The sequence below is a fragment of the Oryx dammah genome, unplaced genomic scaffold (assembly GCF_014754425.2).
Source record: "Oryx dammah isolate SB20612 unplaced genomic scaffold, SCBI_Odam_1.1 HiC_scaffold_19, whole genome shotgun sequence".
In the NCBI taxonomy this organism is placed as follows: Eukaryota; Metazoa; Chordata; class Mammalia; order Artiodactyla; family Bovidae; genus Oryx; species Oryx dammah.
In genome coordinates this window covers 33,917,054-33,978,001 of record NW_024070203.1, presented here as the reverse complement: position 1 = coordinate 33,978,001, position 60,948 = coordinate 33,917,054, and the positions used below count along the sequence as shown (strand labels likewise).

At 43.5% G+C, this 60,948-nt stretch overlaps 1 protein-coding gene across 2 annotated transcripts; it reads left to right on the top strand.

The window, feature by feature from the left end:
* Positions 1 to 442: 442 nt before the first annotated feature.
* On the top strand, positions 443 to 47,163 carry ATP6V1H (ATPase H+ transporting V1 subunit H). 2 transcript variants are annotated; one of them, XM_040261217.1, is made up of 14 exons: positions 443 to 619; positions 2,284 to 2,427; positions 3,689 to 3,791; positions 4,741 to 4,830; positions 6,621 to 6,734; positions 7,733 to 7,837; positions 11,732 to 11,785; positions 20,129 to 20,226; positions 24,153 to 24,345; positions 27,741 to 27,919; positions 30,177 to 30,302; positions 30,913 to 31,014; positions 32,600 to 32,713; positions 46,696 to 47,163. In XM_040261217.1, exons 2-14 carry the CDS (start codon positions 2,315 to 2,317, stop codon positions 46,754 to 46,756), a joined length of 1,452 nt encoding a protein of 483 aa, XP_040117151.1. In that variant the 5' UTR covers positions 443 to 619; positions 2,284 to 2,314; the 3' UTR covers positions 46,757 to 47,163. The 2 variants fall into 2 exon arrangements, with proteins under 2 accessions (XP_040117151.1, XP_040117152.1); XM_040261218.1 differs by lacking the exon at positions 11,732 to 11,785 and having other exon boundaries at positions 451 to 619.
* The last annotated feature ends 13,785 nt before the right edge of the window (positions 47,164 to 60,948 follow it).

Sequence of the window (60,948 nt, the reverse complement as noted above, 5' to 3'; positions counted from 1 at the left end):
CTAGGGCAAGAGGGTTTGGGGAGAGATGGAGAATGATGGCTAAAGAGTAAGAGGTTTCTCTTTGGGGCGATGAGAATGTTATAACACTGACTGCAGTGATGGTTGCCCAACTCTGAGAATACAGTAAAAATCTGACATTTGGGATCTATGTCTCAGCATATGCTTCATAACGCCTGATTCACTGAATTGTCAAATCCAAGTGAAAGTTAACCGACTTCAAAGCTCGGTTTGAAATTAACATTTTCGGAACGACGGTTACGATAAATGATCAATGAGCTTTGGCCCCGTTCTCCGCCTCTGGTGTCCCCCGGCCCTGTCCCGGGGAGCTCCGGGTGTCGGGATGGGGAGAATCCCTGCCTGCCTCGTAGGAGAAGACCGCTCCGCGCGAGCCGTTTTGGGCCCTCCCGGCTTCCGCCTTCCGCGCGGTCATGTGTCCCAGCTCACGTGACCGGCGCTCCTGTCATTGCGCCGCTGCCGCTCCGGCTTCCTCCAGCCTGTGCCGCCCTCAACGTCTCCTCCGTGCGGGACCGCCGCCGCCGCCCAGGCCTCCGTACCGGGAGGACCCCCGACTCGGCTGTGACTCGGCTCCCGGACCGTCGCGTCCTCCTGCCTCCTTTGGGTGCGTCGGGGGGTCCCGCGGTTCGCAGGGTGAGGCTGCTCTCGGGTCGTTCCGGCTGCGGCCCCGGCCCTGCGAGCCTGCGGTTTCCCCGCGTCCCTGCCGCGCGCTGGCTTCCTCCTCTGCCCAGGCGCCCCCGGCCTTCCTCCAGTCCCGGGTTCCCAGGTGTCTTTCCTTCCCGGCCTCAGCAACGTTTGCGGAACCGCAGAGCCTCCCCCGCAGGGAAGGGCAGGATAGAGCGTGCACGGGCGAGAGGTGCTTTCCCCGGGTCGCGGCCGCGGCTGTGGCCGGCGCGGGGTTCGGGTTGTCCAGGACCTAGATGACCGCCCGCCCGCAGGCACAGTCGCCCGCCGCGGGAGGGCCAGCCGAGGCTGGGCCCGCTCGATTCCGCGGTCCCAGTTTGGCCTGGGCGGAGCCTGTTTATACTTGGGCCTGGCCGGTCCGAAGTGCCTCTGTTTAGACAGCAAATCCTCAGATTCCTTCCAGATTGACTTAAGGTCGTTGGGACCCTGGAGAAGAATTTGGGTTGTGGTTTTAGCTTGTTTTTGGTCATAACTAACTGTGAGCTTTTATTTTGTAAACTGGATCTTATATTTTGTGTCGTGATACAATCAGGCTTAAGCTTTTATCTTTAAGTTTAGGAGTCAGAATTACTTAAAAGCCCATTATTGTGCGTTCATATCATCAGATCAGTCTCCCATTGTTGACTGAGCCTAAAATGTAATCTCTGTTTCAAAAAATTATCTCAATATTGATTTTGAAACTGCTATTGATTTTGATTGAAAAAAGAAAGCTCTGCCTTCTAAGATCTTACATTCCCACTTTGAATGTCTTAATTTGAATAACGTCATAAAAAGACATGTAGGTTTTTCATATGTCACTTTAAAATGGTACTTAGTAAATGTAAAGAAAATAGTTGGTTGTATCTATATTATGCAAGTTCTTATTTTTAAGTTGATCTCAACCGTGTATCAGAGAAAGCAATGGCACCCCCCTCCAGTATTCTTGCCTGGAAAATCCCATGGATGGAGAAGCCTGGTGGGCTGCAGTCCATGGGGTCGAACAGAGTCAGACAGGACTTAAGTGACTTAGCAGCAGCAGCTATATAGATTTAAAATACTGTATCTTAAAAAAAAAAACTTTATCTTGTATGCCTATTCTAGTAAGTATGATTTCTGAATTCAATATCTTATGAAAGTGAAAGTCGCTCAATCCTATCTGACTTTTTGTGACCCCATGGACTATACAGTCCATGGACTCCTCCAGGCTAGAATACTGGGGTGGGTAGCCTTTCCCTTCTCCAGGGCATCTTCCCAATCCAGGGATAAAACCCACGTCTTGCATATTGCAGGCGGATTCTTTACCATCTAAGCCACAAGGGAAGCCCAATATCTTATGATTACTTTTAAAATGTTACTGTGGTATTAGTGCCAACAAATGGAAAACATTTCCTGGAAAAGTGAAAACCTATAGAGAACACTTTTATGGAGTAGTGCATAACTGGAAAAGATTTGAAATATAATGATGTTAATGTTCAGGCTTTTTAATGTTTGTGATGAATGCTCCCAGAGATTATGGTGATAATGATGCTATTGATGATAATAGTAGCAGTTGTTAAAAAACAATCACACGTTGTATTCTGGTTTTGCCTTGCATGCAAATTGAAGATCGGTAGAACAGTCAAGATCATAAGTTTCGATGACCAAGATGGATATCCGGGGCGCTGTGGATGCTGCTGTTCCCACCAACATCATTGCCGCCAAGGCTGCGGAAGTCCGTGCGAACAAAGTGAACTGGCAGTCCTACCTCCAGTAAGTACTGGTTTGCTGTGAATCAGGGCTGTCATGTGCCTGTGCTTCGGCCTTCTTCATGGTCATGCTTCTGTGAGAGGAACACTGGAAAAAGCCTAACAAATATGGAAGAAAACACTTCCTCCTTAGAACTGTTAGCTGTCACCCAGCTTAGTGTGATGGAAACTGCTTGGGGCTCCAGTGGGTAGGCTGTGCTGCTCACAGTGCTTAAAAAATTTTTTTTATTAAAAATATAAGTACTTATTTTTGGCTGTGCTTGGTCTTTATCGCTTTGCTTGGGCTTTCTCCTGTTGCGTCCAGCAGGGCCTGCTCTAGTTGCAGCGCACAGGCTTCTCATTGCAGTGGCTTCTCTTGTTATGGAACATGGGCTGTAGAGTGTGAAGGCTCAGAAGATGTGGTGCATGGACTTAGCTCTCTCGCGTCATGTGGGATCTTCCTGGGCCAGGGATCGAACTGGTGTCCCCTGCATTGGCAGGTGGATTCTTTACCACTGGATCATCAGGGAAGCCTCTCAGAAAGGTTTTAATTTGTCAACTGACTTAAAAAGGACTTTTGTTAAAAGCCTTGCCTAGATGTTAGGTAGAACTGCCTTTTAGATTCATAGTCTGACTAGGTGAAAGGAGTAAATGTGCAGTCAGATGTGCGCTCGACAGAACTGCAGGGTCAGAGGGGCGTGGAGGAGGGTGGAATTGGAAGCAGGAAGCCCATTGGTCTGTGGCCATGGGGCTGAGCCACCCCCGAGGGGCATAGAGGAGGGTGTGATTGGAAGCCAGAAGCCTGCTGCGCTGTGGCCATGGGACTGAGCCCCCCGAGAGGTAGGTAAGTAGGGAGCAGAGTGAGGTCAGGAGGAAGAATTCTCAGGACTGCCTGACTGGGCTGGCTGTCACAGAAGGGGCCAGAGCTGCTGACCTGTTAGGTTGGCTTGGGTGGGGACAGGCTGAGACCTGGCTAGTGCCCAGAGGTGGTACTTTATTGAGTTTTGGGGGACCAGGCCTGTGCTGACCTTGTGTGAATTGTTTCATCTTCAGTCCAGCCCCTTAAAGACAATGTGGTTCTTGTTCACATCTTGTGGGTCAGTGAGCTCAGATCCTGGGAGGCCCCTGACCAGGAGGTGGTGCAGCTAAACTCTGAAGACAGGTCTGTGGGTGCTGGGCCTGGGGTCAGCGCTCGCAGAGAGAGGAGAGAGGCAAGCATTCTGTATCACTAGCTCATAGGGACCCTTCAGTCCTTACTGAACAGAAACCTCATTCTCTCTTTCTAGGGGGCAGATGATTTCTTCTGAAGACTGTGAGTTCATTCAAAGATTTGAGATGAAAAGAAGTCCTGAGGAGAAGCAGGAGATGCTTCAGACTGAAGGCAGTCAGGTGATTGGTACAGAGAGCAGACCATGAGCCCCGCCCTGGGTTGTTAGACATTCTAGAGATTTTCTCAGTGATTGTTTGACATTCCTCTTGAGCAGATGTCATAGTTTTACTAAAAATTCTCTTTTGTTGGAAGGCATTTGAGTGATTTCTAGTTTTCTTTGTTAATTTTGGAAAAAATGTCATACTGAGTGTGTATATGTTCCTCCATCCTTTCCAGCATTTTCTAAAACTTTTTTTTTTTTTTGAAATAGAGTACATTCCTGGCGTGGAAATTACTGTTTCAAAGTATACAGTATTTTCAAAGTTGCTTAACTTTCTTTTTTGTTGTTAAGGAAATTCTTTGTCTACTTTGTATTCTCACTAGAACAACATCTAACTCTGCCACCCATCAGAATTTCTGAATTGGGGCCCTGAAGGGCTGAAGGATCTGGTGCACAGGCTAGCCCAAATGTACAATCCTGGAAAGTGTGGGAGGAGGCATGTTATGAGTGCCAGTCTTGTTGAATTCTCGATCGATCGTGACTCAGTTATTAAATTGTAGGATGGAAACTTCTGATTGCAGCACCCGAACTGAATTCCTGTACTTTTGCTGTTTATTCTGCTTCCTCATAAATGCATAAGCCTTCCCAAAAGACCAAAAAAACCCAAACATCAAAATAAAAATTTAAAATTAGATTGTCTATGTAACTTCTTCTTTATGGTATCAAGCGTTGATGATGGCTAGGTCTGTCTATTTTAAAATAGTAAACATTTGACATGATTAGAAATTATAAAAAATCTGATGTGAGTATGGCCCTCCTGTACTTGGTCACATATGTGTGAAAGGATGTATTTTCTATAATTGTGTCCTCATTTAGGCAAGAGAATATTTTACTGAAATTCCATTAGAGCATTTTGTCTGCAGTTGAAAACAGTGATTAATGTTCATGTCCCTTTTTTTTTTTTTTAGTGTGCTAAGACATTTATAAATCTGATGACTCATATTTCCAAAGAGCAGACAGTTCAGTACATACTCACCCTGGTGGATGATACGCTGCAGGTGGGTGTCTTCCTCAGCAGACATGTTCAGTCCTCACCTTGTTGTGTTTTCCCAGGAGTAGCATTTCTGTAAGGTTTCACTTAAGCACTTGTTCGATTTCAGGGTGTGATGGTGTGTTTTTCTTCACTGTGGGAGTTGTCATTTGCTCATGCGGGGCTGTCCCCACACTGGCTGTTGTGGTTTTCAGGATGTTGGGGGACTGGTGTGTCTCTTTTCCACATTTCCTCTGAGTTCTGTGCTGAACACGGCAGTGCTTGATGTACCCCCACAGGCTTTCTGGATGCTCTGCGTACTCACAGATGACGTGGCTTCTTCTCCTTCAGTCTTTCTACAGATTTCAGTATCCCTGTGTCTTGGACCAGTGCCGGGTACTGGGAGCTCAGTGCTGACTGTAGGCAAGGTGTTTGCCCTCAGAAGCATGGTGTTTGGAGAACATTTTGCTCATCATTTGGGACCTTTCCAGTGGCTTACAGTTTCTATTTACTGCTCTGTTGTCCCTCAACACAGAGACTCCCTTATTCACAGCATTGTATTTTTACACCCGAGTATAATCTAGGTTTAGATTGTTGGTATCCAGAGTAATCCTTTTTGAAACAGGCCAACTGGCTACAAAATCCGTGGCCTGTCGATGCTAATGATGACCTACTTGAACTTACAGTTTTTTGATGAAGTCATTACCATGACTATTTCAGTTCTAGACTCTAATGATGTGTTACTGAAGGAGATAGTTTTCTATTCTTCAAAAACATAACTGGTATTATAAACCAAAATGAAAATCCTTGGGGATTTCCCTGGTGGTCCAGTGTCTCCCAGTGCAGGGGGCATGGATTCTATCCCTGGTCAGGGAACTAAAATCCCAATCGCTGCAACTAGGACCTAGTGCGGCCAAGTGAATACATATTGAAAAAACACATTGTCTATATTTATTTTGGCCCTACTGTGCAACATGTGGGTTCCTAGTTCCCCAACAAGGGTTCTGACCTGACTACCTTGCATTGGAAGCACAGGATCTTAACTACTGAGTCACCAGGGAAGTCTCAAAACCATTGCATTTAAAAAGATTTAAATATTGATCTGAGAATTAGAATGACTGTTGATGTGTTTATTTGCGTCGTTGCCAAATACTGCTTCTTAACCATTGTATTCACTTGGTGAATCAGGTAGTGGATTTCAGCCAGCGATACACAGAGAACATTTCAGTGAGAGGTAGAGCTTGTATTATTTGAACTGAGAAACTATGAATTAATTGTTCCTCGGATCTGTCTGCTGGCATATGCTGGTTTTTGCTGTCTACATCTGCCCTGATTTTTCTAACACAACACTTTAGGAGTAACCATGAACATTCGAGATTTCTTTAATTCCCTGTTTCCCCTGCCTGCCTGGAAGTAGCTTGAGGTGCTTGCTGCGGATCCTTCCATCTAGAGCTAAACTGGCATCTTTCTGCCTCCTCCCGACTTTGTGTGGATGGAGGGCGAAGGTGTCCAGACAGCAGTGGGAGGGGCAGGTCAGGAGCGGGGCAGGCTGAGGAGAAGTGCAGGCATCTGTTAGCATGGCTTACTACATTTAAATTAATCATAATACATTAAGAGGTGATTTTTATTTAAAGACATCTACCCCTGCCCCCGTCACCACCCCCTGCTCCACTGTAATAGTAATGGGGGGACAGATCTCATACAGACTGGAAAAAAACACACTGATTGAGGGAACGGAGAACAAAAGGCTGAGAAGCAGTGCATAATTGTCATGTTCTTTAACAAAATGCATTCTGATCAGTGATTGTTTTTTCTAAGGAAAATCACCAGCGTGTTAGCATTTTCTTTGACTATGCTAAACGTAGCAAGAACACTGCCTGGTCCTACTTCCTACCGATGCTGAATCGCCAGGATCTCTTTACTGTTCATATGGTGAGTTTTGAATTGGTCACGTTTCTGATTTCAGGAAGACCACCAGTTATGATTAGGTGACCTCCCAGTTGCCAGAGGAGTGGCTGCTCTGACGCTGATTTTTCAGAGCTCCATTTCCTTATTGGTGGTTAGTGACAGGGGTGTTGGGGGTGGGGGTGTTGGGGGTGGGGTGGGGGGGGGGGGCAATGGGGCTGGGAGCTCAGAGGAGGTGGGATTGCCCTGATACAGTTCAGATTTTGCAGAGCATTCCATGAGTTTATTGACATAAAAGCCTGGAATTTTGAAACACTGACTTGCTTATAAAAAGTACTCAAAGAATGAAGTAGTATTTTATACTGCCTTTTCCTCCCTGTCTATATCTGTCAATTTCTAGGTTTATTGATGTGTAACTGGCAAAACTGTAAGATACTTGAAGTATACATGATGATTTGATAAACATATAATGCCTATTTAATAAAAAAATTCATGATTCGTTTTATAGCTTGAAGAAAATTGAGAAGTTTTTGATTGAGGAGAAAAGAGTGTTTGTTTCAATTGCAAGAAATGACTATTTCATACCTAGGATATATTTTGTATCAAGATATAGATAAAGTGTGAGACTTGCAGGAGCTTGAATGAGTGAGGTGGTGCTGGCAATGTGTTGTGGAGATGGCTCAGGACTCTGGCAAGTGGTTTGGTGAGAGTCTCTAAGGACTTTTGTGTTCTTTTGATCTTTGCTGGTCTTGTAATGAATCCCAGTCTTACTTTTGAAACTCAGAATAATGTAGGGAATGTCTTGAAATTCTTAACATACAATTGATTTTGGTTCACTTTAATGGAAATATTTAAAACTACATTTGACCTTATTAAAATATTTTTTAAAATGAAATATAATTTGTTATATTGGGACAAGTTGAGAGCTAAAAGAAGTCATGCTACAAAATGGTTACAAATCCTGATTTTTAGGGTTGATGTTGTGATTTTTAGAATAATATTCAAATGCAGTTCTTGTTTTTCAGGCAGCAAGAATTATTGCCAAGTTAGCAGCTTGGGGAAAAGAACTGATGGAAGGCAGCGACTTGAATTACTATTTCAATTGGATAAAGACTCAACTGAGTTCACAGGTAAGAGACACTCCTCTTAGTATCCCTAAAAGAATATAGCGTCTGGTTCTCTAAAGCTACTTAAGATATTTATGTGAAGTTGCAGAAACTCTGTGTTAAACTAGAGCCATCTTGAACTCTTTGACTCAGCCATGCTGCTCATAGGTCTGATAGGGGCTTCACCTTTTCTATCTTTAACTGGCTTCCACTCAAACCTTCCTGTCTCTTCTGCCACTCGGGATATTCCCATCTTGCATTTCTGCGAGTGGGGGGATTGCCCTTCCCAGAAGGTGGCTGCCAAGGTCACATGGATTGGAGGATTGGAAGGACTCACACAGCTTCAAAAGACACACTCTGGGTGGCCTGGAGCCGCTGTCTCTAGCCTGAGATGCTGTCTCACGCAGCAGCTGCCTCTCTGGATCCACCATGTCCTCCTGGGATTGAGTTTACAGTCACAGGGAAACAGGTGGCCTGCTTGCAGGTTGTCTTGCTGCTGTCAGGCCTCTTGAACCTCGCTGCTCCATGAAGGAAGACAGCTCTCGGGTGTGACAGCTGGCAGATGACAAGTTGTCCTTTTTGTCTCCATGGTTCCCTGGAGCAGGACAGGTGACCGGACACTTCCAGGGGCTGAGCCGAGGGTTTCTTTCCTTCTTGGGGTCCAGTGAGCAAGTGTGAGGTGGTAGGGCGCTTGGAGGGAATAGCCTCAAGGGAGGAGTGGCTGAACTGGGTGGGGAGGAGATCTGTGGAAAGACAGGTAGGAGAGGGGGTGGAGTGTGTGGCGGGGTGGGTGACAGCAAGGGTGAGGCCAGGAGAAGCATTGCTGGTAGGTGTGGTGGTGACAGTGTTAGATCACAAATAAAGGTCTACTTGAAATAAAGCTTTGGAAAGGTGTCATTTAGACTTTAGGTGGCCTTATGATCTTAATAGAGTTTAATTTGAAGCATGAGAGAAACACCATGACATTTTTCTTGGATTTATTTTTTGTCCTATCCTCCCTTGCCTTCATTTGGGTAGGGGGTGGTGGAGCCTCATAGTCTTTTCTGTTTGGACAGGGAGATTCTGAAGTGTCTTGAACAAAATTAGTTATTTTCTCTGTCAACAGCATACATTTTTACAGGTTTTGGGCTTAATTTTTAGAAGTATTTTTACACGAGCCACAAGTTTGCAGATTTTATAGAATTGTTGAGGGATTTCAAAAAGAAATTTAGAAAGTGAAAAATAGCTATGTGAAGAGAAGGTTTAAAATTCTTGAGTGTGTACCATTTGGGATCAGAATGTTTAGTTATATAGGTAACCCCCCATCCCCATTTCCCCTCCTATTTTGAGGTTAGTTCTGCCTTTGAGCAGACATCATCTTGCTTTGGGGTCAGCTATGAGGCTGTGTGGTAGCCAGACTCTTAAAACCAGAGTAGGTAGCAGAGACTGCACGCTGCTGTATGCTTCCAGCACACCGGGTCGTTTCAGCTTAGACTTCTCATGGGAGTAACGTTTGTGTTGTGCCTCACAGGTGATCTGTCCCTGTTAGCACCATTAGCTGCGGTTGTAACCCTGGCCAGTGGTTGGGGGGATATTCCTCTAGTTCCTAGTCCAGTTCAGTCGCTCAGTTGTGTCCGACTCTTTGCGACCCCATGAATCACAGCACACCAGGCCTCTCTGTCCATCACCAACTCCTGGGGTTCACTCAAACTCACATCAATCGAGTCGGTGATGTCATCCAGCCATCTCATCGTCTGTCGTCCCCTTTCCCTCCTGCCCCCAATCCCTCCCAGCATCAGAGTCTTTTCCAATGAGTCAGCTCTTCCCATGAGGTGGCCAAAGTATTGGAGTTTCAGCTTTAGCATCATACCTTCCAAAGAACACCTAGGGCTGATCTCTTTTAGAATGGACTGGTTGGACCTTCTTGCAGTCCAAGGGACTCTCAAGAGTCTTCTCCAACACCACAGTTCAAAAGCATCAATTCTTTGGTGCTCAGCTTTCTTCACAGTCCAACTCTCACATCCATACATGACCACTGGAAAAACCATGGCCTTGACTAGACGGACCTTTGTTGGCAAAGTAATATGTCTCCTTTTCAATATGCTATCTAGGTTGGTCATAACTTTTCTTCCAAGGAGCAAGCATCTTTTAATTTCATGGCTGCAGTCACCATCTGTAGTGATTTTGGAGCCCCCCAAAATAAAGTCTGACACTGTTTCCACCGTTTCCCCATCTATTTCCCATGAAGTGATGGGACCAGATGCCATGATCTTCGTTTTCTGAATGTTGAGCTTTAAGCCAACTTTTTCATTCTCCTCTTTCACTTTCATCAAGAGGCTCTTTAGTTCCTCTTCACTTTCTGCCATAAGAGTGGTGTCATCTGCATATTTGAGGTTATTGATATTTCTCCTGGCAATCTTGATTCCAGCTTGTGCTTCATCCAGCCCAGCGTTTCTCATGATGTACTCTGCATATAAGTTAAATAAGCAGGGTGACAATATACAGCCTTGACGTACTCCTTTTCCTATTTGAAACCAGTCTGTTGTCCAGTTCTAACTGTTGTTTCCTGACCTGCATACAGATTTCTCAGGAGGCAGGTCAGGTGGTCTGGTATTCCCATCTCTTTCAGAATTTTCCACAGTTTGTTGTGATCCACACAGTCAGAGGCTTTGGCATAGTCAATAAAGCAGAAATAGATGTTTTTTCAGGAACTCTCTTGCTTTTTCGATGATCCAGCAGATGTTGGCAATTTGATCTCTAGTCCCTAGTAGAAGCAGGTATTTCAGTGTTTGGAACAATTTTCATCAGACTCGAGCTTGTTGATGTGAGGTCAATGTTCTTAGAGACCTTTCTGTGTCTTTCCAGCGTGCTAGCTCTCTCTCTTTTAATTGCCAAGTCTCTGGCCTTGTTCACGTCTAGCTTCTCTGCTCTGCATATTGTGCTCCAGCGAGAGTTTTTGGCCCCGTGTGCTCTGAGTCTGGTCACTGCTTCTGCTGGGCCGGCTGCTGCCTCTTGCTGTGGGCAGACACTCTTCCCCCACCCTTTGGTCGGGAGTCGATTACAGGCCTCTTGTCTGAGGAATGAAGTGTTGACTTGTTCGGGATTTTTTTTCTTGTTTGCTTAAATGCCATGTGATAACACTGTCTCTGAAGGTCTCTTTTCCTGTATCATAAACATTTTCTCTCTCATAAAAAAGGACCACACTTTCACGATTCTAATAAAAATAAACTTTTAAAAGTCTGAATTAGGTGCAAATTTGAATATTTTGTTTTTCGACTTCACAGTGACATTTAGGAGCCTTCTTTCTGATAGTTTGGGCATTAATTATACTTGTGTTATAGTGGCTTATGCCTAGCACTTAGTCAGTAATAGTTGTTGAATAAAACAAAAGAAAAATTTCCTTGCAGAAATTCATTATCAATTTCCTCTTGCATACTCAGCTTCTGGCTTTCTACTTTAAATTTCCTTTGCCCATTCCTGTTTAACATGTGAGGTTCTGATTATCATTATAGCGTGTTAGCCTTGCTGTGGATAGCCTCATCTTTGAGTCCCGCATAGTATCTTTCCATCATCAGAAACTTGTTTTGAAAGCTTCGAAGCAGAACACAGTGTAGATAGTTGGGCTTAAGATGTTGTCCTATTGGAAAAACAGTTCAGGCAGTAAATCCTGAGACCTGGAAATTTTGCACCAGCTTCACTTAAACAATTTAGCTGGAACTTAGTATGCAGTTTACTATTTTAAGATAATTTAGGATAACTTACTGATTAAGATATCTGGAAGAATGTAACAATGTTTAGAATATTTCATGTATCCCCATGCTTTTTATTAGTTGATGATACTCCATTAAATAGGACTAGGAAAATAATGATAAAATTAGCTGATAAAGTAGGATAAGATTAAAAACAAAACTAAGTAATGAGTTATTTATTTCATAATAGAAACTGCGTGGTAGCGGTGTCGCTGCTGAAACAGGAACAGTCTCTTCAAGCGATGTAAGTACACTCCCTCTTCATTCACTGGCCTCCTCATGCCCCAAGCATAAGTTACTTTGAGCCATAGACAGCATCCCCTGGATGTAAGTCCACGGATTTGGTGCTGCCTCCACTTCGGTTAGTGGAGTCCTGAACGCTGTGCATGAGCCTTCCTAGGCTGTGGGGTCACGTTCTGCTGTCTCTGGATGTGGGACGCCCTCTTCCTGTTGCGTTCCCCTTCAGGCGGCTGTATCTCAGGCCTGAGAGTCAGAGCAACTCGAGTGAGTTCACCAGAGCTGCTGTCTTCAGACCCTAATGTCCGACAGATCCACGAGCCCTGTGCCAGGCAGCTGGAGACAGTTCAGTTCCCTGCTGGTCCGAAGACCCACTATTTGCCCTTGTTGCTCAGTATTTTCTGGAGGCCTATGGTGGGGGCAAATCCCCCCTTTTCAGGCCAGACATGCCCCACATTTCTGTATAGCCCAAAGGTTAAATGTTAAAACTAATCATATCTCCCCAAATTCCTTTCCTGGTTAGAATAATCTCCCCTGGTTGGCAATGGTTTGATTTCACTGTATTTAGAAGAGTTCAAGAATTGGCAATAAATTAGTGCCAGTTGGGAGAGAGGGGGGGAAAGAGTTAAAAGTTGTGTCTACATTCCCACCTGCCTGTGATAGACCTCAGCCAAGTTCAGGGGGAGCCACGTGGGATCCGTGTTCATAATCTGCAGCAAACACCCCATATGTGTGCTCGCAGACTAGGGAGGGCAACAGAATCCATTTCAGAGCCAAGAGGGGTGCTTCTCTTGGGGCGTGGGTGGAGGGACTTGACCTCTTGACCCTAGCACACTTGGGTGTGTTAGGCCAGAAATCGGCACAAGCCTTCTGAGGTGGAATTAGAACAAGGTATAGCACCAGGGGAGCAGTTTGGGGGCTGGGTGGGGAAGGAGAAGGTAGGCTCCAAGTCTAGATGTTCAGCCACAAGCAGATGTTTAAGTTGGGAATCTTTGTCTTATATGACTTGAGTTTTTTCCTATCAGTTTGAAATTTTGAAAAATCATCTGGTTAGATTTATTTGTCAAATTTTTTAAAGGTGTTTTGAATCACACATGTCTATAAACTAAAGTGGTTGTTAAAGGGTCTGGAAGTTATTTAGGCTTCCGCAGTGAGTGAGCTCTGGTCACATGACATCCCTTTCTTGCTCTCTTCTGTCCGTCATGTGGAACACATGATCCTCTTGACCTGGTGGTGGTCAGTCAAAGTGGGTTGTCTGGTGGTCTTGACACGTACATCCCAGCAGAGTTAGTAGCATCGAGGGTGATTCTGGGTGGAGAGAAGGTGGCCTTTGATGTCCAGACTCTTGGCTTTAGTGTCCTGCGCATCGGAACATACTCCCTCTCTCTTCCGGAAGGGTCCTGCTTCTTCAGAAGGCTCTCCACTTGGAAAGCAGATGAGAGAGGGGTGTTAGCACTTCCTTTGATGGTTTCATTTTAGTAGGGGGATTGGAATTGGTAACTGGTATTTATGGAGCTCCTGTTATATGCCTGGCACTGTTTCAGTCACCTGGCATTTACATCTCCTTGAATATTCACAGCTCGTCTTTGATGTGGGTCTTACCATAAGCCACATTTCAGGGATGAGCAGTGAGGCTGCTGAAAAGGCACACTGGCTCGCCTAAGGTCATCCACTTGCCCACGGTCATCTGGTCATGGTTGCAAAACTGCCATGGAGACAGAGTCCTTCCAAAGAGGGGTTCTAAGACCTGTGGACTGAAGCTGGAGCTTTAGACATTCTCCAAGTTGCCTCGCCTACTCAGGCTTTTAAAAAATAGCCATGTTACATCTTAAAATCCGTTTAGGTTTTCAGGCAGTGTACAAATGGGGTTGGTAAACTGCATTCCCTGCTGCTGCCACTTGATGTCAGTGTAAGACAAGCAGGGCACAGCTCTGCACTGCAGTATGAGAAGCACGATGCCACAGTCTTGGCTTCTGAAATGGCACAGAAGTGACATCCCAAGTTATGAGTGGACCCATGTAGACATTTTTATTTAAATTATGTTCAATAGATGAACTTTTCTTAAAATGCATTATGTTGTTTTTACCTGAACGTGAAGATCATGAATGACTTCAGATTTCTCGTACTTAGGCTGACTGATGTTCTGCTGTCATTCAGCTCTTTGCTGACTCCTGCATTTGGATTATTAGTTTTCGGTTTTTCCGAGGAAATTATATAGCCTTGGCATTGATTGCTGTGCTGATGCCCTGACAGAAAGAGGAACCCTGTGATATCTCCCAGCCTTTGGAGGAGTTAGAAGAGTCTGGACATCCTTTTCCCTTTGTCCAGCTTCTTCCGTGCCTGTGTGCAAGGGAGCAAGGGGACTGCCTGCTCCCATGTCTGGCCATGTCCTTTTCTCTGGCCGTCTCTGCTGTAGACCCAGCTCAGCCCTGGTTATTGCTGGGTGGACGTAGTTTCATTGGCAATAAGTAAAATAGTCAAGTTGCCAGGTTTTCTTGTCACTTATTCTGTTTTGCCATTTAATATTCTGGAGCAGGTCTGTCCAGTGGAACTTGCCATGGTGATGGAAGTGTTGTTCTTCATATTTTCATTGTCTTCTCTGGGAGCCCCTCGCACACATGGCTCCTGAGCCCAGAAATGTGGCAAGTGTGAGTGGGCAGACCAGCTTTCCATTTCATGCAGGCTTTTTGTTTGCTTTGTTTGCAACTTTATCAAAGTATGTTTCTCATACTATATAGTCCTTCCACTTGCAATTCAGCAGATTTTCATATTTTTACAGGGTTGTACAACTATTGCCACAATCTAGTTTTGTAGCATTTTCAATACCCCAGGAAGAAACCATGTTCTCATCAACAGTCAGCCCCATCCTAACCCCCTGCCTGCCTCTGGCAAGCATTCACCTGCTTTCTGTCTCTGGACTTGCCTCTTGCAGCCATTTCATGTGAGTGAGTCACGCGATACATGGTTATCTGTGACAGACTTCTCTCACCTAAAAGTGTAATGTTTTTAGTAACAGCATTTTAGAATGAAAGGGGAAAAGAAACCTTAGCATTTTTGACTTTTGGCCAAATTCCTTAAATTGTATTTTCTGGCACTTCCGACATTCTTGTTAATGTGAAGTTAGTTTTATAGCTTTGATTCTATTTTAAATTTAAGGCTATGCTTTTTCTTTTTTATAAATTTATTTATTTCATTTTTGGCTGTGCTGGGTCTTTGCTGCTGTGCAAGGGCTCTCTCTTGCTGTGTGTGCAGGCTCCTTGTTGTGGTGCCTCTTGTTGCAGAGCACAGGCCCTAGGGTGCAGGCTTCAGTAGTTGTGATGTACAGGTTTAGTGGCTGCACAGGGTGTGGGATCTTCCCAGACCAGGGATTGAATCCGCGTCCCTTTCATTGGCAGGTGGATTCTTAACCATTGGGTCGCCAAGGAAGCCCAGCTGTGTTTTTAATTTAAGACTTTTCAGTCTTTCAGAGGAGGTGGAGAACTTTCATGCTTTGCTTCTTTAATGTCTGTCGATGAGTTTATCAGAAGTGCTGCCCAGTAGCAGATGTGAGTGAGCTGCGTCAGACACCTGGATAGGGCAGGCTTGTTATTAACTCCAGTCCCCTCTCGCTGGTGACTTGTCAAGTCTGTGAGGACCTCAAGAAGTTCACGACCAATTATGTGTCTTTGTGCAGGTTTCCAGAGCATTGCTGTTTACCAAAAGCACTTCCTGGATCATTTTCATTGTTCAGTTGCCTTTTATTTTCTTGTCATAAAATTAGTATGTTTTAAACATTGAGGATCATTAAAGTATATGCAAAGAATGAATGTTACAAAAAGGAGAACAGATAAGCTATCAGTTTTGCTATTCTGATCAGATGTTTGGAAGGATTGTGTATATTCTAGCAATGCAAAAGAAAATTAAATGGTAAAGTATTTCAGTACCAGACTTTCCTTTACATAACATTTGTTACCATGGCTATATATTATCATAATAAGGTAACCTAATATTGTATTTCAAATATGTTCTTGGAATTGCATACAAAGCTGTCATTTATAAAGTAAATCATATTTTCTGAAGTCCACAATAATTTTTCCCTACAATAAAGGATCCCAGTAGTCATGTAATTAAATTACATGACTAAGCAAATTAGATTGAAAGCAGTACTTGAAGGAGATTTATAAATTTGTAAATTAATAGTGAAATTACTTTTTTGGTAAGACTTAAATCTAAGATGAAATTATTTTAATTTAGGTATTAATTTAATATAGGTGTTTTATGAATGTTGACTGGAGAGTCTCTCTTAATAAGCCAACTTCAAGAGAATGCTTGCGCTGCGTGTGTTTTAGTTCCTGAATATGAGGTAATTTTAATGATGATGTACATTGTAATGTTTTGTGTTTAATGGAAACTGATGTCAGTTTAGATTTGAGTGGCAGAGTTTTGTTGTTTTTTAATTTGATGGGCTGGTATTGCTTTCTTGTATTGATGAGACAACAGTTTTGAAGAGTTTCAGTGATATGCCAGAGATAATTTAGCAAAACTTCTGATTGCTAAAGCCTCTCTCCCTCTTTGCCTCCTTTCCTTTCTTTGGTCACTTTTTTTTCATGTCATAACTTTTTGGGGAGGAAAAAATGACCCTTTCCTTTTTCTGGGTTATTCTGGCTGGTCAGAGAATTAAATTGTTGTGAGACAGAGGAACAGGAGAAAATCAAATTTAATTACGTATATACAGGGTTATGTCATTGTACATGGCTTTTGGTAGATGTAACCACTCATGCCTGGAGCACTTGATTTCTAGAATGGAGTTGCCAGGGCACAGGGTACATGTGAATTTAGATCCAGCAGTCCAGTCACTTTTCTAAACCAGTTTGCACATCCGTCAGCAAAGGGAGACAGTTTCAATTTCCTCCTGACACTAACATTGTCCTGCATTACTCTCTAAAGTGAATGTCGTGATAGAAGCAAAAACTACACGTGCACACTTGTGTGTGTGTGAGGTGTCCACACTGACTTTTTAGCTCTATGAGAAAAGATTTGTTTCCTAGTCATGAAACATTGAGTGCTTTGGGGGTGGGTTAATCACCAGTCCTGGAGGATTTCATTTACACCTGGCTTCTGGGGTTTATTTTGGTTGGTTGTGTGCTTGATGGGTTCAGCTCTGTGCTTCACTGATGCCACCAGACACACGTGTGTTTCCAATATCTCTAGACAGCTGTTCTCTGCACTGCAGACTTTTTCTTTTTTTTAAGTGCCCATGATTGCAAAATTTAGAGGAATATTATCTTTTAGTTTGTACTTAAATCCCTGAGTTATGGAGATGGATGTTGAAAAGTGGTCTGTAAACACTGTAGCAGCTCTAGTGTAACTTGGCACAATGTCTCTGCAGTTCCTATGCGTATCTTTTGTTGCCTTCCTGCTTTATCATTCCTTGCTCCTTGAATTATTTTTAATTCTCCAGAATATGGATCTGGGGGCCCCTCTTGAATTCTGCCAGTTGCTGTTTTCCTTAGGTGCCTAATCCACCATAATGTAGGAGAATTCCATTGTCAGCCATATTGGAGAGTGTATTTGATCATCTTCTCTTAAATGTATTGAGAAGTCAAGTTGCTTTTTCTCTACCAGGGAGGCCTGTGCACATTGTAGCTGGATCTTCGCCTGGCCTGTCACATGTTAGCTAATGAGATTATTCCACACCCTATGGGATGTGCCCTGTTATTCCCCCACTTTATTGGTGGGAAGCTCACTCAGGGACCCGAGACTTGGAGGTGGCCAAGTATGGCAGGCTGGTCCCAGAGCCTTTGTTCTTAACTGCGATACTCTGTTACTGCCTTTCTTTCCTGGTGGAGGAGTAGATGTTTGAGCCCGTGGGTCAGTTCATCTGGAGAGAGGAGGGGCTGGAGTTATGGGAGGTAACTGGAGGTGGAGGTCTGCGGGGAAAGTAACTGTTGGACCTGGCACTTGAAGGTCACTGCTAACCCTAGCAGTTGCCATGTAGGTGGGGTGGTAAGATGGAAGAGAGGTAAGAACCTGGTGATGGATCTTTCAAGAGAGGAAGGAGGAAGGGAGATGCAGAGGTTGGTACCGCGTTTAGGGATAACATGAAGGTGAGAAAGAGAGTATATTTAGGTGGTGAGTAGAGGAAGCCAACAGACACTGGAGCTACATGTTGCGCTGTGAGAGAGGAGTGGGCTGCAGGCCTCGTGGGGCTGCGGGGCCTAGACAGCGAGTACTGCCAGCCTCTGCTGGACGAGAGGCCGGTGGGAATGGCTGTAGGTATAGTGCCATGTGGGGTGTGGTGTTGGCAGCTGAGTGGCTCTCTGGCTGCTGAAACGAGGGAGGAAGGCAGGGCAGGAGGGTGGAGGTGATGGTAGAGGTGAGAGCATGGGCATGGCTCTGGGGAGGGTATGGGTGATGGTAGAGGTGAGAGCGTGGATGTGGCTCTGGGGAGGGCATGGGCGTGGCTCTGGGGAGGGTGGGGGTGATGGTAGAGGTGAGAGCTTGGGCGTGGCTCTGGGGAGGGCTGAGAGCATGGGCAGAGCTGCCTGAGCGTCACATGGTGGTACAGGTCTCCAGCAGGGCCTGGATTGTGTCTGTGTGGGAGCAGAGGCGATGACTCACAGCAGTGATGGAAGGCTGATTACTCTCTTTAGAAATAAGTCATTGAATAATTTTATACATGACACTAAATAGGATGATGTGAGAGAAAGCTAAGGAAGTGATATAGTTTCCTTTGTTTAACTGAAGGCGGTTATTCAGTTGTCTGTCAGCATTGCCTTCACTGAAAATAATTTCTGAGCTGGTGTTGGACTGCCTCGTGGTGCATCACAGGAGAGAGTGCGGTTTTAGAAGCAACATCTTTTATCTGCTCGTTTATATGTGAATGCTGAAGCTGTAACTAGCAACGGAGAAGCCATTTTCAAAATGTGTCGTGTATTGCAGTATAGAATGGTAAATGGACCCGGAAAAAGACAGCGAACCAAGAAATTTTTGTGTTGAGATTGATGATAAGTGGAAGATGAGAGTGTGCCCTAGGCTGCCTTTTTGTTCATTATTGGAGAAAGCTTGCCCAGACTCTTTCTCTAAACAAGAAAGATGGAATTCTGCTTTCGTGAAGGGCTACTTACCTGCTGACCTTATTGGAAAAATACATACATATTTTCTCCCATTATGGAAGATTGTTTTAGAACTGAAAATTCACCTTTTTTTTAGGTCATTAATTTTTGCTAACATTTTGAGTTTTTAGGCAACTTATGTTAGTACTATTGGATATATTGTGCTTTGAGTAACTATGTTCACTACTTTCTAGGTAAAACCTAAGATAACCTTTCCCTGATGACTTTTGATTATTCTACCAAATATACTTATATCACTGTGTTTCTGTGTTTGAGTGCCTGGAATTTCTTTGAAGTGTTAGTTTTTAATAAGCTTAGTTTAAATTGAAACATAGAGCTTCAATAGCATCGTGTTTGTTAGGTTTTGTGCATTTATATGACATCCACTGTCTTTTCTTTTTTCTTTTTGTTAGTGTGCTCTTTAAGGCCAGAGTCTGAAATTTCCCCTTGTTCCTTCATTTTTTACAGATGTAAGGCTCATGGTAAATATTTAGGGAGAAGCCCAGGCCAGATGTCACACCAGCTTTTCTAATGGAGGTGCCTGCAACTTCTTGGGGATTATTTACTCATATTTATTTCAGGCTTCAGATTTAACCTCAGTTTCTCTAAGAAACTGCCGCTGAATTGATAGTTTTAAAAAGTCATAATCTTTTTCATGTGTTTAATTAGGTTTGTATATGCTGTATAGTTTTTTTTTTTAAGTTATTTTTTATTGAGTTTCTTTGAAATGTCTTAACTCTGTGCTGTATGAACTACTTTACTTAATCCTAAGAGTACTCTTTCAGAGTGCTTAGCAGTGTCATCCTTACTAAGGATGGTTCAGCAACCAGCTTCATATGATTCAGATATGGGCCCATCTCAGAGACTACACTTCTGTGTTTTTCATTTTATTGTTGATCTTTGATATTTATATAATTATGAAGAGCAGTATTGTCTGTATCATGCCTCTCTTCAGGGGTAAGTGAAACACTGCAGGATAATAAGCTGTTTATCAAACCATATCAGAGACATAATTACTGTGTTCCTTGATTTCCCTGATTAGATGTAGGCTTGAACCATGTAGGCTTAATTTCACAAAAGAAGTCAGCTTCATTTCTAAGAGTCAGAGAGGAAAGTGAAAAGGAGAATTGACTTTTGAAAAAACAAGAGACTTTTGGATGTTCTGATATTACCATCAGAAACTCTAGTAAAGTAAACAAACTCCAGACTCTGGCATCCGTGCAACCTGGTGACCTGAGGTGCTTTCTCCCACGCAGAGTTCCCAGTATGTGCAGTGCGTGGCCGGGTGTCTGCAGCTGATGCTCCGAGTCAATGAGTACCGCTTCGCCTGGGTGGAGGCAGATGGGGTGAACTGGTGAGCCCTCACTTGTCACGTGGGGTAATGTTTAAGAGCATCTCTCCTTGACATTGTCAAAGAAATTAATATGTTTAATCACTGAAATGAAGGTGTTTTTTAAAAAAAATTTTTTTTCAAATGTTTTGTGTGATGTTTTTCCCCAGGAAACATGCTGGAGACTCAGGGCCCCTGGTTTTCATTGTTAGTGTGTCAGGTTGGTGCTCGCCACCTTGCCCGAAGCAACATTCCGGACTCCAGAGGGAAAGCAGGCCTTCAGCGTAGACATAGCATCTTGTTTGTGTACACAGTTTAGTCCCTGGTGGCTCAGCGGTAAATAGTCCTCCTGCCAATGAAGGAGACACAGGTTCGATTCCTGGGTCAGGAAGATCCCCTGGAGGAGGAAATGGCAACCCACTCCAGTCTTCTTGCCTGGGAAGTCCGACAGACAGAGGAGCCTAGCAGACTACAGTCCATGGGGTCACAAAAGAGACACAAGTTAGCAACTAAACAACAACAACAACATCTTCTAGGCAAAGTTCTGTTTCTGTGTAGGGGGCTGATCACCAGTCATGTTCCCAGAGGCCAGCCAGGGGCCTGGTGTGCAGGCAACCCACTTCTTAGGACAGCTGTCTCACATGTTAGCTCTCTTCCGCACAGAAATCTGAAGGTTACTACGCAGGCGGTGTTTCTGCTCTGTTAATCTTCTTTAAAGTGATGTGATATTTGGGGCAATGCAGTAAGAAAGGATAATTATTCATTTTACTATTATATCATCTTCTAGGTGATTTCATCATCCATTTTTTAAAAATAACTTTTGTCTTTATTTTTTTTAATCATACTTGCGAATAATGAGTGAATAATGATAAAATAAGATCTACTGCTGCTGCTGCTAAGTCGCTTCAGTCGTGTCCGACTCTGTGTGACCCCATAGACGGCAGCCCACCAGGCTCCCCCGTCCCTGGGATTCTCCAGGCAAGAACACTGGAGTGGGTTGCCATTTCCTTCTCCAATGCATGAAAGTGAAAAGTGAAAGTGAAGTCACTCAGTCGTGTCTGACTTCGTGACACCATGGACTGCAGCCTACCAGGCTCCTCCATCCATGGGATTTTGATGGTGAAATAGTGTGATTCCTCAAATTATAGTTAACAAACTCACAGTATCAGTTCAGTTCAGTTCAGTCACTCAGTCGTGTCTGACTGTTTGCAACCCCATGAATTGCAGCACGCCAGGCCTCCCTGTCCATCACCAACTCCTGGAGTTCACTCACACTCATGTCCATCGAGTCGGTGATGCCATCCAGCCATCTCATCCTCTGTCGTCCCCTTTTCCTCCTGCCCCCAATCCCTCCCAGTATATCTTGGGTTTATAAATGGGTCCAATAGACCTGTATTGTAACTGTAAGATATATTGAAAGAAAGAAAGAAAGAAAGTGAAGTCGCTCAATTGTGTCCGACTCTTTGCGATCCCATAGACTGTAGTCTACCATGCTTCTCTGTCCATGAGATTTTCCAGGCAAGAGTACTGGAGTGGGTTGCCATTTCCTTCTTCAGGGGATCTTCCTGACCCAGGGATCAAACCCAGGTCTCCTGCATTTCAGGCAGACGCTTTACCCTCTGAGCCACTAGGGAAGCCCAAGATATATGGAATTTTATCCTATTAAACAAAAAGTGCATTTTCTTTTTGTTCTTTGAAAGACCTGTAAGAAAGAATAAAAGTCATGAAACAGCTGTTTCTAAAAATAGTTATAATTGCTCAAAAGATAAACTCAAACACCTAAAGTTTGGTCTAGTGGACCCTAATAGCATACAGAGAGGCTAACTAGATGCTGCTTTTCTAGTTATTGGTACTAGTATTTTGGAGGATGGTAACGTCAAAGCCTTTGACTGTGTGGATCACAACAAACTGTGGAAAATTCTTCAAGAGATGGGACTACCAGACCACCTTACCTGCCTCCTGAGAAATCTGTTTGCAGGTCAAGGAGCAACAGTTAGAACTGGACATGGAACAACAGATTGGTCCCAAATCGGGAAAAGAGTATGTCAAGGCTGTATATTGTCACCCTCCTTATTTAACTTACATGCAGGGTACATCATGAGAAACGCTGGGCTGGATGAAGCACAAGCTGGAATCAGGATTGCTGGGAGAAATATCAATAACCTCAGATATGCAGATGACACCACTCTTAAGACAGAAAGCGAAGAAGGACTAAAGAACCTCTCGATGAACATGAAAGAGGAGAGTGAAAAAATTGGCTTAAAACTCAACATTCAGAAAACGAAGATCATGGCATCTGGTCCCATCCCTTCATGGCAAATAGATGGGAAATAGTGGAAACAGTGACAGACTTAATTTTCTTGGGCTCCAAAATCACTGCAGATGGTGACTGCAGTGATTAAATTAAAAGATGCTTGCTCCTTGGAAGAAAAACTATGATCAACCTAGGCAGTATGTTAAAAAGCGGAGACATTATTTTGCCAACAAAGGTCCATCTAGTCAAGGCTGTGGTTTTTCCAGTAGTCATATATGGATGTGAGAGTCGGAATCTACAGAAAGCTGAGTGCCGAAGAATTGATGCTTTTGAACTGTGGTGTCGGAGAAGACTCTTGAGAGTCCTTTGGACTGCAAGGAGATCCAACCAGTCCATCCTAAAGGAGATCAGGCCTGAATATTCATTCGAAGGACTGATGTTGAAGCTCAAAACTCCAATACTTTGGCCACCTGATGTGAAGAACTGACTCATTTGAAAAGACCTTGATGCTGGGAAGGATTGATGGTAGGAGAAGAAGGGGACAACAGAAGATGAGATGGTTGGATAGCATCACCGACTTGATGGACGTGAGTTTGAGTAAACTCCAGGAGTTGATGATGGACAGGGAAGCCTGGCATGCTGCAGTCCTTGGGGTCTCAGAGTCAGACATGACTGAGTGACTGAAATGAACTGAACCAGTGTTAACTATTCAGTTTAGCAACAAGAAAGGGCATAAATAGAATCTAGAATATGTCATGTCCAAACTACACTCTTTGATATGGTAATACCCACCAACAAGGTTAGTTGTAATCAAATTAATACAGAGACTTTTTAAGTTGAGAACAGGCATTAATAAAGGTAGAATATGTTAACTTGCTGAGAGTGAGACAGTTTAGAAAAGTTATTGAATTTTTTCATTTTTTAAAGAAAGAAAACATGTACTTTTACTCTGCCATTTCTTTTGTTTAGGATTGAAGGTTTTCTTTTTTTTCCTTTTTGGTGCTCCTCAAATCACAAGCAGGGATCTTGGGAAGAGAAAAAATTGTGAGCATAGTCTGCTTGAGGAGAGAGGAAGGGGACTGTGGTTTAAGAGCCCAGGACCTGTTTTCTCTGTGTAGTTTCCTTTTCAGTTACATGAATGGCACACACTATTTTTGAAAGTTTATGTGCCTGTATAAGACCAAGAATACACTCTTATATTACTGGAAAGTCTGGAGGTCAGTGCTGACTTTTAAACTACTGGAGCTAAAGCGGGCGGGCTTCTGCTGAAGTAATTGCTTCCCCCGAAGTAATTGCTTCCCCCCACCCACCATGCCCCATTCACTGCCCTTTGTGAACATTTGTACTATGACATTTGAAGTATTTTTAAAGTGTATAGTAATATAAAGTAGCATATAAGTGAAAGGTAAGATTAAAAAGGAAATTGTGTGCTGAGGTGCATGGGTCACGTTCTGAATGCTGGTCAGGCCCTCCTGCTGTTCACTGTGTAAATGCGCGCCCTGGAGCAAGGGGGCAGCCGGCAGTGTGGACTGGCCTTCTGAGAGCAGGGGTCTGGCTCGCTCCTTCCTGCAGGCAGAAAGGAGAGGACGTGATTCTGAGAGACTGGCGCACTGGGGCAGAAAGAGCAGTCAGTTATTTCTGCTTCCGGTTGCACTGTCCTATTACTAAAAGTCGTCTCCACCTGTGTTCCTTTCAGCATCATGGGCGTTCTGAGTAACAAGTGTGGCTTTCAGCTCCAGTATCAGATGATCTTTTCCGTGTGGCTCCTGGCTTTCAGCCCGCAGATGTGTGAACACCTGAGGCGCTACAACATCATCCCTGTCCTGTCCGACATCCTGCAGGAGTCGGTCAAAGAGAAGGTGACGAGGATCATCCTCGCAGCGTTCCGCGTAAGCGTTTTGTGGGGAGTGTGTCCTGTGGGGGGTGTGTCCTGTGGGGTGTGTGTGTGTTTTGTGGGGTTGCGCATATGTGGTGTTCCGGTGTATGTGTGTTCTGTGAGGTGTGTGTATGTGGGGTGTGTGTGTTTTCTATGGGGTGTGTGTGTGTGGGATGTGTATGGTGTTCTGTGGAGTGTGATGTGTGTGTGGTGTGCATGTGGTGTGTTCAGTGGTGTTCTATGGTGTGTGTGTGATGTGTTCTGTGTAATTGTGTGTGTGTGTGGTGTGTTCTGTGGGTGTGTGTGTGATGTGTGTGTGTGAGAGGCATTTTTTGTGCAGCCTGAGGCCTTTCAGCAGGTGCAAATGTTGCTTGTTCTCCCAGTGGTCATGGTGCTGTGGATTCTTGGTGGGCTTAGACTGAAATATCACAGATTGTACTTACGGCGGGAGAGGGGACGAGGGAGGAAGCTGTCTATATGGATGATATGTGAGGATTGCAGATGCTTGTTGGGAGTGTGACAGTGCTATATTCAGGTGGCCTTGTTTTCCAGGAGGCTGTTTGAGGTTCTTTTTTCTGTCCTTGGCCCTTCTTTTAGAATGGAGTTGTATTTCTGATCCTGGGTCTGCTGGCCAGCAGTCATTTCTAAGACAGCTTGAGAGATCAATAGTTACTTTGAGCAGTGAAGTTGTCCTCTTAGGATGTTAGGATTTTGGCCATGACCTCAGTCAGCATCTTCCCTTAAACAGACTGGGAAGTTGAGGGTGCGGGAGGCAATGTTGGACTCTGTAGAAGTCACAGTGTTCAAAAAGTCAGAGGAAGCGTACAGCCAGACTGAGATTCTTTGTTTTCTTTGGCCCTGATTTGGGAGCGCTCCAGATTGTTGATCAGCTTTTTATGGACGTCTTAGAAGTAGGATAATGTAGCTCTTTGCTAGTTTTCCTTTTGACCTGATGTGTTAGCAAGAGTGTTGGCTCTGGAGTGGACAGACCTGGAGTGAGTCCCAGCATGGCTGGACGGGAGGGTGGTATGAGCTCTCAGAGCTGATTCCTCCGTCTATAGAAAGTGTTGAGTGAAACTTAACTCATTTCAGCATTGGGTAAGGATTCAATGAAGTAACAGACAAAGGGCCTGGCAATAGTAAATATACAGGAAATAATTCTTTCTTCCCTTTCTGTCCATAAAAGCACAAAATATTAGCCATCTGCCTCTTTAACCCCCACCTCTATGAATTGTATTCTAGGTTAATGTGGCACCTAGGCAGAGGTCAAGGACTATTCTGTTAGATTTAGAAGAGGCAGCACAAATGTTGTACTAATATTTAGCAAGATTTAACAATCTTATTTAAATTTTATTTGCAGATTCAATTTTTTTTACCCACACACAATGCATGGAACTTTATGTTAATTTTTGGGCTTCTGTTGTCCAATTTGAATTTCAGAGTATTTAAAATAGACCCAATCTATTGGCAGGTATATTAGTTTTTTAGACTCTCCTTACTAAAGTGGAACAATATAGTCATTGTATGGTTAGACTAAAGACTGAATATCAGAAAAACATCCTTAGACATCCAAAACTTTGATGTACATAACTGAGTTAAAATTGAGCCATTAATAAGGACATAGTAAAGCCATTTGATTTAGACCATCAAATAGGTGAAAAAAATGACAATGACATGTTCTTTTTTTTTTTTTTATCATTCTCAAATTCCTGTAACCTTTAATAAATATTTCACTGATGAGGTTGTTTGAGGATCATCTAATTATACATTTCTCCACACATCCTGAGGAAGAAAATTTTTATGCTGAAGACTTTAGGAAGCTTGCTGAGCTGCTGTGAGCTGAAGAAATATAGCAGCTGTTTTTTGGTTTTTTTTTTTCTTCATTTGGCTGGGTGAAATTTTATTTTTGAAAATGTCAGTCTCACTTATTCATAGCAGGTGCTGAACTCCAGGTCTCCATAAATGTTATTCCATTGGTTAACTTGATATGTCAGTCTTTTGTTCCTAAAATAAATTAGAATGTTCTGAGGCTTGTGGCTGAGAAAGACACTCGGGGCTGTATTTGTTGTCTAGAGTTCTTCATCTGTTGTGAATTTCTTTCTCTTTTTTGGCTCTGCTTAGTCCAGACCCTACCTAATATGTCAGATAATAAGATAAATTGTATTTTATGACTGCATGAAGCTTGGAAAGGCCTGGGAAGAAACACCACCCAGTTGAATTTGGACTTATATTAGCTTGTGTTAACTATGATGTTTAATTCACACCCACATATGTATGCACACGCACAGACACAGACAGGCACAGACTTGCATGTTCTCTACAGATAGTTCACAGTTATAACCCCTTCAGAGGCCCTCTGTTCTGTTTCATTGGTCTGTGTATCTGTTTTATGCCAGTGCCATCCTGTTTTGATCACTATAGCCTTGTAATTTAGTTTGAAATCAGGAAGTGTGACCTTCCAGCTTTGTTCTTCTTTCTCAAGATTGCTGTGGACATTTGGAGGCTTTTGTGTTTCCAACCAGATTTCAGGATTGTTTTTCTGTTTCTGTGAAAAACGTCATTAGAGTTCTGGTAGGGATGGATCTTACTGATTTTCATAGGCTAAGCCAAAGCCTCTCTGCATTTATTTAGCATAATTGTCAGAAATGTAACATCCTTGCAGAAATAAAGAAGATTAAAATTTGGTACAGTTGATTTAGAATTGTTATTGCAGGATTTGTGTGGGAGCATGGGGGAGGGGATTAGACAGGCCTTCCTTGCCAACTTTGTTGAAGTGGCTTTCTTGAGAGCTTGTCTGTCTTTATTCCAGACCTGAGCATGGGCATGATCCTTGCTTAGAAACATTGGTTAATTCAGTGAACAGTTTATCTTTAGAAATACTTAGATTCTTTTGCTGCTTTCATAAGTACTCCTAAAAACAGAAAATTGCTTCTGGTAATTGTTGAAGCAAGAAAGTTCTTTATTGCTGTCCTGTGTGCACTGATAGGTTGATGTGGGGGAGAGAAAGGTCACCAATTAAGAACTAGGGGATACTGAGAAAGCAGTCTTTCTTAGCATCCTACGGGCTTTGTGTGGCTGATGAACAGAGTGTTCATAGTGGTGCCCCCCAGGAGCAGGGCTGTGACCAAAGATGAGGATGGCCCTGTGGTAAATGTGTGCAGGGTTTTGAGGCTTGTCTGGGGGAATAATTTAAAATGTTTAGTGAGCCAGTAGAGAAACAAGGAATCAGAAGAATGCTCCTGAGGTGGGATAGGTGCTCAGGCGAGAAGTCAGAGTTTGTGACACAGGCATCCACTTAAGGTGATGGGTACCCTGAGAACAGGTGGAGGAGAGAGGGTGGGAAGGCAGGTACAGACAGCATCTCGTAACAGGTTACATCATTTCTCATCGTGTCTCCGTCTAACCCAGAACTTTTTAGAGAAGTCAACTGAACGAGAAACTCGCCAAGAGTATGCCCTGGCGATGATTCAGTGCAAAGTCCTGAAACAGCTGGAGAACTTGGAGCAGCAGAAGTACGACGATGAAGACATCAGTGAGGATATAAAGTTCCTCTTGGAGAAACTCGGTGAGAGTGTCCAGGATCTCAGGTGTGCTGTCCTCTTTGATTCTCACGGGCTGGGTATCCTGGGCCGTTGCCTGGCCTCCTGTTTTAAGGAAGTCTCAATTTGTTACTAACTGCAAACTCAGAAGGTTGTGCTAAAACATGGTGTCTTCTGTTGAAAACTGAGGGACGTGGAAACACTGGCTTATCACTGTGGGGACAGTTGGTCAGAGCTGTGTGTGCTCGCTCTTCTCGGGAGAGAACCCACCAGTCTCTGTTGTCTGAAATCCCAGCCACTGTTCTCCCTCAGGTTGTGGATGCCACCCTCGGAGAATCTGCCGGTTTAGAATCCTTTTTTAAGCAGCAGTCATTTCATTTATGGAGGAGGTTTGCTCATATAGGGAAAGAGTATTTTTTTCATGCTTTTTTTAAAGTTTCTGTTGCTTTATTGTTTATATTAAAAAATTATGCAAGTGATGTACATACAGTAGAAAGAAAAATCCCTCCCTTATTACAGTCCAGAAGGGACTCCAGGTCACTTCCCCATCTTCCCCACCTCATCCCCCCACACTCTGATTTCTAAACACCTTCTAGCCCCCACCCCCAACACACAAATGCAAATGGGTTCCACGTATTCTTCTGGTCTTGGTTCTTTTCTGTGTAATAATATTTTGACAGTTTTCCCCGTTAACCCATGCATTCTTTGTTTTTCAAGTACTGACACATTCTGGAAAGAGAGTTATTTACTAAGAAGAGTTGGGGTTTGGGGTTTGAATTATTAGGCTACTTTGTCCACGTGTGGCCTTGAACAACTTTCTTGACATTTTGAAGTCTCAGTTTTCCTTTTGATAAAATAGTAATAAACGTTCTAATCTTGTAGGATTTTCCATGAGGTGTCCAGCACATGTCTTCAGTGTAATGTGTGCTCTGGGAATATATTTACCAAATAACTCAGCGCAGCCCATAGTCTGAAGGCCCAAATACTTTTGTCGAGGTGGGAGCTGTCACCTGCATCAGTGGTTTATACAGAGTTTTATGAAAGAAAGCCAAATGAGCTTTCTCTTTGTAGTATAATAGGCCAGCCATGGGCTTGCAGTTTAATATAAATTCCATTTTATTATGTTTATTTTTAAAAATTATCATTAGTTCTTCTGTAATAATGATTTGAGATCCTTTTAAAAAATAAATAAGATTAATGATAGCTTTCTAAATTATTTAATCCATGTTAGCCAATTTTTACTACTTACTGATTCTTCTGACTGAAAGCCACAGTCACAGAAAACTAACCCATCTGATCACATGGACCACACAGCCTTGTCTAACTCAGTGAAACTATGGGCCATGCCGTTAGGGCCACCCAAGATGGATGGGTCATGGTGGAGAGTTCTGACAAAATGTGGTCCACTGGAGAAGGGAATGGCACACCACTTCAGTATTTGTGTCTTGAGAATCCCATGAATAGTATGAAAAGGCAAAAAGATAGGACACTGAAAGATGAACTCCCCAGGTCGATAGGTGCCCAGTATGCTACTGGAGATCAGTGGAGAAATAACTTCAGAAAGAATGAAGAGATGGAGCCAAAGCAAAAACAACAATCCCATGGACAGGAGCCTGGTGGGCTATAGTCCATAGGGTCTCAAAGAGTCAGGCATAACTGAAGCACCTTAGCACATAGGCATAGTGAATAATTTTTGAATTAAAATGCATTTCAATTTGTTCCCTGTACAGAGATTTTGTTTCTATTATTAATCTATAGTGGGCTAATTCAATTAGTGAATTATCTCTACATTGTTGATAATCACGGTTAAAAATATTGTCCTGAGGTATGTGTTCTTATTTTTGTAGTGCCATTTCATAGTTTGACATTTAAAGTATAATAGAAAATACTACTTTATTTTATGTTAAAGTAATACACTGTTTACATAAATGTATCCTACCATATTGAGTGGTCTGTTAAATACAGTATTTTAAGTGGTGTGGTAGAAACAATGCTAAATTATCAGATATTTCAGTGACATATATTCATGTGTATATTAGAGTAAGGATTTTGGAAACAAGTGCTCATTTTAACATCTCATGACGAGCATTCAAATTTGACAGAAACGTTGGACCTCAGTGCCCTGAATCAATTTCCTGTGGCTTACTGAAGATGGTTTAAGCTATTTAAACTTTGTTTAGGGATAATATATAGAGGATGCTCAGTCTCTATAGTTAAATCATTACTGAAGATGTGCTATGTTTTTTACATTTTGGAGTATCTCTCAGATTCTTATAAACTTTGAATTTTTTCAAAATTTTTATAGCTCATTTGATGAATACAGTTCAGAACTTAAGTCTGGAAGGTTGGAGTGGAGTCCTGTGCACAAATCTGAGAAATTTTGGAGGGAGAATGCTGCAAGGTTAAATGAAAAGAATTATGAGCTCTTGAAGTAAGTTTCACATTCAGTTAATGCCAGTTTACATGCTAAATAAACTCCGTCATTCCACATACTCATGGACATATTTTTGTCTTTCTTTAAGTTTTTAGATAGTCCATGGTTTTAACATATATTTTCTTGCTCACTAATGTGGTTGAATACCTTTTCATATGCTTATTGGCCATTTGGGTTATCTTTTTTCCCAGGAGAAATACCCGTTCAGGTTTTGTTGTTGTTCGTTTGTTTCCCCATTTTGTAGGAATTCTGCAAGTATTCTAAACATGTTCCGTGTCACCTGGAAGTGTTTCACTGGCCTGAAATCTCCCCGTGTGCCACCTGCCGCTTTCCCTCCCACTCTCCCCCTGGTATTGTGGGACTCGTGGGCAGTGGACATTACGAATCTGAAAGTGACCTGTTACGTGTGTTTAAAAGGCCTGAAGGCTGCTAACTTATGTACAATAAATGATGTGCAGTGTACTGTGTGTAGTAGTGGAACTTGTAGAAAATACGGTTATATTTGTAAATGTACATTTTTGAGAAAGTATCAGCATTATACCTGTGTTCTCTTGTGCTCTAGAAGAGAATCAGAAATCAGTCTCTCTTTGAATTAAATTTATTTCAGAATTTTGACCAAACTTCTGGAGGTGTCCGATGATCCCCAAGTCTTAGCTGTTGCGGCCCATGACGTTGGGGAGTATGTGCGTCATTACCCACGAGGCAAGCGGTAAGGGAGGAACCTGGTACCTCAGGGATGGTCAGCAAGGGTCCTGACTCACACGCTTCTGTAAAGTAGATCATTCAGCTGGGAGCTGATGGAGTAAGTGGAATCAAGGCGGCCATAATGCTGGGAATCATGGTAAATGATAAGCCTGATTCAGAATGGGTGGGGCAAGAATGGAAGCACATGTGTGGAGCACAGCCGTGCCTTAGCCAGTAGAGAGCGCTCTAGGAAATTCACCTTCAGGATTTTCTTTGGTTTGTATGATGTAATTTAAAAGCCATTTCATGAGTACTGGTGATTTTTTGATTATTACTGTTATTTGTTATAATATTGAATTGTTATTGAACTGAGTGGGATGAATGAATGTGATGGAAGAAGTTCTTTTTGGGGGAAAATAATCACATCAGCTTCCTATCCTTCAGTCCCCACATCAGCACCACAAATGGGGGTTCCTTGTCCTCAGTGGCAGGAAAGAATTTGCTAGATTCAACGACTGAGCTACTATAACGTGGTTGATAAAGGACTGAGCTGATGTGTTAGGTAAGGTGGTGTTCTAATCCATAGTACCTGGCATGGGACAAGCACTCATAAAAACTGGATATAATTATACTACACGTTTTTTTTTTTCTCAATACAGTACATTAAAAAAAAAAAAAAAGATGTTCTAAAAGTAACATACAAGAAGGTCTCCAGGTGAAGTCTCTCTGTCATCCCAACCTGTGTGCTCCTCTTTAGGTTGTCTTGCACCACCGGCAGCCTCGCTGCACTAAGGCATCCCAGCCACTGACTGTGTGGTGGTGTTGGCCACCAGGCACCCACACTGCTTGCCTGGACTTTAGACACCCACTGGCTCTTTGCAGGGCCCTGCCCTGGGAGACAAACAGGGACCTTTCTTCCATTTGTGATGCAATAACTATTTACACTTTCCTTTTGTGTCTGTAGTAACTGGATTTTTCAGAGTGTTGCAGGGGGGCAGCAACAGTGGTGTGATTGTCAGTCCTCTTGGTGCTTTTGTCAAGAGGAATCTCTCATCTCTTTTACTGCCCAGCAGGTCATAATGGCATACTCCATCATTGCAGGAAAGGGTAGAAATCTTAACAAATTGAGTCTTTCTCAGGAAATTAACATGGCTGCTATGTTTTTTAACCTCGTGTTCACTGCCGCCTGCTTCTGAGCCTGTATCTGGCTCCCAGAATGGCAGCCACTGGGCTTATTATTGATCTGATATTACTTCAGCTGTTAGGTGGTGTGCAGTATACTAATTTTTAAGCAAGCCACAAATGCTGGTAATAAAGAACTTAATATTCAACTGCCTGGAACACTATAATCTAGATTACCCTAGCAGTCCAGATTGATACATATTTGCCCAGACTAGGAAATGAGGATAACAATTGGATTTATCATTAGGAGCTAAAGAGAAAATGTATGAATGTTTCACATCTGTGATTTGGGAGATATGATATTTAAAAAAGATGTGTGTTGTTAACTTACCAGTACGGTAACTTCCCTGTGAAACTCCTGGGCGGCTGGGGGCTGGGGCTTCCTGTGACTAACAGCAGGCATTCACTGCGTGGCTTCTGTCCTGCAGGGTCATCGAACAGCTGGGTGGGAAGCAGCTGGTGATGAACCACATGCACCACGAAGACCAGCAGGTGCGCTACAACGCCCTCCTGGCCGTACAGAAGCTCATGGTGCACAACTGGTAGGTGGCCCCCGGCCCCCTCGTCCCCATCCACATGTTCTTATGGAAGCGCTTTCATGAGTGCTGGTTTTTAGAAGCAGTGACTTAGATTAATACCTAGAGGTAGATTTTAGCCATTCAGAGCAGTGATGTGCTAGTTTAGGAAACAGCTGCATTAATGTTCTCAAAAAATGCATATGCAAAGTACTTTGTTGTTCAGTCGATGTCTGTTGAGTTGGTGATGCCATCCAACCGTCCCATCCTCTCTCAGGTTCAGTAGGGTTGCTGAAGTATAATTCTTATCTTGTTAATAAAAATTTCATTTGAATAGTTATTTCTCTTGAAAAGTTTATTGTTCAGCGTTTTCATTTTTTAAATGTGCATTTATGATGTGAAAAAAAGCTGAGTATGGCATAGGATAACTAGAGTGTTCCCTTTGGCAGTGGAGAAAATTTTTTGTTTGAGAATTTTATTGTTCAAATGATCATGCATTAAAGATGAAACATTTAAAATTTGAAAACTTTGCCTTGAATTTAGGAATTTGATTTAGTTTCACAGTAAATTTTTTGATGTAGGATTACAAAAGGAAAAGTAAAATTTTTTATGGCCAACGACTGGTTTATTTGTTCTTTATTATTGACTAGCCAATTAGAGAATATCCATCCTTTCTCTCCCTTTTCTCTAGTTACGTGCTAAAATATTTTAGCTTTAGTGTTTTAATTATGATAGATCCTCTTTAGTGGAGAAGCTTAGCCTCAGTATTTCCTATACTTTCTTTATTAAAAGAGTTTTCATATGAAGATTAGAATCCAGTTAGAAATAATTCTAACTGTGGATTAGAATCCACATTTCTATGGCACTCTGTGCCAGAGGATGTAAACTGCTCCAGTAATAGCAAGTTATTCAACATCAAATTGGTGTGAGACCAAATAGAATATCATTTGGAAGGAAAACCTTTGGCAGCATTATTTCCAAATGTAAAAGGATTTTGAATCAGTATTTTTCTGCAGGTAACCAAGCTGGTAAAGCCTACTACTCTACTTTCCTAAAATAGAGGCTTTTTAACTAAACCATGGTACTGGTATTTAGAAGATGTTTCACACCAAATAAAACCTGAAAACATAATTGATTTGGTTTCCTCTGAGCATTTAGTTTGTCTTGGTTTAATTAAAATAAATTTTTAGAAGTGGTGTATTTTAGTACAACACAGTAACAGAAATATTGAAAATAATTAAAATACAGCTATGGGTAAAATACGAGTCTGTCTGAATGGCGGCAGCAGCAGCGTTTCCTGACAGGATCGAGCTTGTTTTCTCTGTTACTGCTTTGCTCTGAGGCCCGGTTTCCAGATTTCCAGTGCTCTCCAGGTTTACTGTTTGACTTTTCTACCATAAATCATTTTTAGGTTTTTGGTGTTTCATTATTCCCAAGATTTCTGTTGATTAGACTAAATCATAATTGTGAATTTAGTAAAATTAGCATTTCTTTTTTACTGTGGAGAATGGTTTTTTGGTTTTAAGTCTAAAATTACATTTTGAGTATAAACTAGAAACTTAGGAAATCATGGACCTGGATTGTCTCTGGTTCTCAATTCTGATTCTACTCTGAGGGGTCCAGTTCACTTTTCTTATTGATGCAAAATGGATTTACCCCTGGTTTATGGAACATGGAGAGTAGAGTTTTACAGTATCATGTGAAAATATTGCTCACTTCTTTGTCAGGAGTTTATGACTGATTTCTGGATTATTTCTGTGACTTGCAAGACATATAGTAGCCAGCATTTCCCCCTCCACTGGACACCTGTGTGTATGGAATAATGGGTTACATGTAGCCCAAACTGATGTGGGTGGGGTATCGGGGGCAGAATGGAAGGAGGGGGCAGTAGGCACACACCGGGGTCGCTGTAGTTCAGGGAGCCTTGAATGTGGCAGCCAGTCCCAGCCATGGCCCTGCTGAGTGGATGTGCAGGCTCTGGCCTTCCCGTCCCCCTCGTTCTTTTAAACAAGACTGGATTTTTATATTCATGAATTTGGCAAAATAGATATAAACAATGACAACTTAGTCTAAAGAACTTTTGTATAGACTCTCAGCTTCTGTGTTATAATCTAACATCATACAATGTCATCGTTTCTCTCCTACAGAATGATTTTAAATGTAATCAGCCTCTAATTCAGAAGCAGCCATATGTGCATATGGACAGCTCAGGACTTCAGGAAAGAAACACTGAATTTTGTAGGTAGAGGATCTTGTGTAGAACTTTCTCTTTGTTTCTAGATTCTTTTTCAACCTATTTTCAAGCAGAATAATAAGTTAAGAGTGTTAGACTCTCTGGTTGTTTTATGTGTAGGTAAATAATATAACACAGAGACCTCACAAAGCCAAGGGTGTGGGTGATGCTGCTTTTATTCTTCAGTCTTTACATCTGACTGGGGTATTTTAGTTATTCTGTAAGTACATAGCCATAAATGCAGTGATTAAAAGAGTTACTTATGAACAGAATTGAAGGGAAAAACCCCATAGTAAGTTTTAATTTTTTAGCCTTAATAATCATGTTACTATAACATTCCATGTGATTTTATTTTATTTTTTAAAAATAAATTTATTCATTTTAATTGGAGGCTAATTACTTTACAATATTGTAGTGGTTTCACCATACATTGACATGAATCAGCCACGGGTGTACATGTGTTCCCCATAACATATGACATTTCTGAATTTAACATTTTCCAAAATTAATTTAGAAAATTATGGTCTGTCTTGGGCTGCCTGGAATTTTCCACATTATTCTTATGACATTTTTAGTGGAGGAATTCTCAGGTAAGACTATTTATTACATTCTAAACATAATTCAAGTAAAAGGAGTCTACCATAAGCCCTGAATATGGACTTTGCTCCCATTCTGTCTCCTTAAGAGTGCTTGTAATGGCATATGACGTGTTGCATAACTAGATTTGTATGTGCTGTGGTCATTTCAGGTGTGTTCTGCATTGTACTAATTGCTTTTGGTTATAACTACTTGATCTGAAACCGGCATTTAAAGTGAAAAGGAGGTTATTCTGGTTCTGGTTCTACAGGTATGGAGCTTGAAGTCTCCACTCCATCTGAACAAGTAAACAGCTGAACAGACTGAAAAATCAAGCAACCCTTGTTGAACCCACAGGAGAGAACAGGATACACTTTGCAGCTGAGACTGAAGAGGCATGTGAATGCAGAGTTGCTGCTCAGGGGAGCAGGACTCAGACCAGGGGACAGTGAGGGACCAGCACCTGGAGGAGGCTGGACTATGGCTGGTGAATCGCAGGAGGTGCGGTATGCACAAGTTTAGGGGATCTAGACGGGGGATTGGGGAGTGGGCCAATACAGTGAGAATTCTCTCCAGAAGCCAGACCAGTGTCCCACAGTAAATATTTAAGAAGAACTCCCACGGCCTTTTGTCAGAAAGGGGAGAGGAACCATTCTGAAACAGCCCAGAGCTCTTGTTCTTAACCAGGCCTGTACTCAGTGGAGATTCATTAACCCAGCCTGCCAGGGTGTCATCAGTTTCTGACTGACCTGGGGAAGAGAAGTGACCAGTTCCAGCAGACTCTGACCATCCTTTCCTACCCAGAAGGGTAGAAGAACCCCAAGGGACACTTGTGAAGGTCACAGTCTCAGGGTCCAGGTTCAGTGAAGACTGAGACCAGATCATAGGACTCCAGAAAGCTTCCTTTCATCCTGCCTCACCACCATGTTACTTAAGATTTATTTATAACAGTTTCTTTTACCCAGCACACCAAATCCAACTATTAAGAAAATACTGCAAAGCATACCAAAAAGAAAAAAAAAGACAAAGTAAGCATCAGAACAAGCCATGGCGAGAACGTTGGGAGAGGAAGGAAAGTTATGACAAACCTAGATAGCATATTGAAAAGCAGAGACATTACTTTGCCAACAAAAGTCCGTCTAGTCAAGGCTATGGTTTTTCCAGTATTCGTGTATGGATGTGAGAGTTGGACTGTGAAGAAAGCTGAGTGCTGAAGAATTGATGCTTTTGAACTGTGGTGTTGGAGAAGACTCTTGAGAGTCCTTGGACTGCAAGGAGATCCAACCAGTCCATTCTGAAGGAGATCAGCCCTGGGATTTCTTTGGAGGGAATGATGCTGAAGCTGAAACTCCAGGACTTTGGCCACCTCATGCAAAGAGTTGACTCATTGGAAAAGACTCTGATGCTGGGAGGGATTAGGGGCAGGAGGAGAAGAGGACAACAGAAGATGAGATGGCTGGATGGCATCACTGACTCGATGGACGTGAGTCTGAGTGAACTCCGGGAGTTGGTGATGGACAGGGAGGCCTGGCGTTCTGTGATTCATGGGGTCACAAAGAGACACGACTGAGTGACTGAACTGAACTGAACTGAAGCATCAGAACAAGCCATGGCGAGAACGTTGGGAGATCAGGCTGTAAACTTTAAACAACTATGATTAACATACTTAAGACCTTAATGGATGAAGTTGACAGCATGCAAGAACAGATGAACAAGTTAAACAGAGAGATAGAAATCATAAGAAAGGGCCAAAAAGAAATGTTAGAGGTCAAAAATCCTGTAGCAGAAGTGAAGAATGCCTTTGATAGACTTATTAGTAGACTGGACACAGCTGTCTACAGAAAACACCAGGCCTACTTGGGTTCACCATTGAATTCTACCAAACATTTAAGGAAGAAATGTTAGATCAATTCTTTGCGATCTTTTTAAGAGGTTAGAAGCAGAGGGAATATTTCTTAACTCATTTTGTGAGGCCAGCATCACCTAATACCAAAACCAGACAAAGACATTATGAGAAAATCATAGGCCAGAATCTTTTATGAACATAGATACAAAAATCCTCAATGAAATATTAACACACTGAATCCAACAACATATGAAAAGAATCATACACCAAAACCAAGTGAAATTTATTCCAGATATGCAAGGCTGGTTAGGCATTTGAGAATCAGTCAATATAATCCATCACATCAACAAAAAGAAGAAGAAAAATCACATGATTTTGACCATCAGTTCAGTTCAGCCGCTCAGTTGTGTCCAACTCTTTGCGACCCCATGGACTGCAGCATGCCAGGCTCCCCTGTCCATCACCAACTCCTGGAGTTTGCACCAACTCTTGAATTATAACTATAGATGCAGAAAAAGCATCTGACAAAATAAAACACCTGTTCATGATAAAAACTTTCAGCAAAGTAAGAATAGAGTTCTTTCTCAATATGATAAAGAATATCTATTTTTTAAAAACCCTTCAGCTAACATCATACTTATTGCTGAAAAACTGGAATCTTTCCCATAAAGATCAGGTACAAAACATAGAGGTCTCCTCTCACAACTTCTTTGTACTGGAAGTTCTAGCCAAAGCATTAAGACAAGAAAAAATAAATGGTATTCAGATTGAAAAGGAAGACATGAAACAGTCTTTGCTCCTAGATGACATGATCATCCATGTAGAAAATCCTAGAGGCTTGACAAAAAAAGAGTCTTCCTTGTATGAATAAGCAATTATAGCAAAGCTGCAGGAAATAAGGTTAATACACAAAAGTCAATCACTTTCCTATGTACCAGCAAGGGACAGGCAGAATTTGACTTGAAGACTTACTATAAGACAGCAGTAATAAAGATAGTATGGTATCGGTGAAAGAGTAGACAAACAGAACAATGGAACAGAATAGAAAGCCCAGAAATAGGGCCCCTTAAATATAATCAGCTGATCTCTGCCAGAGGAGTGAAGATAATGCAGTGAAATAAAAGTAGTCTTTTCAACAGATCGCGCTGGAACAACTGCACATCCACATGACAAAAAAAAAAGGACCCGGACACAGACCTTACAACCTTTATGAAAGCTAACTCAAAATGGATCATGGACCAAACACAGAAACTCCTAGAAGAAAATGTAGACAATCCAGGTGACCTTGGACATGGTGATGTCTTTTTAGATATACCACCAAAGGCCTGATTCGTGAAAGAAACAATTGAGAAGTTGGACTTCATTAAAATTAAAAAGTTCTTCTCTGTGAAAGACAGTGTCAAGAGAATAAACCACAGACTGGGAGAAAATGTTTGCAAAAGGCATATTTGATAAAGGACTGTTATTGGAAATACACAAAGAACTTTTATTTTTCATTTGTTTGTCCATGCCATGCAACTTGTGGGATCTTAGTTCCTCAACCAGGGATTGAATTTGGGCCCCTGACACTGAAAGCGCAAAGTCCTAAACACTGAACCACTGGGAATTCCCTGCCAAGAACTCCGGAAACTCAACAATAAGAAAACAACTTGAGTACAAAGTGAGCCAAAGACTGGTGGCTCAGAAGTTAAAGCGTCTGTCTACAATGCGAGAGACCTGGGTTCGATCCCTGGGTTGGGAAGATTCCCTGGAGAAGAAATGGCAACCCACTCCAGTACTCTTGCCTTGAAAATCCCGTGGATGGAGGAGCTTGGTGCAGGCTACTGTCCATGCGGTTGCAAAGAGTCGGGCATGACTGAGCAACTTCACTTTCACTTTCTTTCACCAAAGAAGATATACTGATGGTAAGATTAAGAGAAGATGCTCCACATCTAATGTCATCAGGAATGCCGATTAAAACAAAAGCTAAATAACACCACACACCTATTAGATTGGCTGAAATCTGGAACAATGGCAGCACCAAGTGCTGGTGAGGGTGTGGAGCAGCAGGAATCCCCATATGTTGCTGGTGGGGATACTACATGGTGCAGCTGCTTTGCAAGACAGTTGGTATTTTCTTACAAAACTGAACATATTCTTACATATTCTGTGATCCAGCAGTTGTGTGCCTTGATATTGACCCACAGGGTTTGAAAACTCACATCCTCACAAAAACCCAGCACATGGATGTCTGTAGCAGACATTTTGGAAGCTACCAAGATGTCTTTCCTTGAGTGAATGGATAAGCAGACTGTGATATGTCCAGACAGTGGACTGTTATTGAATGTTAAAAAGGAATGAGCTATCAAGTCATGGAAAGGCACTGAGAAACTCTAAAGGCATGTGATGTAAGTGAAAGAGGGCTTCCCAGGTGGCTCAGTGGTAAAGAGTCTGCCTGCAATGCAGGAGACCCAGGTTCAATCCCTGTGTTGGGAAGATCCCCTGGAGAAAGAAATGGCAACCCACTCCAGTATTCTTGGAGTGGGAGAATCCCGTGGACAGAGGAGCCTGGCAGGCTACAGTCCCTGGGGTTGTAAGAGTCGGACATGACTTAGCAACTAAACAACTGAAAGAAGCCAATCTGAAAAGGCGACATACAGTATAATTCCAATATACGGCATCTAGAAAAAGCAGAACTGTGGAGACAGTGAAAAGATCAATTGGGAGACTCAGGGAAGGGATGAACAGGCAGAGCACAGAGGAATATTAGGACGTTGAAAATACTGTGTGAAATGATCATGATGGACATGTCTCATTGTACATTTGTCCAAGCATTTGTTACCAAGCATGAGCCAAGGCTAACACATCTTAACCACTCAGTCCTACACACCTGGGGGCTCACTCTGGATGGTGTGCAAATGTGAGCTAGGCGAGCTAAGACTCTGGGTGATTAAGATGTGTCAGTGTCGGTTCATGCTTGGTAACAAATATACCCTCTGATGTGGAGCGTTCATGGTGGGGGAGGCTCCATGTGTGTGGGGACTAGGTATATCTGGGAAATCTCTGTGTCTTCCTCTCAATTTTTTTGTGAGCCTAAAACTGCTCTAAAAAAAGGAAAAGGGGCATTTGCTGCCAATCCTAATGCTTTGAGTGGCCCAATGCATGGCACATCATAACTGTGTGTGAGAAAAACGATGAAGTGCCTAAGACTGCTGCTCTGTGGATAACAGAAGGTAGAGGTGATGGGTAAGGAGGGACTGGACTGATCTGAACATAAGCTGGAGTTGAAGAAACTCTGGATTTGGCTAATGATATTTAGACTTTATAGCTAGTTTGTGAAGATTTGATTGCTTGAATTCCTGTGGGAAAGATATCTTTGTTATTGTGAATTTTGCCCAAGTTGCTTTCATAATAGACTGTAGTACAACTGCTTTTAAAACTTATGTTTTTGTTTCTTAGGACCAAAATTCATGTAAATAGAGTCTACTTTTAGAATCACTGATTTTTTTTTTTTTTAATTCTGTGGATACCTCTTTAGGGATACTGCTAATTTGTTTAGTCTTTGAATTTAAATGCTATTAGAAAATGAAATAGCTAATGGTGATGAAAATATATTTGAGAAAATAGGTTGAGGACTCATGCTGTGATGTTCTTAAACTGTTTATTCTCACATCTACACAATAACATGTCTTCAGCCACCAGGAGCTGAAATAATGTTCCATGAAGCAGTGCTATTTAGGGAGGAAGACTCTGAGGTTTAAATCAGACAGACTTGGGTTTACATACCCTACATGCTGCTAAGCAGCCTCACATTACAACATGTCATTTAATATGCTAAACTCCAGCTCCTCATCTGAAAAACGGGCTCCGCTGTAGCTTCTGTGGATGTTACTGGAAGAGTAGAGATGAGGATGCACGTCCAGCAGGCAGTGCTGGGCTCTGGAAGAGGCAGATGTTGGAGACGGCACAGGTGACCTTGGTCACAGCTTTTCCCAGGCTGGGACTTTAAAGTGCTGTGAAAACAGTTTCCCTGGGCTTCCCTGGTGGCTCAGATGGTAGAGAATCTGCCTGCAGTGCAGGAGACCCAGGTTTGATCCCTGGATTGGGAAGATCCTCTGGGGAAGGAAATGGTAACCCACTCTAGTATTCTTGCCTGGGAAGTCCCATGGACAGAGCAGCCTGGCGGGCTACAGTCCATAGAGTCACAAAGAGCTGGACACGACTGAGCAACTGACACACACACACACTTAAGTTTGCAGTTGAAATGTGTTCCTGTCAGTTAGATACAGATGAGGGAGAGCACTATGCTTTTTTACATGGTTCATAAAACACAATTTGCTTTGTGTATAATACTCAAAATCATCATAAAAGCTGGATGAATAACTCCAGCTGAGTAAACTGTAGTGAATTTGCATGAAAGGAAAAACAGAACTATATATAACATATTTGAAATTTAGTTTTTCTCTTTACTAAGTAGAAGTCTGTACTGGAAACAGGTATAAAGTCTGTATATTCAAAAATGAATTGTTTTTATACATTCAGAAAAGAATATTTCCTTTATGATTTATACCTGATTGTTTTCCAAAACAGAATTGGTAAAGATTAAGAGAAATACAATTATGACTCAGTTGTAGTTTTAGTCATTATTATGATAAAGATGTGGGATGGAGAATTCTAGGTTCATTATCGTTTTAGTTATGAAAATGTACATACCAAAATGAAGACTAGAGAAAATAGTTCAAAAATGATAGTAAAAGTACATTTTCTACTGACCTTCTTGGAAGCCAAGGCAAAAAGGAAAATAAATGAGACCATAGTTTTCTCAGATTAATATGTTTGTCAGGAGACAGTTCATTCTTTTCCCTGGCACTAAATTACATAGCTCAAGTTACCATGCTTTTAAATCATATAGTCATAGGTATACCTATGGCTGATTCATGCTGATGTTTGGCAGAAACCAATACAATACTGTAAAGCAGTTACCCTTCAATTAAAAATAAATAAATTAAAATTATATAGTCAGTGTCTTCAACTACAGTTTTAAAGAATGAATAAAAGTGTTTGAATATTTAAACAACCCTAAGTACAGTGAGGGTTTGGCCCTTAATCGTAATACAGTGCAGGCCTCGTGTTGTTCTTGGAGTTAGTGTAAGTCAGGCCAGGTCAGTACTTCTCGGTGCCCTGGGGCTGGCATCACCCTCAGACCCTCAGACCCTCTTTCAGATTTCAGCTCTCTCGAGGGGTGCTCACAGCAACTGGGAAGCCGTTTGTTAGGATCATGGATGCTGAGATGTAGATCTTTTATACCCCGGACAAGAGAATGAAATCTGTGTTTCTTAACCACATATGAGCTCTCTCTCAGCATTCAACATGATGTCTTATGTGGGCTGTTTCTTACCTGGATTTTTTTAAAGGGAAATATGTCTTCACACTCCCCATTTTTTCAGTTTTCAGAAGTGCTGATATCTCAAGAGATGTTAAGATTTTGGAAAAAGAAAAAAATTGCCCTCTGCCTTTCTAGGTTCTTCTAGCTGGTCTAAGAATTTGACAGGAGACAGATTAACAGGAGAAACTCAGATTTAATCACATATACACAGGGGCCTATCCTAGGAGGCTTCCATGGCATCTGAGAGGAGGAAGAGAAGGGGGTGGACATGGGGACTTCAGCAGGCAGGAGGCAGTTCACACGGAGACAGAAAGCAGGTGTTTGGAGAACAGATGTTTGTGGGGACTTGCTGGGATGGTGGGACACAGAGAGGACTCTGTTCTCCAGGCCCCTTCCAGCTCCCCACACCCGGCCTGTGCTCTTTGTAGATCTCCCAGGATAGTGCTCTTCTGGGCCAGGCACTTCATCTGAGGTCTGTAGACAGGCAGGTGAAAGGAAAGACTTCATGAACTGTCTGTTTCTTAAAAATAATTGTCATAAAATAATCCTCATGTTGAAGAGATATTCTGTGGGGTGGCAGATTTTGTTTCCCTACAAACTTATGGATGATGTTAAAGAAGGAAGTATTACACATCTCAAATTTTGCTTTTTGGGCTGTAGACGTTAACGGTTTAATGTCCACCTCCCGTGGATTGCTGGTACAAATCAGATGCCCTTTGAGTGAACTGTGAGTTGAAATGGTGTATTAATCTTCATGTGTAGAGAAACTGACTCGGTACTCAGATAACTCATTTAGATAGCTCTGTGAAGTCCTATTAGAGATGTGTTTTCATCCCTTGAAGTGAAGTCTGTAGTCACTTTTCCTCTTGCCTGACAGTAATGTAGCCTTAACCCAAAGGCATGGTAGCTCAGCTGGTAAAGAATCCGCCGGCAATGCAGGAGACCCAGGTTTGATTCCTGGGTCAGGAAGATTTACTGGAGAAGATATAGGCTACCCACTCCAGTACTGGGCTTCCCTTGTGGCTCAGCTGGTAAAGAATCTGCCTATGATGTGGGAGACCTGGGTTCAATCCCTGGTTTGGGAAGATCCCCTCCCTCGTAGCTCAGTTGGTACAAAATCTGCCTGCAGTGCAGGAGACCTGGGTTCGATCCTTGGGTCAGGAAGATCCCCTGGAGAAGGAGATGGCAACCCACTCCAGTATTCTTTCCTAGCGAGTCCCATGGACAGAGGAGCCTGGCAGGCAATGGGGTTGCAAGAGTCCAAGAGTCAGACACAACTTAGCAACTACACCACCACCACCACCACCACTCACTCCTGTATTCTGGCTGGGAGAATTCCAGGGACTATCTAGTCCATGGGGTTGCAAAGAGTTGGACATGACTGAGCAACTTTTACTTACTCACTATTATTGTTGTTGTTATTATTATCATTGTCTACTATAAAGATGGAACAGTGTCTGCTCTCTGCACCCTCTTTTATTGGAGACCAGGCAGCCTCTCAGTAGAGAGAGGAACGGGCCTGTGTCCTGGCAGTTCACCTGCCTGCTCTGCTCTGAGCAGGTAGTCACAGCTTCCCCCACCCCCCTAGGTGGAGATGAGACACCCGCTCCCAGGTGCTGCAGAGAGGAGGACATGCGGGCACACTTGTGCTCAGGTCTCCACGGTGGCCTGTAACTGACTGCGAGTGGGGCAACCTGTATGTGTTCCCAGGCGCAGGCCCCTGGTGTCAGGACTGCCGTGTACCCGGTGGTGCACAGGACTTGCAGGTAGCTTGGGTGATGCTCAGGAGTGTTAGAATTGACCACACTGGGTGTCAGGACAGCAGATCACCACGCTTTCCAGGCCTAGCCCAGGGAGTCGATTTTTCTCCAGAACTCTGTTGACTGGGTCCCCGATGTGTAGGGTAGGCTCTTGTTACTCCATTCAGTCCTGGACGGTGTTTGTTCGAGGACCTAGTGTGGCTTCAAATCCCTGGCCACTCGAGCCCTTCACAGATGATCCTCCGTGTCCACGGATCGTCTGGGAGGAGTGTTCTCCTGCTGTTGCTGGTTGACTCTGCAGACAAGGATGCTGCAGGTGTGGAAGGCAGACTGTGTACCTGAGGTCTGGGGATTCTGCAGTAAGCGTTGTACTCCCCAGCCCCCTTCTACCTAAACCTCACAGACATATGCAGCCACAAGTGCTCCCTGGTTGGAATCTTCCCCAGGGCGCTGGCATTGACTGTGACCATAAACTCTTTTATTTTCTAATAAAATTCGTAGGCTTCTCTTTTGACCTTTGCATAAATTAAAACTTAGCTGCTGGTTGAAGAAAAGATCCCTATTGTCTGTTAGGGTGGTTATTCTCATTAATACAGTAATAGATTATGTGCTTCGGATGAAACCTAGAATGAGTCAGTGGTAAGAACTTTCCTACTGGGATAGAAAGATAAACCCATAAGCCATTGTCACACTACGGGAAGTTCAGTCAGGCTCGCGTGTTTAAACCACAGCCGCCTCCGAGCCCTGTGGAGTTCTGTCCCCTCACTTGTGCTAGTTCCCGGAGCTCATGCTCTCCCTGTCTGGGTTCTGTGTTGTTTCATAGGCATCTTCACGCAGGGATGGCTTTGGGCTGAGGCTGTGATGGGAGAGGGTGGACAGTGCAGGGGCCGAGACTCACCCCATCCCTGGGTTCTGTGCCTGTGCAGGATGGCAGGTCACCTTGGCCTGTGGATCCTGGGGGCCCCCAAAGGCTGCTTAATGGAGGTGCTAAGACCAGGGGAGGTGGAGCGGTGGCTGAGGGTTGGAAACGCTGACCCCTGCACCCACTGAGCCACCTTCACACCCATCCCTCAGCCAGCCCCCCAGTGAACACCGAGAGCCCGCTCTCCACCAAGTGATCAGCTGGAGTGTGAATCTGATCTCTAGTCCAAAACTCAAGATTTTTCCCTCTTCATAGGAGGAATCTTGTAAATGTTCTTAAAAAACCTTTTTCTTGTCCTTATTGGTTACTTCAGAAACAATAGGCAAGTCCTTTGTCAGAAGATAGGGAAAGGTTTTCTGTCCTGGAATCACAGTGGTACCCATCTGCAGTTCAGAGCTGAGTATACACAGACTGTGAGCTTCCGAGGTGGTGCTAGTGGTAAAGAACTTGCCTGCTAGTGCAGGAGACGTAAGAGATGTGGGTTTGATCCCTGCAAGGGTTGGGAAGATCCCCTGGTGGAGGGCATGGCAGCCCACTCCAGTGTTCTTGCCTGGAGAATCCTGTGGACAGAGGAGCCTGGTGGGCTACAGTCCATGGGGTTGCAGAGGCAGATACAACTTCGCAACTTCGCACAGCACGTGCACTGACTGGGTGCTTGTCCAGTTGATTTTCTGAAGGAGAGAACGTCACCTGAAACATTTGGAGACCGCCTCTCTAAGCCACAGTTTGCTTCCTCTATAAAACGAGATCCCTTTTCGGCTCTTGTGATTGTCCTGTGGGTTCAGCAGTACCATCTTGGCGAAGGCCTCAGACTCCGCCAGTGTAGACGGAGTGAGCGCTAAGTAACAAGCAGCTCCGATTAACTGTCGGATCCTGGAGGTTACTTCCAGTGGCTGTTTTCACATGTGCCTGTGGCAGTCTCTAGGGATAGACAGCTTGTATTTCCTAATGTCAGGAGGCTTCTCATGTGTCGGTCCTACTTGGATTTGTACATAGGTAGATTTTGAACTGGTTAGGTTGCAAAAGAGAGCAGCAGACGAGACTTGACAGGAAGGCAGACGTTGCTGGTGGTCGGGTACAGAATTACTCGTTCACGTGGGTCACACCGTGTCTGTACATGGTAGATGGAGTGTTTAGAATTCGTGCAGTACTGGTGCTTTTGAATTTAGGCAAGATCAGTTTTCCGGGGCTAGTTTTTAGATGTTAAAGTGAGTAGAAACGAAAGTGTATATTGTGCTTCAGTTTTGAAAAGGACTCTTTACCGATTCAGTTCTAACCTCCCTTGCTGTTTCCTTCCTGTGTTTCAGGGAATATCTTGGTAAACAACTCCAGTCTGAACAGCCGCAGACTGCAGCTGCCCGGAGCTGAATGGGCTCAGGGCTTCTCTTGGATCTCCAACCGCCCTCTCACCTGGGGTAGAAGACCTGGAGTGGGTCTCAGTAACTGCGGTCAAGCTCAAACCATTCCTTATGTTATGTGTCATTTTCTTCCGTTGTGTAGCTTTTCCCAATGCTGATTTCCCATTAATTTGTCTTAAAGTAGGTGCTTTCTGTATCTGAGGAAAATATTACTGTTACATATACTGCTTGTAATTTCTGTATTTATTGTTCTCTGGAATGAATATAGGATTATTAAAACATTCTCACTCCAAATACATTTTTTCTCTTTCCTTGTTCCTGACTTGAACTATTATAACAAAAGTACCTTTCGTCCCAACTGAATTGGGAGAATTGTATTTGCAGAGTAGTGAATGGTAAATAAATGTTTTGAATTCATACGGATTTTTCTCTTCCATCCATCCGCCTGCCCATCCACACATGCACATCCACACATGCACATTGCAGCAATCTTCTGCTAATATTGAGAAAACCTTAAAATGTTAAATGAACTCTTACCATAATGCTGTCATCTAAAAGACTTGTTTATGAAGCACAGTGAGGAATTTTAGCCATAGGTTATTTTCACTGATTTCTTATTTACTCTTGGATTTTAGTACTTCAAGTCTATTTTCTTTTAATACTTTCTGGTTTAAATATTGCCAATAGGTATTTTATTTCTACCTCCCACCTTTTATTCTGGAACTCCCAGCCTTCACAGGGGCATCCATGGCCTGGAGGTTTACCTCCCCCAGATCTGAGCCTTTTGTTTTTAACCTCATCGCCTGGTCTGAGTCTCATTTTTCTTTCATTTTCACTTTTCATTCTGAGCAGTTCTCTGATTGTAAAGATGGTAAGGCTAATAGTTTATATGGTAAGTTTTCTTCTATAGAAAGACTCCTAGCACCGTCTCCTGTTTAAGGATAAAAGATTGAAAAGGTTGACTGGACCACCTTCATCTAGTTCCCACTTCTTCCACCCCATGCCTCTGGCAACCACAAATCTGATCGCTTTTTGAATTAATGTTTTCATTTCCTTTGGAGAAATACCCAGAAGTGAAATTGCTGGATTGTATGGTAGCTCTATTTTCAGCTTTTTGAGGAACCTCCATACTGTTTTTCCCCAGTAGTTGTGCCAATTCACATTCCCACCCACAGTGCACAAGGGATCCCTTTTTGCCACATCCTTGCCAACCCTTGTTACCTCCTCTTGCTGATGGTAGCTTCTCACAGCTGTGAGGTGGCGTCTCATTGTGGCTTTGATTTGCAGTTATCTGGTGATTATTGTTCAGCATCTCTCCATGTGCCTGTTTGCCATCTGTATGTCTTTGGAAAAATACCTCAAGTCCTCTGTGCATTTAAAAATTATTTTTAACTACTTTTATTGTTTTAAAATTCTGGTGGGAAACTTCTTTTTGGGGTCTTGTTGACCTTCATATTTTAGAAGATATGTGAAAAGGGCCTTCCCATTGGCAGGTAAAGCTTATTCCCACACATTGTACCTGGACAGTCACAAGTACCTGTTTTATTATAAAAGACCTGGTTAGAATGTTTCTGGCTTTGAGACAGTACCAGTTTCTAGTGATTTTCAACATTTGGGCCAAGGTCTACCTTTGGAATAACACAGAACAAGTGTTATCCTTAAGATTCTACTTTTTAGAAGCATGTTCATTCTAGAATAGTGCTGCTTTATCTTCATCATGTTTCTGTTTGAATGCTGGACGCCTCAGACCACGTTTTGACAGAGCAAGGTGAAACAGACGTGCGGCATGTGATGTGTGAATGGTAAAATGAAGACCTTCCTTCCTGGGTGGCCCGACATAAGGAGAAACTTGAAAAAGTGAGAGTTTTTGCTCTGAAGAGAGCAGCAGTGCCTGTAATCCCGCCAGGGCAGGGGTCCTGACTGGGGCTTGCAGACACACTGCCTTGCTCGCGCCCTGCCTCCTATTGCTCCCACACAGCTGACAGCTCAGCATGGGAGCCTGACCCACAGGCAGCAAGTCTGGAGACGACCACCCCAGGCGGGTGGGCCCAGGAGGAGACACGCTCACCAGGATGTCTTGTTTGGGATGTTGACATGAGGTGTGGATGAAAGTAACTGGCAGTGAGATGACACACGTGGAAGAGATACCTAGAGATGAAAAGGCTGTAAACCCCTGAGTAAAAATCCCTGGGGCAGAGAGGAGAGTGGCAGGTGAGCTGCGTGACAGCCGGGTGAGAAGGACAGGGTCATTGGTACCCAGTCACCAGACTTGTGGGAGGCCAGCATCCCTTGGAGGCAGAGGACAAGAGCCGCTGCCCAAGACCAGTGGGTGGACCTGGGTGATCACTGAATACAAGGTCCACATGTGAAAAACACTTCTCTGGGCTAGCAACCAACAACTGGAAATTTAAAATAGTGTAAAAACACTTCAAAAATTTAACAAGAGTATAAGATCTGTGCACTAAAAACTAAGGTTCCCAAGGCAAATGAAAGAAGATGACGCACAGGAGGAGATATGTTCTGACCATGGATCGGGAGATGCACACGGATGGTTAGGGCGTCAGTTCTGGGCTGGTCCATAGTTCCATGTAGTCCCAACAGCAGTACCATCTGGCTTCGATGTAGAAATAAACAAGCTGCTTTGAAAGTGTGCCTGGAGATGCAAATGACCTGGAAGAGCTGAAACAGTTTTGAAAGGATTTAAAGTTGGAGGCATTAACAGTACTTGGCTTTAAATAGAGCCAGGGTGGAACTGGCATAAACATCAGTGTATAAACCAGGGACAGGATAGAGTCCAGGAACAGAGATTGATGGAATTAGTCTAAATGAGCGAGGACTAATTTGGGAGATTAAAAACAAGATAGGATGAAAATAGTGCACGTGATAGAATGTGAGCTGTGAAGACCATGATCAGACTTTGTGTGGAGGGCCTGCCCCAAGTCCTGTGAATGCTTTTCCTCGTCTGAAGCTTGCAACAGCCCTCTTGTGAGGCTACGGCTGTTACCCCTGTTTTAATAAGGTGGAGGGCCCGAGTGAGGTCAAGTGACTTAGCCAACTTAATGGGGTTTGCCCTCAGCTTTAACACCCAGTTGACACAAGGAAAATCAGGGGAAGCTGACTATCAGAGATATTCTAAAGTCAAAACAAGCACCCAATTTACTACCTAAGCAACTAGATAACCAAGCAGTAGAACTCTATTGAAAATGAGTGGAGGGACTTCCCTGGATCTTGGATGTGGTACCTGAGAGGGGCTCCCACAGGCCCATCTGCCCGGACAGGCCCAGCTTCAGGCTGAGCCTTGTGAGGTAAACCCTCCTATTGTATCTGTAACATTCCAAGCATGTTAAAATTCGGGTGGCATCCCGAGTGAAAACTAACCCAGGCACTGAACTATAAAAGACATGTTGTGCATAACCAAGCTTCAAAGTGATGCTTAATAAGCATATGATTAATGTCTGGTGCAGATTTACTCAAATTAAGTTTTATTTTGAGGTGAAAACATGACACTGAGATGGAAATAAATGATTAGCCACAGAGTTTCTGTATCACCACCGTATAATCAGACCATCCATCAGTATTTATTTGAAAAAATCTTAGCAAATTTTTTGATGTATGGTACATTAATTCAATTCAAATCAACCAAGTTGTTAAAAACTACTGTGACCTGACCTAAGTAGTTATTGTGTCCAGGAGTGTGTGTCGTTTTAGGTTTGTGTGTGTCCATGTGTGTTTGTTTCCGTGTGTGTGTTCAGGTGTATATGTGTATATAAAAGAATGTGTAAGAGATGCTACTTCTGTCTTTGAAGAATTTATAATATAGGAAGAGAGAGGAATCACAGTTTTAATATAGGGCAAATGTGCTTAATTCTAAAAGAAAAATTAAAAATGTCTCATGTGGTTGCCAGGAATGATGTACTGCTTTGGTTTAGAGAAACGGGAAAAAATTACAGATAAGGAGATGAAACTTGAGGTCTGTGTCGCTTTTCCCAGGGGCATTTCCTAAGTCCTCAGTCACTTGGCTTCCTCTGAGCTCCGCCAGCAGGACTGCCCTCCTCACCTGACCGCTGACATCCCTGTGGCCAATCCCCACCTGACTGACTTCACAGCGCTGGCTGTTCCTCAGCAGCCCTGCTGTCTCTGAGGGCGATCTGTTTGCAGCTTTGACTGATCCTGGTGGGATGAGACGTGACCCACCTACTCAGCAGAGAGGGAGCTCAGGTCGTCACCAGGCACAGCCACTCTTGGGACCATCTTGCAAAGATGCACTTACTAAAATTGGCACCTGGAAAGCGTGGGCATTCCAGAGAAGAGACCAAACTGTCTGGGCGTGGGCACCGCGGGAGCCCACAGAGAGGACCACGCTGAACTGACAGCCAGTGAGAGGTCATCACCTGTCCATGGGGAAGGAAACAGACGACGGTTTCATCATCCATCGGCATCTCTTTTGACAGCATCCTCCCCTCAGGCTGTGCCTCGAGGTCATGACTGCTCCTGCTGGCTCTTTTTTCCACTTCACAAAACAAGAACAATCTGAAGCATTGGTCTTGGCAAACATTTTTATCCAAGTTCCATAAACCCATGTGAGGTTTTCTCCACCTTAAATATGGTAGATTGCTGTTGCGTGAAGATAAGCTTAGAAATCGTATTTTGGTCAATCCTGCGATGTTACAAATGCAGAGTGGGGCTGGGTGAGAATAACACTTTCTATTTGGTGCCTTCATTTCCATGCCCTGATCCCTGGGAACATGCATCCATCTTCAGGGCAAACCCTCTGAACATGGGGTCTCAAGAAGGCCTGAGGTCATGGCATTTTATCTATCCAGATACAAGCTCGCACTTCCCATCTTGGGGCAAGAGGGGGCTGTGAGAAGCTTGGTTGTCTTTCCCACTGCTCAGGACTGTGAATTTGGGAACAGGGACCCTTTCTGGACTCAGCAAATTCTTCATTCCCTCCTGCATTCTTCTTCCCCAACATGTAGAGAGTCTTTATTAAGTCTTTTCTCTTCATGTCACGCATAAATCTGTTGTTTACCTGCCACATCTATTTAAGGCAAATCACCCCATTTGGTAAAGACAAAGAATTTGTGGCTCTAAATCAAAGCTTCTCGCTGTTCTGTGGTTTCAGAGACCCTGTAAGAAATCATGAATTTTATGAAAATGCACGCACTCATGATGGGATGTATTTAAAATTTTTTTTTAAATTTTTTATTTGAAGGACAATTGCTTTATAGGATTTTGTTGGTTTCTGCAAAACATCAACAATGGGGTGTTTCGTGAACTTTTTGAAGCTGAGGTTTTCATGTCCTTGATGCTAACTTCTGGCCTTGCAAAAGCAGAAATTCCGTTCCCCGAATTTCCAGCACACAAAAGACTCAGGTCGAATGTACTAAAAACAGTACGTGAGAATCCGAGAGCCAAGAACAGAGGGTGTTAAGAAAGCCTTCCAGCTGCCTTCACTGCAACCTTGAAGAATCCCCCAGACAGTGGGCAGTTGGGGCCTGGGTCACTCGGCCACTGCAGGTGAGGACCCAGGTGTGTGAGCTCCTTCCTCTGTCACGTGAGCCTCCCAGAGGGAGCAACCTGGTCTCCCATCAGGCAGCGGGGTGCATTGTCACCAGCTAGGTCACCTGGACTGAGTATGAGCCCAAAGCCAGCCCATAGGCTTTCTCTTATGAGAGAAACACAACTAGAAACTAGCCAACCAAATATCTAAGTAGCCAACTAACCAAATGATTAACCAACTAGCCAACCAACCAACCAATCAACTAACTAGCCAGTGAACCAACTAATTAATTAGATAACTAGCCACTCAACCAACAACTAATTAGCTAGCCAACTAATTAGATAACTAGCCAACCAAGCAACCAATTAGCCAACTAATTAACTACTTAATGAGCCAATTAACTCCATCCTCTCTTCCCTCCCTCCTTCCTCTTAAGTTTTTCTTTCCCTCTGTTCTTCTCTCGCTCTCTCTCCTGGTTTTCATGTTTTCTTTCCCTCTTTTTTTGTTCCTGCTTTTGTTCCTCCACAAGCTGAGTGTGGCTCTGTCCCAGAGTTTTCGTTGGGGTCAGGATGTCTGGGAGGAGGCAGTGTTGCTGAGACAGGGTGGGGGTTAAGGGCCTTTGCTATAAGTCACCAGCTCTGAGGGCTGCAAGGGGAGGCTGTCTGGATGGAGACGGATGATGAGCTGGGACTGGGGTTGCCCCTGGGCAGGCTGGGCCATCCCGCAGTCAGGGCTGAGACCTGGCTGATTCCTGGGGTCTGATGACATCACGCCCCTGGTAGACTCCCCTCAATAGGCAGCCTAGTCTCAGCTGAGTTATGCCAGCTCCCCTAGGGTCTGTGGTGCTGGAAGTGGGGGAGGGAGGTTCAGGCTGCATGGTGAGCGCTTTCGGCCCCCCAGAACCACCCTTATCCTTGCCTCAGGACACGTCATCCTTTATTCCAGAGAAAGACAGAGAGTTGATGGTGAGTCAGGAAAGAAGCTGGAGCAGGTATGGAGAAGTAGCTAAATAGATTTTACAACATTTGAGCACAGTATCAGCAGGGACCTGGAAGGGCCGGTCAGGGTGGACCGCCCGCTCAGGGTACTGTCTGCACAGAGAGTGACCAGCAGTACCGGGGAGAGACGGTGCCACTAAGGTCCAGCTGGGCTAGAAAACATCCTGAGCTCAGGCTGAAGGTCACACCCCAGGCATCTCAGGAATGGAAGGCTGAGGAAGGAAGAGAAGGCAGGAGAAGAGTGAGTGGATGTTCACTAAGGGGATGGAGAGGTAGTTAGTGATCCTTTAAATTCATTCATTAATTATTTTTTGGCTGTGTCACAAAGCTTACAGGGTCTTAGCTCCCTGACTGAATCCTGGCCCCAGCAGCTCCAAGCTCTAACCACTGGACTGCCGGGGAATTCTCTCAGTGACCCTTCTTAGAAGGCAACACAGCAATAGGTTTCAAGATCTTTGAAAATGCTAGCACCATTGGATTCTGTCACTCCGGTTATAGGAGTCTAAGGAAATCATAACTGACGCTCCCTGAAATTCATCACAGCTATTCATGGAATAGCTATTCTAATGGTTTAAAAAATCCAAACCATTAACAGGGAAGTTAATGTTAATGCATCAGTCCAGAAACATCTGTATGTGAGGACATTACTCTGCTGCTGCTGCTGCTGCTGCTAAGTCGCTTCAGTCGTGTCCTACTCTGTGCGGCCCCATAGACGGCAGCCCACCAGGCTCCGTTGTCCTTGGGATTCTCCAGGCAAGAACCCTGGAGTGGGTTGCCATTTCCTTCTCCAATGCATGAAAGTGAAAAGTGAAAGTGAAGTCTCTTAGTCGTGCCCGACTCTTAGCGACCCCATGGACTGCAGCCCCCCAGGCTCCTTTGTCCATGGGATTTTCCAGGCAGGAGTACTGGAATGGGGTGCCATTGCCTTCTCCAAAGGACATTACACAGCCACTGGTAATTTGTTGAAGAATTCTCAGTGATACAAGGCAACTTTTTGTATTTTAAGTAAAAAAAAAAAAAAAAAAGAACAAAAATATACAGATAATTTCAATTATGTGAGTTGATATATGCCTATGTATATAGATTTATTTTTTAAAAAGCCCAGATTTTGTGTTGTATTTATAATTTGGATCTGCTGTGATCACAGTTTATTTTTGTATGTACAATTTATGTGATGAAAAAAGAAACCTTAAGAATGATTTTTCATAACTCTAAGAAAATCTATACACCTTTTTCTGTTATCTGGGTCAATTAAAACAAAGCCAGTTTTGTCAAAGTTGAATTAACTACCACGTTTGGTAAGTAACATAAGCGTTGATAACATCCATACCATAAATAAAATTCCTCACAAGTAGAACAGTATTAGAGTCTCAAGATCAAAAGTTTTACAACAGTTAACCATTTGATTAGACTATAAGCTCACAGGAGTGTCTATTGTGTATTACTCCATTTCTTGGTGAAAAATACAAAGTAAACCTGACTGCAGAGAATCTTCACCTGTTTTGGGCCATCACCAGCTGATCTGCTGCTCTGTTCCCTGGGTTCTCTCAGCTCCACCAGAGAATCCCCAAGATTATAAAGCATCCATTTAATTGTTTCTGGAACTTGTGGCCTTTGGTTTGTTAAAAGACAGCTGAGGCGCAGAGAAGAGTTTAAGAGTTTATTTGAGCAACAGTTGATGGGAACCAAGCAGCACAGTGAAGAAGGAGGTGCTGGAGGTCAAGGGAGGCTGGAGCCTGGAGAGATGCTCCTGGGGGAGGAGGAGACGGAGGGAGAAAAGAGGCTGTTCATTGGTGGAGCTCAGCATGGCTGGCCAGTTGTGATGGTACTTAGGTGCAATTTCCTAACGGGAGGCAGTCACAGTTTGAGGTTTTGTTTTGGTTTGTTTTCCTGTGCTATGAAGCCATCAGAGCCTTGTCAGTTTGATGGCCTCCTTACTGAGTTAACTTACAGGTTTTAATGATGGTTAATACTGATTAATAATTAATATAGGTTAATAATGATAATGATGATTTAATGATGATAACTAAGGCTGAATAAGAGTATTAGAGCACATATTTTCCTCTGTATACATGTCTGCATCCCTCTCAGTTGACCTACGCAGCACAGCCTACATCCCAGGCTTCTCTAGACTCCCACCCCTGCCATCCCTGCCACAGTGGGGCCTGATCAGGGAACAGGGTTCTCCCCACCCCACTCCTTGGGGATCAGTCCCACCTGCCCCCCAGAGCTTCCTCCAGGTGCCTCTGGCTTGTCTCTGGTGACACCCCTGGTTCCTCCTGTTCTCCTCATAGGCTCCTTAGAGCCTGGGGCCTTCCTCAAGAGGCTTCCTGAGCCCAGTCTCCCCCGCCGATCCCCAAGGTTGCGAACACCCTGAAAGCACAGCGTTTTGGTATCCCTTCCCTGCACCCAGCCCCTCACTCAGGGCGGTGAACAGTAGGTGCTCAATTTGGATGTGAACTATTCACAGAAGTGAGTGAAAGCGAAAGTGAATGTTGCTCAGTCATGTCCAACTCTTTGTAACTCCATGGACTATACAGTCCATGGAATTTTCCAGGCCAGAATAGTGGAGTGAGTAGCATTTCCCTTCTCCATGGGATCTTCCCAATCCAGGGACTGAACCCAGGTCTCCTGCATTGCAGGCAGATTCTTTACCAGCTGAGCCACAAGGGAAGAGGTGAGGGATGCTCACTAAAAGCCTATGGAAGAGTAGGTGGTTACAGTTCAAGGGCCCTTACTCTGTTCTGCTCTCTTCCTTTCTCAGGCAGGAGGGCTGTGGGGCCCAGTGTTTGGCTGGTGGGATGTCTCTTATGAAAGATGGTAATTAGCATGCAGATATCCGGGAGTGCAAAGTCAAGTGGGCCTTAGGAAGCATCACTATAAACAAGATAGTGGAGGTGATGGAATTCCAGCTAAGCTATTTCAAATCTTAAATTCCAATCCCAAAGAAAGGCAATCCCAAAGAATGTTCAAACTACCACACAATTGCACTCATCTCACACACTAGCAAAGAAATGCTCCAAATTCTCCAAGCTAGGCTTCAACAGTATGTGAACCCAGAGCTTCCAGATGTTCAAGCTGGATTTAGAAAAGGCAGAGGAACCAGAGATCAAATTGCCAATATCCGTTAGATCATAGAAAAAGCAAGATAATTTCAGAAAAACGTCTACTTTGGCTTCATTGACTGAACCAAAGCCTTTGACTGCGTGAATCACAACAAACTGCAAAATTCTTCAAGAAATGAGAATACCAGACCTCCTGACCTACCTCCTGAGAAATCTGTATGCAGGTCAAGAAGCAACAGTTAGAACTGTACATGGAACAACAGACAGGTTCCAAATTGGGAAAGAAGTATACTGCATATTGTTACCCTGCTTATTTACTTATATGCAGACTACATCATGCAAAATGCCAGACTGGATGATGCACAAGCTGGAATGAAGACTGCAGGGAGAAATATCAATAACCTCAGATATGCAGATGATACCACCCTTATGGCAAAAAGCAAAGAACTAAAGAGCCTCTTGATGAAAGTGAAAGAGGAGAGTGAAAAAGTTGGCTTAAAACTCAGCATTCAGAAATCTAAGATCATGGCATCTGGTCCCATCACTTCATGGGAAATAGATAGAGAAATAGTGGAAACAGTGACAGACTTTATTTTTCTGGGCTCCAAAATCACTGCAGATGGTGACTGCAGCCATGAAATTAAAAGACGTTTACTCCTTGGAAGAAAAGTTATGACCAACCTAGACAGCATATTAAAAGGCAAAGACATTACTTTGCCAACCAAGGTCCATCTAGTCAAGACTATGGTTTTTCCAGTGGTCACATATGGATGTGAGAGTTGGACTATAAAGAGAGAGTTGGACTATAGTTGGACTAAAAAGACAGTTGGACTACAAAGCACCGAAGAATTGATACTTTTGAACTGTGGTGTTGGAGAAGACTCTTGAGAGTCCCTTGGACTGCAAGGAGACCCAACCAGTCCATCCTAAAAGAAATCAGTCCTGAATATTCATTGGAAGGACTGATGCTGAAGGTGAAGCTCCAATACGTTGGTCACCTGATGCAAATAACTGACTCACTGGAAAAGACCCTGATGCTGGGAAAGATTGAAGGCAGGAGAAGGAGATGACAGAGAATGAGATGGTTGGATGGCATCACCGACTTAATGGACATGAGTTTGACCAAGCTCTGAGAGTTGGTGATAGACAGGGAAGCCTGGCGTGCTGCAGTCCACAGGGTCACAAAGAGTTGAAAAAGACTGAGCAATTGAACTAAACTGAGTTAGCATTGCATTTCCTGGAGCTAAACAACTGGATGTGCAGCTTTCCATCAATAGAATGGTGTCAATTGTGCTATTTGATGGCATTGTTATGAAGATGAAATGAGGTCAGGAATTTGCAAGAATGGCTTCTTTAAGGTCCTGACACAGAGTCGGTACTTAGTGACTTCCCCCAGAAACCAGGAGGAAGTCTGTGGGATGGACTCCTTATCAGAGAGAGGCTCACCAGGTTGGAAAGCCCTCTGCAACACTCGTGCACAATTCAATTTAGAATCAGATTTGGGATCCATTGTCCAGAGCACTCGTGGGTCTGTAACTGTTCTCTGTACTTGCTCGCGACCTGAATTCCCAAGCCGCCTGATTGTTTTCCTAGCTACTTGCCAACATCCGCTTTTTCAATACCGCTCAGCCATTACCTTGGTGATGCTAATTTTGGTGAATAAAACACAGACGGATTCTTTTTAAAATTTCCATGAATGCAAATGGGTTTCTGGACTTGAATATCATGACCTTGTTTTGGTCACTGATTCATGGTGGGTGTCGTGAGATGTCATTTCAACAGAGGGTTTGTTTTTGTGAGAACCTTGACCTCCAAATGAAGTTTCTGCTCCTCCTTTCAGGGAGGCAGACAATAGCAGTGATGCCCTGTACCGTAGCTTGCTGGCTTTTACGTGCTCATCTGGACACACGGCAAGCCGAGTGGAGAGCAGCACTTTCTTATACTTCTCAAAGGTGCAGCGAGGATCAAGATCACCGTAACTGTCAAGTCAGTCCTCACAATAGAGGAAGAGACATTGTGAGCGGTGCAGAGGGAAAATGGGGCGAACAGACAAACACGTACGTGCTGGGGCTGAGCCACGGCCCTGCCCTTCAGGTCTTTACGTGAGACACACAAGGATGAGGATCGTAGCACTGGAGGGAAGGGTGGTCCTCACCTGAGACACAGGAGGACAGACAGCGCTGGAGGGAAGGGCCTCGGGTTCTGGCTCGAGAGTCTCTGACGTTGCCCAGAGAACAGTTTTCCCACTCTCCTCCTCAGGAGCTCTGTGACCTTTGAGCAAGTGACAACATCTCTGTGTCACTCGTTCTGTAAAATGGTGATAGGAAGGGTACTCAACTCATAGGACTATGATTAGCAACACATGTGATAACATTCATGTGACCTTAGGTAGCACTTGTGTTAAATAAATCCCACCCATTAGTGCCTGATGATCCTGCCAGTTTTCAGATGAGTGGTACGTAAAGAAGGCTGAGTGCCGGAGAACTGATGCTTTTGAACTGTGGTGTTGGATGTCGTGGTCCGGGCGCGGGTTGGAAAAGAATTTCCAGACATGAGACAGAATGAGAGGGAAATAAAGTTCATTAGAATAGGAGATGCTGTTAGAACAGTGGGCCAGCTCAGGGGAGAACTGATGTTGAACGGGGTCTTTAGTCCCCTTTTATAGCCAGGGTACAAGGAGTGGGATAAGGGTCTTGCAGGTCATTTGCTATTTGGATGAGGCATGTATACTGGGTGGGGGGAAGAGTAAGGCAAATACCTTCTCCCTATGGGGTAGGAGGGGAGACAGGTTATACTGGTCAGGAGGACCTGAAATTCATCAATAGTTATAGAATTGGGGATGGGAGGGAAGGTCGATAAGGGTCTGGTTTTTCCGTTCCTGTATTACAAGACCCTCCTTGGTTTCATCTTCTCTTTCGTCTTCCTTGGGTCATCACATGGAGAAGACTCTTGAGAGTCCCTTGGACTGCAAGGAGATCCAACCAGTCAATCCTAAAGGAAATCAACCCTGAATATACATTGGAAAGACCGATACTGAAGCTGAAACTCCAATACTTTGGCCACTTGATGCGAAGAACTGACTCACTGGAAAAGACCCTGACGCTGGGAAAGATTGAAGGCAGGAGGAGAAGGGGACAACAGGGGATGAGATTGTTGGATGGCATGACCGACTCGATGGCCATGAGTTTGAGCAAGCTCCTGGACATACTGAAGGACAAGGAAGCCCAGTGTGCTGTAATCCATGGGGTCACAAACAGTCCAACACAACTTAGCGACTGAACAACAACAACAAACACACAATATCCTTGATAATCTGACTCTTGCTGCTCAAATTACCTGTGAGCAGCCCTGGCTGAAAATCTGAAGACTTGAACCAGTAGATAAATGGATTCATGTCAATGTATGGCAAAACCAATACAGAATTGTAAAGTAAAATAAAAAATAAATTAAAAAAAAAAGAAAGAAAGACTGTTTTTTTTCACTCAGTCCCAGAATGCAGGGCTGAATTCCCGTCGCCAAGTATGTGGTCCATTGCTTTTTTGTTTTGTAAAGTAAGAAAACAGTATTTATTTATTCACTCCCAAATATATATTAAGTGCCTGTCATCTGAGGGTGTTATGCCCAAGTCGCGAAATCTGCCAATGACCACCAGGGAGCCGGTATCCAATGCAAAAGCAAGAGAGTTTTTATTACCAAGCTCGAGCTGGGGCTCCCATGGTTACCAACGCAGCGGCTAAGGAGAGGAGCCCCGAGTGGGTTACACTGCTTATATAGGGAATATTCAGGTGAAAGGGTAACAAAGGGGGTGTTCAGGCTGAAGGACTACTGATTGGTTACCCTCTTCTATAGGGTTGTGTGTGGATTTCTAATTGTTTTTTTTTTACTTCCACGGTAACTCATTACTTCCAAGGTAAATCACAAATGTAACTCATTACTTCCAAGATAAATCACAAATGTAACTCATTACTTCCAAGGTAAATCACAAAGGTAAATCATTACTTCCAAGGTAAATCACAAATTCTTGAACTTAAAGTCAGGAGGTTTAACCTAAGGGCTGATTGGCTCGCGCACAGTGGGGCAAGTTTAGGCAATATCCAAAGTCTAAGTCTGTTTGCCCGGTACCTTTGCAAAATGGAGCTCTTTTACAAGATGGAGTAGCTTAGGCTCTTCAAGGGATGGTAGGATCTGGAATCTAAAATTAAATGACCTTGTCTGTGCCCCCAAGAGGTTCAAAGATGGTTGATCTTGCCTGGCGGTCCACCTTGCAATACTAGGTTCGGACTCCACCTTAACTGGTTCCATCCCTGATCAGGGAACTATGATCCCACATGCCGTGGAGCAACTAAGCCCATACACCACAACTAGAGACCGGAGTGCTGAGGCTAAGTCCTGACGCAGTCAAATAAGAAAATGCATATCTTTTAAAACAGAGTTTTAAAGATAGTCAACAAATAAGTGACTAAAACGCACTGTGGACAAGGTTAGTCCAAGGCACTGCAATCCTGGCAGGAGAGTGTAGGCCAGGAGTCAGGAAACACACCAGGATCTTGAATTCTGTGTTCAGCATCCCCTGCTTTCCTTCATGGTTTACTGCAGGTGAGTCCTTAATCAGTACACTCAGTTTTGTGTGCTTTTT

Coding starts and splice junctions, on each gene's coding strand:
- ATP6V1H (XM_040261217.1), top strand. CDS start 2,315: ATGACCAAGATGGATATCCGGGGCGCTGTGGATGCTGCTGTTCCCACC. Junction 27,920..30,176: donor GAGAGTGTCCAGGATCTCAG/GTGTGCTGTCCT, acceptor AAATTTTTATAG/CTCATTTGATGAATACAGTT. Junction 32,714..46,695: donor AAGCTCATGGTGCACAACTG/GTAGGTGGCCCC, acceptor CCTGTGTTTCAG/GGAATATCTTGGTAAACAAC.